General features: G+C 41.7%; 1 protein-coding gene and 1 non-coding gene across 2 annotated transcripts; both read right to left on the bottom strand.

The window, feature by feature from the left end:
* Positions 1-14,957: 14,957 nt before the first annotated feature.
* On the bottom strand, positions 14,958-64,897 carry HSPA4 (heat shock protein family A (Hsp70) member 4). The gene is made up of 19 exons (XM_043912768.1): positions 64,512-64,897; positions 55,031-55,088; positions 53,053-53,193; positions 48,759-48,881; positions 39,785-39,884; positions 39,002-39,135; positions 36,041-36,285; positions 31,735-31,811; positions 30,376-30,527; positions 29,775-29,881; positions 29,034-29,167; positions 27,596-27,777; positions 26,483-26,572; positions 22,806-22,958; positions 21,817-21,942; positions 20,880-20,987; positions 19,278-19,397; positions 17,340-17,501; positions 14,958-17,157 (listed from the first exon to the last, which is right to left on the bottom strand). Exons 1-19 carry the CDS (start codon positions 64,616-64,618, stop codon positions 16,954-16,956), a joined length of 2,523 nt encoding a protein of 840 aa, XP_043768703.1. The 5' UTR covers positions 64,619-64,897; the 3' UTR covers positions 14,958-16,953.
* TRNAG-UCC lies at positions 23,878-23,950 on the bottom strand. Its single transcript has one exon. It is a non-coding gene; the product is annotated as a tRNA-Gly (tRNA).
* Positions 64,898-72,089: the final 7,192 nt, after the last annotated feature.

The following is a 72,089-nucleotide window of genomic DNA, read 5'->3' as shown; positions in this document are numbered from 1 at the left end:
AGTTTAGGATGTTTTTACCTAGGAATGTCAGTGGGGAGTGAACAAAGTCCAGGCTCTGGAATGGGCCTCTGTCACTTGAGGCCTGACCTCTGCCATCCACTAAGATGACTTTGGTGCTGCTGCTTTATTCACTGAGCTCCTGTGGACCATCCATGTCATCCTGGGCACTGGAGTACAGCAGAGATTAGGTGAGACATGGTCCCTGCCTTCCGGGAGCTTACAGTCTAGTGGCTAGGATAAATAAGATGAGTACAGACTGTGATAATAATCATGATAGCTTACACTCCCTGAGCACTGACGCTAATGGCAGGCACTGTTCTCAGTATCTTACATGCATTAACTCATCTGATCCTATGAGGAAAGTTCTATTGTCTCCATTTTACACAGGAGGCACTGAGGGATTAAATAATTCATCCAAGGTCACTCGGTCCACGGAGGGTCAGGAACAACACACACAGATGTGTCTGGTTCTAAACCCTCTCTCTCAGCCCCCTCACTCTGCATCTCTTGTGATAAGACCATGAAGGAGACAAACAGGGTGATGGGAAAGAGCAACTGGGGGGAGTCATTTTCACTCAGAAGAACCCAGGATGGCCAGAAACCTGAGGAAGCGAGCCAGGAACCATATGGGCCCCTGCGGAGCAGGCTGCCGGCCACAGAAACTGCATCACAAACCCCAGATGCAAAACTAAGTGAGGGGGATTTCTCTGGTGGTTCAGTAGCTGAGGCTCTGCGCTCCCAATGCAGGGCACCCGGGTTCAATCCCTGGTCGGGGAACTAGATCCCACATGCCACACTGGAGATTATGGGAGTTGAGAGGGTTGCTGTTACAGTGAACACCAAGGCCCAGTAAGACTGAGCAAACCAGTGAAGTCAGAGTGAACAAAGGAACCTCTGCTGGGAGAGTTCGGGTGCAACTAAGACTTGGTGCAGCTAAACAATTTTTTTCTTTAAATATTTTTAAAAATATTTTAATATATTTTAAATTATTTTTTTTTAAAGCCAGTCGATGGATGATGAGCACACGCTGAGCCAGGGAGAGTGACAGCTCCCCTGGGTTTTTCCCAGTCATCCCCACTCGGGGGAGTGGGCAGGGCCCTGAGACTGAGTCCCATTTCCTCATCTGCCAGGGAGACCCTGGCACCTTCTGGGGCCTTTGGGGAGATCACATAAGATAAACCCTTATTACTGATGGAAAGCAGAGATCTTACACACTCCGCTGGGGAGCCAGACTTCCAGAGAGCAGCACAGAGCCTCCCCAGAGCGAGGCCTGGGAAAGGTAGGCTCAAAGCCCCAGCTGCCTGTGAGGGTGCCTTGGAATCCAGCTGGCAGACAGTGTGGCCTGAGTTCCGTGCCAAGCTGGCCTCTCCTGCCACTCACATCCCACTTACGGCAAAAACCATCCTTTTTTCCCCCTCTCAGATCTGTAAATACCTAAAAACTACAACCACAGTCCTATGCCACGAAATCTAAGGTTTTCTGTGGTAGTTTAGAGTTAGGGTGATAAAAATACAGATGTATGCTAATCATGGAGAAAGGAATAATCTCCATGATTATTTTGGCCTCAGTCCATCCCCCTGTCTGTGCCATGTGCCGACAAGGTTCATCTCCTCGGTCATGTACATTCATGTACATTCATCTCCTCTCCATGGACCAGGGAGATGTGAGGGGGAGGAGCAGGGTTCAGAAAAAAATTGTTCCCTTGATGTGAATAAACAAGTTCCTAACAATGAAACTGACATTCACTGAACCAAACACTTACTGAGTCTGTTTCATCTACTCCTCACAAGCCTATGAGGTAGGCAATGTTCTTGTGCCCATTTTGTGGATGAGTAAGTGGAGCCTCAGAGAGGTTAGTAACGGTCCCAAGGTCACACGGGTGACAGAGACAGGATTTGAACTGGGTCCTGCCCCACAAGAGTCTATGTGTTTATGCCTCACCAAGAAAATTTTTTCACAATCGAGACCCAGATGGGTTTGATCTCACACTGAATGCCAATCTGCCTCATGTAACCTGAGGAGTAAGATGAGTTAATGTTTATTTAGACCTTACCAGGGGCCAGATGTGGCACTACGCACTGACACACACTATCTTGTTTAGTCCCCACAGGTAGATTCTGTGCTTATCCCATTTCACAAATCAGGAAGCTAATTGCAGTTTCCAGGGCTGAGTCACAGGGGCACCAGCCTTTGGGCTCAGTGCAGTCTGAGCTACACGACCAGTCACAGGTTCGTTGCTGGGAACCTGTCATCCTGGGGTGCTCTGGAGCAAACTAGCATCAGGGATTTCTCATCACTCCCCACCAACCCATGAAGGAGGTCAGGCTGAAGCTTGCCATTATGATGAGGGAACGCTGAGCTGTCTTGGGCCATGTACTCCCTGGAGGAACCTCCGCAGCTCCAGTTCTTCCAGGCAGGTTCACCAGATGAGTTGTGCCAAGGTCAAAGGGCCAAAAGAGAGGCCCCATGCTGGCCAATCCCTCTGCCCCACAGCACCTCAAACCCTGGAGTGCAGACCTGTTGGGTCCCCATCACTCCTGCATCCTGGGAATGCCCCACCACGTGAACACAAAGAGGCAGCACAGCCGGAACCCACCCCCAGATAAAGGACATTGAGTACAACGCATCTCAGGGCCCCCACCCCCGACCACAACTCCTGCTGGGCCTTTCCCGGCACCTCTGGCCCTGCAGGAGTTGAGTCAGGGTGGGTGGATCAGTCAGTGGATGGAGAGTCTGGCCAAATGACTAGGAGAGCAATGTGACTGCTAGCATGGAGGCCCAGATGAGCCAGGAAGGACCCTGCAATACAGGGGAGACACCGCCCACTCTCCCAGCCAGACGGCAGTGCATGGCCAGCAGCTAGTCCGTCTCCTGTGCGGCCCGCTCCTGCCATAAGGAGGCAGCCATACGGAACCCACCAAACCCAGCGCCCTCAACTGCTCCTGTGGACAACCATCCGCCCAACTCCCAGCTCTTTGATTCAGCCCCCTCCCTTCACTTCCCGGTACTAATATTCCACTTTGTGGGGTCTCTCTGTGTGGTCAGAATGGTGAGCCTCACACACAGTCTTGTTAACTCCTCATCACCTCCATTTCGCAGAGCCTTACCAGGGTCACCCAGCTGGTTCATGGTAGAGTCAGGACTGAGGCAGTTCTGTCCAATTCCAAGACCATCACCTATTCCCTCATCCTCCTGGCCCTATCAAATATTTCTGCACCCAAATCCCCAGTGTATCATATCCCCCAGTGCATCAGGCATTCGGAACCCCCACGACCCTCCCCCCTTCCACTGCCTCCTTCCCAGGCAGATGTAACTTCTCTCCCCACCCCCTGCCCCAGGTGCCCCACGTTAGCAGCTCCTGGACTAGCGTACTGACAGCAGATGCTTCAGACTCCCTGGCTGCAGTGTGGCAGTATCGGGCTCCCCAAATGTTGTTTACTAACAAGTCCCTGAGAATTTATGATAAAGTTGATGAGGCCTAACTGATGGGTCCAGGACCAAAGAGAGCCAATTACCCAACACTCACGGCTATGATCTTAAAACAGATGTTTGAGTGTGTAAAATTATGGCTTGTGGTTGAGAACTGCAGATACATTCCAGCCTTCCCTTTTACTGCCACTCATAAATGTTAAATGCAGCAAGATCTACATCTGAAATTCAGTTGTTGCCTTTAGGTCCCAGGTTTCTGAAGCCAAGGCTACGTTTGGGGCTGGGGTCCTGATCACTCTGAAACCCCAGGAACAACCTATGAAAACAAACTGATACCAAGTGCAGCAGAGGAGAGACCCCCAGGGCTCACCCCTGATGACCCCAGAGTACAGGTCACAGGGGTCAACAGCCTCTGCGCTCTAGTGTTTATACTTTAGATGACTCAAGCCTGGACCAGTAGACCACCCTTCCAGAACCCAAATCAGCCTGATTCTTGGCACATATATACAGGCCAACTAGGAAGGTGGATTCTTGCACATTTGGGTGTGACTTAGAGTTATACCTGGTTCTCTGGAAGTTTCCTGGGCCACCCACTGCAGGGCCTCTGGGAAGCCAGCCCTGCTCACATGTGCCTCCTCATACAACTGCCCACAGAGCAAGTGGGGGGTGTGGGGGTAGGATGGACACAGAAAAGAGAGCCTGGGAAAGTGGTGCCCCCAGGCCAGAATTCTCAATAGCAAAGTTTGGCGTTCTGCTCAAGCCCGGAGACCCTTGCTGAGGGACCAGCCCCTGGACCTGCTCACGGGGCAATCCCAGATACTCAGTCAACCCACCCTCATCTCTGAGCAGATGTACCTTGAAGTCTCTGAGAAATTCACACTTGTGGGTTGATTGTGTCCTTCACAAAAGGATAGTGTGAAGTCCTAAACCCAATACCTCAGAATGGTACCTTATTTGGAAATCCGTTGTTGTTCAGTTACTAAGTTATGTCCAACTCTTTGCGACCCCGTGGACTGTAGCACACCAGGCTCCTCTGTCTTCCACTATCTTCCAGAGTTTGCTCAAAGGAAATCTGTGGTTGTTGTTCAATTGCTAAATTATGTCCAACTCTTTGTGACCTCATGGACTGTAGCACACCAGGCTCCTCTGTCCTCCACTATGCCAGAGTTTGCTCAAATTCATGTCCATTGAGTCGGTGGTGCTATCTAACCACCTCATCCTCTGCTGCCCGCTTCTCCTTTTGCTGTTAATCTTTCCCAGCAATAGGATCTAATAGAGCCCTTACAAAGTGAAATGAGTTCATTAGAGTGAACCCTAATCCTATTTGACTTGTCATCCTTATAAAAAGGGGAAATGTGGACACAGAGGGCAGACCCACATGGAGACAAAACAGTGTAAAGACACAGGAAGAATGCCATCCACAGGTAAGGAACACCTGAGGCCATCAGAAGCCAGGACATCATCACAGGTAGGTTCTCCACCACAGCCTCAGAAGGAACCAGCCCTGTCCATGCCTTCATTTCAGACTTCTGGCCCCCAGAACTGTGAGAGAACCGTTCCTCAGTCATATAAGTTCCCAGCATGAGGTACTTTGTGACAGCAGCCCCAGGAAATCAACACCCCCATCGTCACTGGAACTACAGCCGGGCAGAGGCAGGGCCACCCCCCAACATGAGCTTCCTCCAGTCCTGGTAGAAGGTCCTATTAAGTTGTTCACATGGTCCCGTTTTTGGTGAAGTTGTTAACTGAGCCATTCTAACACAAATATGGCTGAAAACAAAGGAAACTTAATCACCACCAGGAAGACCTATGAAATAAGAAGAGAAAGACTCAAGGGGCTTCCCTAGTGGTCGAGTGGTTAAGAATCTGCCTGCCAAAGCAGGGGACATGGTTCGATCCCTGGTCCGGGAAGATCCCACATGCTGTGGAGCAATTAAGCCCACGTGCCACAACTACTTAGCCTGTGCTCTAGAGTCCAGGGGCCGAAATGCTCAGCCCACACGCCCTGGAGCCCCATGATCTGCAACAAGAGAAGCCACTGCAATGAGAAGCCTGCACCCTACAACAAAGAATAGCCTTCTCTCACCGCAGCTAGAGAAAAGCCCCCACAGCAACAAAGACCCAGCATAGCCAAAAATAAAATAATTTTTTTAAAAGAAAAGAAAGACTCAAAACTGGCATGAAAATAGAAATAACTGTCCCCAAAGATGACTTACCCGTATTTTCAAACTAGGAACAGCAACTGGGATGCCTGACACCTTTGCGCTGGACTGGTCTCTCCAAGACCCAGGGCAGGTGTTCCTCTTCCCTGCTCCCTTCAGAGAAAATATGAGGTCACCCAGTTATTAGTGCTCAATTGCATAATTGCAATTATGCATGGGGGAGAAACCTCAGCCAAACCCATTTTATATTGAACTTTGGAAATTGGGGAGTTGAACTAGGACAGCAAATAACCAGCATGTTCTTGGCGCTTCCAGAGACGCCGAGGCCTGAACCCCTGCTATGGCCATCTTCAGCAAGCCACCGGCATCCTCATCGAGGTGTCTCCTCCCAGAGTCCCCCAGGCCTCATCTTTTATCCTCAACTCCCTCTGCCAAAGGGCCAGGACTTGGAGGAGGTGGTCTGAAGAGAAGACACATCCCAAACAGACTGTCCCGCTTGTGGCTCACAGGATCCCCACTCTGAATACGTACTGTGTCTTCTTAACATATGACACTGTGCGTTTCCTAAAAGGCAGATTGATTCCTTCTGATTCTACTCATAGCACACGTGAGCCCCCACTTAACCACAGAAACCTGGCCAGATCTCTGGCCACCCACCTTCACAGTGAAGCACCCAGCCCCAGGATTGCTATTTCCCAGAGATAATGGCCCTCTGCCCTGACCCCGCAGCCCACCCACTGGGCCTCACCCCAGATCCTCACCAGCCTCCCAGCTGCCAGTCCGTCCCCTCCTCCTCTCTCCCCGCAAACTGCCAGACCTCTCTACAGTGCAAATCAGACAAACTGTGTCTTTGCTTAGAAACTTACCAGGGCTTCTCAACACCCTCAGCAGAAAATCAAGGCCGTTTTTGTCTCTTAAGGCAAGTCCCAGGAAGTCCCTCCCCAAGTGCTTGGGACCTCCCCCAGGAAGCTTCGTGCATGGATGACTTACCCACCACATCCTATAACGGGCGCCAGGCATCAGCACAGGCCCCACGTAGGTGACACGCACCCCTTTGTCCTGCCTGTTCAAGAGAGCCACGCTCGGGCAAAGGTGCCCGGGGGCCGGCTGTCACCACACACACACCAAAGTACCCTTGAGCTGCAGGGGGGCAGGGTGAGGACGTGCTGCTCCCTGCTCCTCCATCACCAGGCCAGATTTATAGACCCTCGCTTTATAGACCCTCTCATGGGTCTCTGTGGCCTTTCCTAGAATCTGACCTTGCTCACCAACACCCTCATCTGGTGCTGTTTACCATCCTCAATTTTCAAAGACTTTGAACTCCCATATAAAATAATGGCTGCAAAAAGGCATCCTAGAGAGGGGCACTTTATGCGACTCCACCCACTGACCCCCGACCCCCTTATCTCTGGGCATTCCCTGCCCTCGCTCTCCACCCAGAGCTGTGTGCCCATCCCTGCCCACCTTTGGTCACGCTCTTCCCTCTGCAGCTCCTGCACCAACCCTTCTGTCTTTACTTGCCTATGCAGCCACCGCCTGCTCACCCATTACACCTCAGCTCCAATCCTACCCTGCAGGTTGACTCTCAATTACCTGTTGATTTCTAGGCCCCAGCGAAGCGCTATGGGGAGATAGCTCTGGGTCCAGGTGATATTTGCATCCTCAGGACAGGGCAGAGCCCCATGGTTACTCAAGAAAATGGTTGTGGAAAGGACCAAGGAGCCAACAAATGAAACCCAGACTCCCCATTAGCCGCATCCAGGTTTTCTGGGGCGGTTGCCATGGCTGCCAGGGGCCGTCCTCCCAGGCCACTGCCAGCAGCCCACTCTGGGAGGTGGGCACCATGAACAGCAATGCCAGATTATCAGAAACCATTTATTTTGTAAACTCAAATTAACAGGAAGCAATTTCATTAACAGATAGTACTGCATGATGAGTTTGTTCCAATTCAGAGCTTATTTTTAAACTGTCCTTAAACGCTATGTGTAGCAGGCTGAAGAGCAGAGACTGATTTAATGGAAAGTGGGTGACATTATGCCTCACCTGGGAACATCAAAACCCTGAAGCTTTTCTCTTGAACTGTGAGGGCCCTTCCAAGCCACAGAAATCTCCTCCAGCTTGAGGAAGGGGGTAGACAGGGGTGTGCCTACATGCAACAGGGCTCTGGAGCCTGTGGGCCCAATTCGAGAAGGGAAACCAGCCCAGCAAGTGCTTCTCCAGACTCTCAGCACAGTCAGGAAAAAGACACACACTGAGAAAAGGAAATCACAGACTTACCTCCCCTGCAGTGCTGGGGAAGCAAACTGCACCATGGAGAGAGGCTGAAGGCCGGTGGGTCCCAGAGAAGAGAAGCCCCACACACTACAGACCGCAAGTCAGGGCAAATTTCCTGAGGCCCTGGTCATGCCGGGACCAGTGTAAACTAGATACTGTGTTGAAGAGACATGTCGTCCTGCCATCACAAGTAGTCTCAAAGAAGTTCCAAACTTGACTTGGCATTTCCAAAAAAATGCTGCGTCTTCCTCTCCCTCTGCTCCCCACAACTTGGCTTTCTCTTTCCACCTCCAGCCCACAACCACCTTCACCCCTCAGCTGTTGGTTATATCAATCAACAGCCTCGTTTATTCCCTCTTTACCCATTCCCCATGTTCTCTACACCCAGAACAAAGGCATCAACCTCACCTGAAACTTGTTATATATACAAATCTTCAGCCCCCACTGCAGAGTTTCTGACTCAAAAACCCTATGGGGCGGGGGTGGGGGGGTCAGATTTTAACAAGCTCCCCAAGGCTTTGAGGCACAGTGGGGTCACTGCTTCACCTGGGAGGGAGTCCAGGAGCTGATCCACAGGGAGGAGCCTCCCTACCACTGTCTGCCCCGCCACTTCAGTTCAGTCTCTTGCACTCATCCTCCTGATTTGGTATTAAAGAAATCTGGAAAACGAGTGGCCAAGACAGAACTCACAGAGGGTGGGCCATGGCAGGAGATAATCCTCTTAAATGGATGGGAGTGGAGGGGAAGACCAGGAGCCCTCCTACACGAGGAAAGCTGTGTCTCTCATACCACTCAGAACAGGGATATCTACCACGAGGCAAGGAGAGAACATGAAACTAGGTGTCTGGAGGCTTCCATTTCCCCCAGTCCTTCTGAAGCTGGTCATAATCCTCTGCAGCAAAGTCCAGGATTCAGAGAGGCATACTGCTGATTCCTGGGAGTCTCTAGGCCCAGCTAGAGACCCTACCCTCTACAGAGGTCAGGAGCAAACCTCCCCCCCCTTCTGGGGCTACCAGTGGGGTCACACCAAGTCAACAGGAGAGGCTTAGGTCAAAAGGTGTGTTGAGGCCTCTGGCACTCGGTAATATGTACAGCCCAGGGGCAGGAAGCAACACTCCTTCCCCAACCTGGCAGCGGGGTGGGGGAGGGGCACTAGTGACCATACCCGCTAGGAAGTCAGTGCCTGTAGGCTCCCTAGCCTGCTCATCAACATCGTTCCTCAGAAATCTGGGCTACTGGAAGGATTGTTGTTCAGTTGCTCAGTCATGTCCGACTCTTTGTACCCCATGTACTGCAGCACACCAGGCTTCCCTGTCCTTCAGCATCTCCCGGAATTTGCTCAAACTCATGTCCATTGAGTCAGTGATGCCAGCCAACTGGCAGGAAAAGGGCAAGAAGGAAATTTCTTCCACCGCCCTGAAACTGCTTATACCTGGGTCAGCTGCTCCTTGTGCTGCTAATAGGGCTTAAAAAGGAAAATTACATGCCTAGAGCTCACAGTATCTTTATCTGTTTTGTTTATCTAGAATGTCTTCCACATCCATCATTTCATGTGATGAGCAGAACTGGTGTGATCACAACTTCACTGATGGAGAAACTAAGGCTTCTAGAGCTTAAGTTTTTCAAAGTAAAAATATGGTCCATTGTAAGCGTCACCTGGGAGCTTGTTAGAACTGTAATCTCCCAAGCCCCTACCAGATAAGTATCTGCCTTTTAGCAAGAGCACCAGCCTGGTCTGAGAAGCACTGGGCAGGGTGCTTAAGATCTGGGGTTAGTCCAATATTCTTTTATAACAAGCAATGCCACACTTTGAATGATAAGGACATCTTACAAGCAAAAGTTCATAGAAGTTCCCTGCCTTCTAGCCTGAGGCCTCTGTTAAACCACGTTTGTTTTGCTCTCAGCTACCCCAAAGGAGAGGAATTGAGTGTCTGCATTCTGAACTCCAGGACTCCTAAGGCGCAAAGCTGCTAGTCCGTCTGACACCAGGCAAAGGAAGAGCGATGTCGCCCTCAAGTGGCCACTTTAACCCTGCCGCTCACACCACACCAAATCAGAACGGACTGGAGGAGGGGCATGGGATTCTCAGCAAGCCAGTGCCTCTCCAGATACCGCAGTGTGCAGGGTTATTGTTTGGGGAGGTAACAGCCCCACATTCCAGGCACACACTTTTCCAGAACGTTGTTGGTTATTGTTCAGTCACTCAGTCATGTTCGACTCCTTGTGACACCATGGACAGCAGCACGACAGGCTTCTCTCCGTCAGTTCAGTTGCTCAGTCGTGTCTCTTTGCAACCGCATGGACTGCAGCACACCAGGCTTCCCTGTCCCTCACCAACTCGCGGAGCCTACTCATCCTCATGTCCATCGCATCAGTGATGCCATCTGACCATCTCATCCTCTGTCGTCCCCTTCTCCTCCTGCCCCCAATCCCTCCCACCATCAGGGTCTTTTCCAATGAGGGTTCTTCGCATCAGGTGGCCAAAGTATTAGAGTTTCAACTTTAGCATCAGTCCTGCCAATGAATATTCAGGACTGATCTCCTTTAGGATGGACTGGTTGGATCTCCTTGCAGTCCAAGGGACTCTCAATAGTCTTCTCCAACACCACAGTTCAAAAGTATCAATTCTTTGGTGCTCAGCTTTCTTTATAGTCAGTCCAACTTGCACATCCATACATGACTACTGGAAAAACCATAGCTCTGACTAGACGGAACTTTGTTGGCAAAGTAATGTCTCCGCTTTTTAATATGCCTTATAGGTTGATCATAGCTTTTCTTCCAAGGAGCAAGCGTCTTTAAATTTCATGGCTGCAGCCACCAACTGCAGTGATTTTGGAGCCCCCCCCAAAAAAAGTCTGTCACTGTTTCCATTGTTTCCCCATCTATTTGCCATGAAGTGATGGGACCAGATGCCATGATCTTAGTTTTCTGAATGTTTAGTTTTAAGCCAACTTTTCCACTCTCCTCTTTCACTTTCAAGAGGTTCTTTAATTCTTCGCTTTCTGCCATAAGGGTGGTGTCATCTGCATATCTGAGGTTAATATTTCTCCCTGCAATCTTGATTCCAACTTGTGCTTCATCCAGCCCAGAATTTCGCATGATGTACTCTACATGTAAGTTAGATAAGCAGGGTGACAATATACAATCTTGATGTACTCCTTTCACTATCTCCTGGAGTTTGTTCAAATTCATGTCCATTGAGTCAATGATGCTTCTGCTACCCCCTTCTCCTCCTGCCCTAAATCTTTCCCAGCATCAGGGTCTTTTCCAATGAGTTGGCTCTGCCCATCAGATGACCAAATTATTGGAGTTTTAGCTTCCCCATCAATCCTTCTAGTAAATATTCAGGACTGATTTCCTTTAGGATTGACTGGCTTGATCCTCCTGCGAGTCTTCTCCAGCCCCACAGCTCAAAAGCAACAATTCTTCAGTGCTCAGCCATTCTTAATGGTCCAAATCTCACATCTGTACGTGACTACCGTAAAAACCATAGTAGGGATTCCCGGCCCCGCCATCTACCTGCTCCATGAGCTTTACCTGCTTTGACCCTTTCCTCATCCACAAAGTAAGAGTTGAATGTTTTCAAATATAGTTCTGTTTTTATTCACTGAAAATATTGTGCGTGTGGATTCAAGTATTCCGTGCTTCACGCTGGCTGCCCAGGGCAGTGGTGAACAAGGCAGGGTCCACCCTTTAGTTGAAAATATAGATGAAGACAAGACTCACAGAGGAAAGGCCCCTCACCCAGCTTCATTTAGGACTGCATGTACCCTCTCAATTTTCTAAGTTCTATCCCACACAACCCTCCTGGTCCTCACGGAGGTCTCATGTGAGTTCTAGAGGCCTGTCCACCAGCATTGCTGAAAGGCACACTATCGTTTGGGCGATCCTTTTTTGGAACACCTACCAAATTCAGCTGATCCTCAAAAATGCTCCACCGGGATTTGCAATGCTTCGCTGAGACACTGAGACTGTTTTCCAAGTGTTTTCAGTTTTCTCTCCCCCAAGCATTTAGCCAAGTCTTGACTGAATAGTAGTCTATTTTAAAATGCACATAGAAAAAAACAATGTACATGGTAAGGGCCTGCTTACTTGTGATACGAATTTTGATCTTCCGTGATCCAGGACTCCATATCTTACAAGTTCACCTGGCCTTTGAAGGATGTAAACACAGACCCAACTAATGAAAAATGGCCCCAAACACAGCTTTTTTTTTTTCCTGTCGGTTGTTTCTGAAACCAGCAAATCCCAGGTTAGAAGTAAATGTTTCCCCTACTCTCCCTCCCTGCCCTTACCGCTGTATCAAAACCAGAATGACAGGTCAGGATTAGCCTGGCACTTGCTCATGTATATTGGGCGGATCTGGAAAGCATTCTGTATCTGGCTCACATCTTCTGAGGTCCTCCCTTCTCTGATCCACCAGAAATGCACTCCCTCCTTTATCCTCCTGGTGCTTCTACCCCAACATGCCTTTTTCCCATTTTGCCTCTAGCCTGCTGCTTAAGAGGTCCCCTCCTTCTTTTCTACATTATGGCACCTGCCCCAGAGTGCGGTATCCAGCTCAGATGACCAGGGCAGTGAGGGTCATATCCCAGGGCTGCTCCAGCCAGAGGCAAGGGAGCACTAACCAGGGAAGGACTGCAAGTCTCCAGGTAACTGGTGCAAATTCTCCCCCTTTGCACACAGGACAGTGGGCCTAGGATGCTGCCTAACCTCCTTCCTCCCCAAGTTGACCCCTTAACTAGGCCAAGCTTCCTGGCCAAATGCTCTCCTCCACCTGAGGCCTCACTGCATGCTCCTGAAGGACCCCCGCAGCCGCTAACCCCACCAGCCACTGCCACCTCTCACTTCTCAAACCCCCTTCTCCCTAACATGCCTGAGGCATGGTCATTCCCCTCTGGGAGCTCCTTGTTTCCTTCAAAGCCCCCACTTCCTCCTGACACAACCAATAAACCATCCTTTACTCCCTAAGGCAGGAACACACCCTGACCTCCAAAGCTTCCTTCCACAGCAGCTGTAGCTACAGGACCCTTCAGCTCCATGTTATACAACTTCCTGATCTTATCCAGACTCCCCAGAGCATCTGCACGGACTCCTACAAACCAGGAGCTCCATCTGTCTATTGTGTCCTTTGTTCCAGCTTTGAAACCTTGGAGCCATTCTTCTTAACATATACTTCTAGGGACCTTCTCTCATGGTCCAGTGGCTAGGACTCCATGCTCCCAAAGCAGATTTGACCCCTGGTCAGGGAACTAGATCCCACATGCCGCAACTAACAGTTCGCATGCCTACTACCACTGAAAAGATCCTGCATGCCACCACAAAGATCAAAAAGCCCACGAGCCACAATGAAGACCTGGTGCAATCAAATAAATACAAAAATAAAGCAAAACAAAACCAAAAGAAAGATCTAAAAATAAATCAAATATGCTAATTTGCTTAACACTACAAAACTCCAAAATGCTTGTTACAGAAATCTTAGCAAACACAAACAAGCAAAAATTTACTAACAAAAAATCACTCCAATCCCACCTTGAGAAAAACCCATTTCATTTTGAAACATCTAGCCAGATTTGACTTTTAAATGCAAACACATTCCATGTTCTTTCCAAACAAGAAATTGTACATAGTTTTATAACTGACAAATTTTACATAAGAAATGATCTGTTAAAGCCACTTAAAGAAAAATGATTGAAATCAACCAAATATACACAAGTGTATTACCAAAAGCCAGATCAGTAATATGCCAATTGGTCCTTGAAGCCTGGCCCGCGTGCCCTTGTCATTAACCCATAGACTGGCTACTCCCCCTGCTTCTAACAGCATGGTTTTTTTAAAACTTTTTTAAAGGTTTTTTTTTTGTTTTTTTCAATTTTCTATCTTCTCTTTCCCTCCAGTACCAAGATTTACCATTTATTCCTTCTTTTGGTTCACAACCCTAAAACATGGATTTTAAAAGTTCTACTACCTCCAACTTCCCCCAGGTCCAACTCACTCTGCACGTATCACACAGGCGCCCCTTAAACACTGTCACCCTCGGGCTGGAAGCCCAGTGCTCCACACCAGGACTCGTCTCTCAGCCTTAGCAAGACCTACCACCTCTTTCACCTCTGACAGTTCCCCTACAAAGTCCTTTAAGATGCTTGCAAAGCATCTCAGAGGTCACTGGTTTAAAGCCTGTGTGAATCCTCACAAATCCCATGGGAGCTGTGCAAGTTCTTCACATTAATCTGTAGCTGCTCCATTGCAAAACCTTCAACACCAGCCCTAGCTCTACCTCCAACACCCTCTTCCCCAGTGACACAGAAAAATGCTGGTACCTCTCCCAGGTAAATAGGTCTGCTATACTTTACACGTGACTCCCAACATCCCTATAAAATGGCTACACTCTGGATAATCAGGAGCTAGCTGGCTGGGCCCAAGCTTCCCACTCACACTACCAGGTGTCCACTCTTCCCCCAGACAGAGGCCCAGAGAAAAACAACTTTATTCCAGACACTTCTTGAAGGTGGCAAGTACTGGCTCTCTTAGTGGGCCTAGCATGGGACTATTGAGTGGCAGGACTACAGGAAGGCCCTGTGCGCCTCCACATCTCGGCCCCAGGCTTTGTACACTTACTGTCTCTTCTGGTGGCTTCATCCCCTTTCCGCACTCACCACCCCCCCCCCACATATATACCAACACACACATGCGTGCACACACTACTGCAACTGTTATGGTAGCCAGTGTTAAAAGCACATTCTGGGCCATGTCCTATTCTCTGAAAGGGCAGGCGTCAGTCCTGGCACTGGCCTTCGTGGGGCCATAACTCACCCCCTGCTATTGTAAAAACCCTCAAAATAAGGCCCAGTTACAGGAGCAAAGTAAGGAGCCCAGAGAACCGTGCTGAGACTCAGCATGGGGCAGCTTAGTATGGAAAGAGAACTACTTCTTACAACCCAAGGTGCTGAGCCTTGAATGTTCTTCAGAATGGAGATCACTGACAAAAGTTAACAACTTGGAATTTAGCTAAGAGGACTCGTGCCTCCAGAGAAAATTTTTTATTGAAACACAGAAACACACACACAATTATGAAATTAAGAAAACCATTCCTTAAGAGTGTAAGACAGGTTTCTTTTTATTAAGTTTTCCTAAACTTGTCTCATGTTGACTGAATGTTTTTCTTTGTGTAAGAATGTAACCTGGAGCTTTAACAAACCAATTTAGATAATGCAACCTGGATAAATGCTTGTCTGCGCACAAGTCATCAACTGTTACTCTCTGGTCTGGCCTCCATGTAAATTCAATTGGTCTGCAAGCCTGTCTAAACAGAGAGCAAGAAGACCACATCATCTTAATTCTAGTTGAAACCTCAAATTCAACCCCATCCCAAGTCCCACACCCTCCCCACACACAAAAGAAAATTTTTAGAAGAAATGGCCATTAAGGACTGAGTCAAGTTGCATAAGCATTGGCTTAATCCTGCAGCCAGCACTCCAAAGGAGCTCCTGGCCTCACAGCAGGCCAGCTGAACTCTTGAAGCTGGACAGGTAGAGAATGGACAAAGCATGTTCTAAGAACAAGGCCAAGTCCTGGTGCTGCGAGGCGTCCATGCATGCTTACACGCCAACATAAATACACTTCCACCTTCCTCCTCTAAGTGACGTTTCTGTACAGCACTTTAGAGCTTGTAACAGTCTGAATTTTTTAGTGCAGAGATGGACAGAAACTCATTCTAAATATGCAAGGTATACTCTTATTTCTAACAACGTAAGTCAAAAGTAACAGAGAAGCACTCTGTTACACAGATTAACAATTATTACAAAGGTCCAAAATGTAACCAACAAAGCTTGTAACAGTTTCTAGGGCAAGGACCGGCTCTGGGCTCTAACACTACAGGTTTCCCTTAGAGTTCCCAAAATGCCTCACTCCTATCAACAGCGCCCAAAGCGCAGTCACAGGGAATGCTTTGGTGCTCCTGACGGTGACTGCAGAGTACGAAGGAGGCACTGCTAAAGTCAGGCACCACACTTTTTTAACACTAACTTCAGACTCATCTGGTACAATCCAGTGCATCTTAGTTTTTTGTACAGTCTGTCAGCTGTTTAACACATACACATTGGCAGATTCATGACAGATGTTAACGCTAACACATAAGTGACTGTGAATGAGCCAAAAAAGAACTTTTTAACTCCTGTCCTAAGACTTCAAGCTATACCTCAAATTTACACAGAATCTCTCTCACCTGAACAAGCAGGCCAGGATACAAATCTTTATACCATAATTAACAAGAATCAATCCCTCAGTTAAATTTACCATGCCTACATCCAACAATACATCTACCCAATTCTAACTTTCTGAAGAGAAAATTATTTAGACTTTGATGCTTGGGGTATTAATGAACATACTTTCAGAAATATACATTCTCAGGAAGAACCTCCAGGTTTAAAATCCTCAGTTAACAACATGCTCCAGGTGAAAGGGTCTATTTTCCCAAGAGCAACACACGGCATTTGTAATGGGAACCCCTTTTATCTGGGAGAGATGGGAAGATGGGGTGGGAGTCCCAGGGGAGCGGAGTGACACGTGAAGCTCAGAGCACACCTTTGTTGTTCTGTTAATCGATGCCATGCTCTAGCCCCTCAGAAGCAGAGGGTGATCCCTCCCCCATCCCCACACCAGGCGGGGAGCCATTGTGGCAACCTCCACAGCAGAATTTCTAAGCACAATTAGAGTTCCTGTCATTTATGTCATAACAAAAAGTTTGCTTGATAGCTAGGTATAGCTTGTGCTATAGCTCAACTTTCTAAAACAAACTTCTCTTTGTATAAGCATGATTAAACATAAAAGGAGTGAAGCATAAGCTCAGTAAGACTAACTGGGCTTCTAAATAGTACCGTTATGAAAAAGATAACAATGCACTTCATTTCTGTATCTAACTATTTAGAAGTCAAAATGCTCCATACATTACCGATATCCCCTCCCCCTCAAGTCCCCTAAAAACTGACTAAGAAATCTCCAGTATTTAATTGCTCTAGTTGATATTTAGAACAAAGTTGACAACTTAAAGCTTTATAATAGTCTGTTTTAATATAAACAATTGTTGGAATCAATCAATGTCCATTTCAGGAAGCTTCTTGTCTGAATCCGAAGGCACAGCTGTGTCTGTACCCTGCTCAGCAGCCTGAGGGCCCGGGTTGTCTCCTTGTCCATCCACTGGTCCATTCTGCTCTGCATTTTTTTGCTCCTCTTTTGGAGGTTCCACTTTGGGTTTGGGCTTTGAAATAATAGGGCTGCAGATACCTGTCAGCTCCTACAACAACAGGAGAGAAAACTGGTTTCTTGTAACAAATCTTACACAGCATACTAAAATCCACGCCCACCCTCTCCTATCCTATCCCCAAGATGTAAACAAAGATGGAGTAATGAAATTCTCTATTAAAAATACCAATACTGACTAGAAAAAACTATTAAATCTTTAAAATCATGAATTACTTTAATTTTAGCTTCAATCTCTTTTGCCTTGACAACTGGATCCATGGTCAGACTCTGCTTGTTCTGCAGATTCAGCTTGTTATTCATCCACTCCATGGCCTCATTTGTGCTTTTTTCCACCTTCACCATGTCAGCAGCATCCAAATGATCATACTGGTCCTCCTATAACCAGAAGCCAACCAGACAAGCATCAGAGAATGATACATTCCCTACTCAAATACTGCCTAGTTCTTCAGCATCTTCCAAAAAGTTACAATCTTTCCCAAAATGAAGCCCATCTAGCCTCACAAGCTACACATTCAATTCCCTAAAAATTCAATAAAGAAAAGTAACCTCAATTTTTAAAACAGAGGAAATGCATTTCAAGATCAAAAGGAATACACAAGGTGGCAATTAAAAGGTTTCAGCAGTATAAACAACACATGCTTTACACAAAATCTTATATAGTTGTGCAAATAAATATAATTTTACAATGCAAAAAAAAAAAAAAGGCCATGTCATTAGATATGAGACTGGTGGTTTAGGCATCGAAGTTAAGAAACAAAATAATTATGAATATAGTTTTTTAAAAGAATCCTTTCAGAAGTAAAATTTTAAAATTAATTTTTTTAGAAAGCTTAATTTATTGTATTTAAGTTTCTTACATGCAGATGACACCACCCTTATGGCAGAAAATGAAGAACCACCAAAGAGCCTCTTGATGAAAGTGAAAGAGGAGAGTGAAAAAGTTGGCTTAAAGTTCAACATTCAGAAAACTAAGATCATGGCATCCGGTCCCATCACTTCATGACAAATAGATGGGGAAATAGTGGTTGACTATTTTTTGGGGCTCCAAAATCACTGCAGATGGTGATTGCAGTCATGAAATTAAAAGACATTTACTCTTTGGAAGGAAAAGTTATGACCAACTTAGACACCATATTAAAAAGCAGAGACATTACTTTGCCAACAAAGGTCCGTCTAGTCAAGGCTGTGGTTTTTCCAGTAGTCATGTATGGATGTGAGAGTTGGACAATAAAGAAAGCTGAGTGCTGAAGAATTGATGCCTTTGGACTGTGGTGTTGGAGAAGACTCTTGAGAGTCCCTTGGACTGCAAGGAGATCCAACCAGTCCATCCTGAAGGAGATCAGTCCTGGGTGTTCATTGGTAGGACTGATGCTGAAGCTGAAACTCCAATACTTTGGCCACCTGATGTGAAGAGTTGACTCATTGGAAAAGACCCTGATGCTGGGAGGGACTGGGGGCAGGAGGCGAAGCGGCCGACAGAGGATGAGATGGCTGGATGGCATCACCGACTCAATGGACATGAGTCTGGGTAGGCTCCGGGAGCTGTTGATGGACAGGGAGGCCTGGTGTGCTGCAGTTCATTGGGTCACAAAGAGTCGGACACAACTGAGCAACTGAACTGAACACTGACAAGAGCCTAGAGTATAATAGTAGAATTAACCAAACTATTGACCAAAGTCTGAGAGCAACCCAGACCACAGGCCAAATCCCAGCTCCCCCAAGAGTAACCTGGGTAAGGATTAAACCACCTATTTCATAAATGTACTGTGTGGATTTAATGATATATTTTGGAGTATCATATAGTACTCAAGAAAATGACACACCTATAGTTTATTGTTGAAACAGTCCTACATACTAAATTATTTGCCTAATGTGTTCTAAAATCAGATTAGAACAAGTTAAGTCACTAATGAAACATTTCATAACAAGAAAAGGAAACTGAGTAATACTGCTCAATTACTGAGTCTCCTTACTAAAGAGAAGCTGGCAAATCCCAAGGTTCTTAATAAGGTTAAATAAAACATTATACATGTCATTAACATCCAAAAAGAAAACAATGTTATTAAATAACAGAAAAAACTGCTACAAAAATGTCTCAAAACTCTACCAAAACATTAGTTTGGGGAAGAGGAAAAGAAAAGAAAAAGATACCTTGTTTTTGAAAGAGCTGATTACTTTCATATACTGTTGGATTTGTTTCCCTAGTTCCTCGAATAATTTTGGTCTTTCTTCAGATTCCTGGAATCGCATCTTAATAGGCTGACCTAAATTCTTAATAGAAGAGAGAATATACAAATTCTTCACAGGGGAGTTTAAACTAACAAAGCAGTATTTTTCTACTAAGATTGATTATGAATTAAAATACATTTAATCTTTGTGTTCTATATATAAGAAGTTGCATATTTTTCCCCAGACCATTGAAATATTACCCTCAGGCTTCATTAGAATATACATCAATACTGTTCCATGTGGATCCACTTCAACTTGTCACCTGAACTGTAGTTCTCAAAATACAGTGGGGGGACAACCAAAAATCAGATGCCTCCTGACAGGGATACACAACACTGTATATGACGTAAACTTTTGCCAAAACGTTTAAGTCTGTCTCACAAAGCCTCCAGCTCTAACCACAAATTTACCAAGAAGATAAAACATCAAGGGGGTGAGAGGAGTAAAATATAAACTGGGAATAAATTCTCCAGGACAAGTGATTCAGTTTTTTCACCAAGTAAAGGAAGAGAAAATGATGGAAGGAGAACTACAGATAGATTTAAGAGATATATCAACACAATGTATGGGCCCTGTTTGGATCCTGACTCAAAGAAGCTAAAAAATAATCTGCGAAACAAATGGAACTTTAAAACTGACTGAACATATGGTGATATTAATAGTGATGTTAAGGAATTTTTATACATGTGATAATGGTACAGCATAAGGTTACATTTTCTTTTATATGCACATTGATGTATTTTGGGGTTAATTATAACCTAACAGACTTGCTTAAAATAACTGGAAGTGGAAAGGAGCAGAAATGGAACAAATCTGGACATAAGCTGACAACAGCTGAAACTATTATTCTGTCTCCTTCCATGTGTTAGACAGGTCCCATTAAAAGAAGTAAATAAAAAAACTCAATGAGCAGGATCTCCCTGGAGACTCTGAACACTCTTGCCAGAATGACAGGAAACTGCATCACTTACTGTCCTTGAGCAACTTCACTCCAAAGGTCGGTCACAATGGAATAGTTTAACAAGAAACCAAGTAACCAGAGATGGAAAAAGTTCCTGTGTACTTGCATCTTTTTCCAAACAAGAGGCCTCAACTTTAAATAATTCTTTGGACTTTTAACTCTAAAGTGTAACTATCACTTCTTTAAACACAAAACCAGTCCCTTCTGCTCTATTGAGAATGGAAGCTGCATATACACAGCCCTGCCCCAGCTGCACTGCCGCTGCCTGTTAGAGGACAGGAGTACCCTGTTAGTCTTCCAACTCCTTGACACTAAGAACACACTCCAGCTCCAATTCGGTAAAAAATTTTATGTCTGAACTCAATTTTCAGAAAAATTCTTTTGTTATCATGAAGTTTTAAAAGAAAGAAAGAAAAAATAAGTAAAATAAAAGACAGTGAAACTAAGTGATAAAAAGTATAGCTTTTCAATCACTTTCAACCTGCCTTCATTTAACATGAGAATTACAATTTTGAGATATTCTTCATGCAAAGTACAACATTTCACTTTCAAGAATCACTTACTTTTAATTCAGCCAATTTATCGACGTAAACTTGCTTTGGCTGGTCTTCTCCATCCTCATACAACCAATTTTCAGTGTCTTCTAATTTCAAGGTAAAATTGTTACGGTCCTAAAGATAAAGGAAACAATGCAATTAAGTTGATCAAAAACTGGTTGATTCAGGAATAAAGAAATAGTCACAGACAATGATACATCTGGAATTTTCTTTAAAACATGAGTGGGGATATTCAGGAATAAAGAAACAGTCACAGACAATGATACATCTGGAATTTTCTTTAAAACATGAGTGGGGATATAGGAAACAAGACTGACACAATCTTATTTTGCTTTATAGGTACAAGGGGGTTTATTACATTATTTTCTCCACTGTAGGAAACATTTGGATATGTTTGAAAATTTCAGAATTAAAAATTACATTTAAAAATAAGTGAGTAAATAACACTGTATTGAAAGCTACTAAGAGAATAAATCTTGAAAGTTTTCATCACAGGAAAAAAATTAAGTATATGTAGTGATACATGTTTAGACTTATGGTGCTAATCATTTCACAATGTATATAAACATCTAATCATTACGCTGTACATCTGAAACAACTAAAATGATATGTCAATTATACCTAAATCTTTTTCTAACAAGTGAGTTAAAATAAACATCAGGAGAAAAGTGAGCTTTTTTTTAAAGAAAAATACTAGGTAAATAATAGCATGCAAGTGTATCAAAAAGTGACACACCAAAAAAAAAAGTGATGCACAAAGACTAACCTTTAGGAAACACCCCACCAATACTGTATAAAACAAAACTATATAAAAACTGTCCCCCAAAAAATATTTTTAATCATTCTACTGTATACCTACAGATGTAAAACATCACTTGTAAGTACATTTAAGGATCCTCCCAGAAGACACAAAATGAGCAGACACACTGTGGCACATACTTACATCTTCACTCACAAACTTCTCATATTCACCACTCAGCTTGTCTCTCATTTCGTACACATATTCTTCTACTGCATTCTTAGCATCATTCCTCTCTTTCTCTAGTTTATCCTGCATGATCATCTTACCCTGTGAACAGTAGTCAGACATTCAAAAAACTGAGACAATTTCCTCTTAACTATTAAGTAATATAGTTACAAAAGTTAAGAGAAGCCTTCTTCTCAAAATCCTTTTAGTTCTGCAAATCATCGGAGAAAAGAGCTGGAAGCATTAGTCCTCAGTAAATTATGACGATCAAGTGAGAGTTTCGTGGGTGCGCTTAGGAAAAAAAGAGTAACAGAAGAAATAGCAAGATGTTGAAACTCAAAAGTAAAAATGAGGAAAATGCTAGGACAAGAACTAAAAGAAACTATTAGCTCACTGTCATATAACCTGCTTGTATTACATACCCAGGAAAAACCAAAATTATTCATATAGTATAGATGCTAAAGGTTCTATAAAACTATTCTAAGACCCAATGTACCTATCATAAGAAACCTCACAGACGACAATTAATTGAAAAATTGTGCCCCAAGGTCCCAAACACGGCACCACTCACCATAACTAGAGTTACATACTGACTGGTAACAGACAAAGAAACTAATAAACAAAACATTAAGGCTACTCTGAGTTCTCCCACTGATCGACTTCCCTGACCCTGGCCTCAAACATCCCAATCTCTAGTGAACACCCAAACTCACACACCCAAAATCATGAAGGATACCTCCCCGAAATGTCAAAGATTTCCTAAGAGTTTTTAGCAACAGACATATCACCATAAAACAATTTTGATGATATATCTTGGGATCTATTAAATTTGTCCTCCAATACCCCAAAATGTTAAATTGTTCCCAAACCCCATACAATGCATAAAGGTCACTAGACACCGCATTTGAACACTATGGTCCCATTAATGTTCTAGCTTATTGCTCTAGCAGACTTAAAATAACCACCTCATTTTCAATGTATAAGTTGAGCATCTCTCTGTCTATCTGCCATAACAGCTGATTCTCAATTGGCAGGTCCACAGTACTGGTCTTCACTTTTGCTTTCTTGGCTTGAGGTGGTTGGTCCATCTTTTTGTCTTTTGATCCAGCTTGAGAGGTCTAAAATAACAGAAATCATTAAGTACACACATACAGACTTCAGCTTCCAAATGGGTCATGTTTCAAAGGCTGATTTTGCTTTTTTACTAAGTTTGTTTGCTTATAGTATCTGAAAAGTTAGAAATATATGAAGTCAAATCCATGGACAAAAAGTAATGATGGTTCCCAGAGGATGGGGGAGAATAAATAGAGGAAATGGGAATTACTGTTTCACAGGTAATTTTGGTTGGACAGATGAAAGAAGTTCTAGAGACTGACTATACCACAGTGTGATTATACTTAATACTACTGATGTGTACACACACATACACTTATATACATACATATACACATACATACATACAAAAACAAACTCCCATAACCCCTATACACACACATAGACTTATATACACACATACACACAAAAACAAACTCCGATAACCCCATCATCAACATACCATTACAATTAAATATTCTCTAATTTTCTTCCACTCTTATCTAAACATACAAACATGCATAGCAAATTAGTAGGGAGAAGATAATGACATTTTTAAGGATCAAAAATACAGCAATAAGATGACTTCCAGAGTATCTTCACCTATTTATATTCTCACAAGGAGTAAGAGTCCATTTCGCTGTACCCTGGCCACAAAGAGGAATTCATTTGCCATGATCTATTACTTTCATTGGGGCAATAACCTTTTCGTACACATTTATAAGGCATATTTACTCCTCCAAAATGCCTAGTCATATTTCATTCACCGTTCTCTTGGGATCTTTGTGATGTTTTTCCCCCAGTGGTTGACTCTTGTAGATTTTTTCTAATCTTTTATTATTAGTCTATGCAAGCTTTTATTTTTTAACTCATCCATCTTTCCCTTTGAGATTACTTTCACGCTTTTTTTTTTTTAGCTGTGCTGTGCAGCATGTGAGATCTTAGTTCCCTGACCAGGGATTGAACCTGCGCCCCCTACGTTGGAAGCACAGGGTCCTAACCACTGGACCACCAGGGAAGTCCCTGCTTTCATGCTTTCAAAGCTCCTGCTGATTCACAGATTAGAAAAATATTCATTCCAGCTTTTTTTAATATTTATTTATTTTTGGCTGCACTAGGCCTTCACTGCTGCTACACACAGGCTTTCTCTAGTTGTGGTGCAAGGGCTTCTCACTGAGGTGCTTCTCTTATTACAGAACAGCAACCTCAGTAGTTGTGATGCACAGGCTTAGCTGTGTGATCTGTGGCACATGGAATCTTCCTGAACCAGGGATCGAACTCACGTCTGCACTGGCAGATAGATTTTTAACCACTGGACCACCAGGGAAGTCCCATTCCAGCTGTTTTTAATTCTTCATCTGTAACTTTCAAATAATATGGAATATAATCTTCTCTATGACATGAGGCAAGATTTCAAAATCATTTCCCCACCTCCTGTCCAAATCTTACGTCAGAGCTGAAATTTATGTTATCATTTGTATTTTATTTTCTTTAGAAACAATACTATAAAAGGTTTAAGTTCCCAAGCCACCTCACGAAAGGAACCTAAATAACTCCATGAAACTTCCCACACCTCTAAGGCCTGATGGGGGGAGAGGGAAAGGTCAGGCCCACCTCATTCCTTTCTCCTCCCCCACCTTCAAGAACAAAGAAAAATAGGTATTTCTCTCCCCCACTGCTGCCCCAAACCCAGGCAACAACAGGTCTTCGCCTCCGAAAAGGCCTACAAGACATTAAAGCATCTGTCAGCATGATTTCCTCTGTCCATTATTTTCTCTTTTTACAATTATTTGCAAAGTTAAAATAATTAAAATTTGTTAACCCACATGAAAATGGGTACCAGACTTGAGCCTCCTAAAGGCTCTGCCAAACTTTTTTAAATGCCACAATCAGAAAAACCTTAGAAGGTGAGATGACACCCTGCAATGTCATAAATAATTTGTAAGAAAAGCTGTTTTCAATGCTGATGATAAAATTTAAACATGAAAACTCGAAAGTTAAAGAACAGGTTGTAAAGGACCCAAAAATGTTACACATTCATTTAAATATTATTTACCAACTGTATTTCAATATATTATTATTTAGAACAGTATTTCGATGTAAAGATAAGTTTCAGAAGAGTTGACAAAATTTGAAAAAATCATGTTTCACTATTAGTAAAGAACACGTTATGGGTAAGATGACTATTAGTAACAGCCATTCAGAAACCAGATGGACCAATCACTAAGCAAAGTCAAACCAGGGCTTCTGAGTGCTTTCTTCCCATATGCCATCCAGACTAAAGTTCAAAGACCATCTTGCCAAACACACTTTCCAAACACACTACAAAACCTTGCTCTAAAACTTCAAATATGCTGGCAGAGACGGGACAGCAGCACAGCCTCGTGAGTGGGGCTGATGGGTGCTGCACAGCCTTAGCCAAGTTTACAAGGTCTTTTATTTCCCATGGACTTCCCGAGGACCCCAAGGCTCACTGCTAACAGATTCACAGTGCTTGAGACAGACATTTCAACAATAATACAGTCCTGTAATCTCGAGCAAATGATTTGAAATTTTCTCCTTTTGACTTCTTTTGTATTAGGCTATGTATCAATAGTTAGGTCCATTAAAAATTACCTGGAAAACTACAAGAGTAAGACTCTGAAACTACACTGACAGGGCAGAGCTACAAGATCTGCAGAAATCTAGTTTTATCACGGTGGGAAATAAGGTCCACCACATAGCTCTCAATTTCACCCCACTGCACTGAGAGCTTTTGGTCTGAAAGTTAGGAACTTAAAAGCTTCAAGGCCTAAGGGAATTTTCTGCTCAAAAAATATTGTGTTAAACGCTTCAATTTTCAATATTAAAATATTGATTGGTAAGGCCTTGCCCAGGGATTTTCCAGTTGAATATTTATTTAAAAAAAGAAAATCACAATTCTTAAATGGGACAATCAGCCTCACATAAAACTGATGTAAATCAAAAGAGCACCTCAGAATTTGAGGCACAGGGACGTAAAGCTTCAAATTTAGAGATGAGTTTTCTGGCTTCTTGGAAACTAAAGCAGAAAGTTGTTACATTTTTTTATGAAAGGCTTTTAAGTATTGCGGAGTTAATATTATTGAGTTTTATCTCTATGCAAGGCAGAACTGAAAGACCTCTGTATTCTCTCTCTTCCTGGTACACAGTGTTAAACAGCTCTTAGGGGAATGTTACACTGATCTCTTAAATTATAAAGACTACAACATGTCAAAATTATGAGAACTGATGTAACTTTGCCTTTAAGAGTACTAGCCTGGAACTTGTCATACATTATTTAAGGAAGACTCGGGAGTGTTCATTAATGTTTACAATTCTAATATTTCTAAAGGCCGTTAAGGCAGCCTGGATATGTGCTGAAAGCCAAACTTCTAAATTTGGGGGATTTTTTTTTTTTAACAAAAAATGATTCTAAATAAATTCAAATAAATGAAGATTTCTAATATAATCCCTTTCCAAGACATAATGTCAGGTCAAAACCATGTGTGTAAAAAAGACAGCAAATCACACTGTAAGATACAATTTATACCTCCATTTCTTCAGACTCCGCCTTATTTTCCGCTGGTGTCTGCTGCTGCTGCTCTTCAACATGTGGCTCCTCCTGGTCCACTTGCATCTTCTGAAAAATAGGTCACATCAAATTCTGAAACCAGGAAATACTAGCAAAAGACTAAAGCAACTTTCACAACACATGGGCAAAATCAGAGGATATGGAAGTCCTGCTAATTACCAGCAATCAGACAAACCAGACTCTAATTCCAGCTATGACATATATGTTACACTTAGAACACAAAAGTTTTCCTCTCTGGATCTCAGTTACCACATCTGTACAATGGAGATAACACTTGCCCGCCCTTATATAAACAAGAGTGGTTACAGAACTACATTATAAAGCCACAGCAGTACTCAGAAGTACACAGTGTGGCAATATTTAACACAATAAAATCTGAAGAGAACATGAGTTTCTCCTTGCTTCCTCACGAACACATTTCTCTCAGAAGTTTAAACTTCTTCCAGTAGTTTTTAAAATCAGACATTTCATCCTCTAAAGTACAACCATTGTATGCATTAGGGAAAGTGGACACCTTGAAAATTCTGTTAGAAGTGCTTGAAGAACAAAGTCTGCCAATAATAAAGATGTCTGTAGAGACCTTGAATCACACTAGCTTTCAATGCCTACAGCATATTATAATAGCCTCAGAGGTTTTTAATACAAACACCTGAGCCATAGCCCAGACCAACTTTAACAAAATGTGTGGGGATGAGACCTGAACGTGCACCGCTTTATAAAGCCTTGATTTTTACACACAATAAGGACAAGGCCTAGTGCATGACTCCAACAAATGGGTGTGAATCCTATGCTACCTATGAAATAATAACTGAGACTCAGCATTCTCCAGTAATCACAAAAGAATCAAGAATAACTCAAATTGACAAGTGCATGGTCTAAAGGAGGAAGCCAACTATGTCCCATTTCTATACAAATTCTATATAAAGACTTTGGGCTAGTTCACACATGATGGGGTACACATGCAAACCTCCTCTCAGCAGCTCTGTCGCCCTATCTGCTAGAATTTCTAGACAAGCGTCACCTCTGAGCCATTATAAATGGCCTAAAATGGTACAGAGTTGTCTAGATTACCTCTTCCTCCTTGGCATTCTGGTCTGTTTCCATCGGCTCCTCGTTTTCCTCAAACTTGTGCACCTCCACCAGAGACGCACTGGACACACTGAAGATGCCGTGGACGTTGACGCGAACCTTGACCTTCACCTTTGAACTGGAGCCATCAGACTGAGGAGTGACTTTCTGAACTGAAAACTGAGCTGAGGACACATGAGGGACGAAAGAGAACACATAACCTAAGAGAAGAATTCAAACACAAATGTATGCCCATACTGCCAGCTTATGTCAATTTCTCAGTGAAAGGTCAGTAGCATGATACTTCAGATAAGCAAAGTGGGCACTCTTAGAATATTAATACATCATCAGATTTCTCCTTCTTCTTTCACATATAACCAAACTTTTAATCATCTTCTCCCAATTAAGAACTCAAGTATCCCCTAACTCTTCAAACATGTCCTTCCCTCTAGTCCCTTATCCCAATTCATCTTTATATGCTACTGCAGAGTAAATTCCTAGAACAGATTTGTCACATTTTCATCTACTAAAAACCCCAAAGAGTCCATATTCTTTGTCACTTATTAAGAAACTGACATTTCTAGATTCAGTTACTATACTAGCATTGTGCTCATGTTTTTAATCTCATAAAACTCTGTAAACTATGAATTATCATGTTTATTTCTGTTTTACAAGTGAGGAAAACACAGTAGGTTAACTTTCTAAGCTTCTAAGTGCCATTCAGGATGTTCCTAATACTTTACCCATGTACCCTAGTTCTGTAATTATCATTAACTATAGATTCTCTCTCCTCAACTGGTATTATTTCCAGATACTAAGTTTCTCATAATCAATGAAGAAGGAAGACAACATGGTTCCATAACCTATGATACCGACTGTCACAATCTGCTAATAATTTTTCTGCGTACACCTAACTCTATGTTAGGGTCACAACTGAATACTTTCAGTAACCAGCATCACATTATGCACAAAGTGTAACAATAATGTGCATTAACCAAGAACTACAGCCAAGGGAATTCCTTGGTGATCCAACGGTCAGGACTCCATGCTTTCACTGCCAAGGACACAGGTTTGATCCCTGGTCAAGGAACTAAGATCTCATAAGCCACATGGTGCAGCCAAAAACTTTTTAACTGATTAAAATTAACTTTAAAAACCTTCAAAAAGAAAAAAAAAAAGAACTTCAGTCCACAGTAGGAGATCCAATTAAATAATGACCATCCTGCTGGTTCTGAACCTGATAATAAGACTGAAAGGTTTTTTTTGTGCATGTGATTTAAAGTTCTCAAATTTCAGTATATTATACTCACTTTGCTATTCCCAAAGGTTTTTTGTGCATGTGATTTAAAATACTCAAATTTCAGTATATTATACTTGCTTTGCTAATCCCGTTCTCCAAGGTACACGATTTTTTTTTTTTAATTCCCAACTCTTTACTTACCTATAGCAGGATCTGGATAAGGCAAATCTTGAGGAGAGCTATAATAAGCCTCAAGAGTGAAAGGTTCCTTTCTATAAAATGTGAGTACTTTAGAGAAAGGAGCAGCATGATTTTTTGAAAAGACTTCACAGTCACTGAATGGAGGAAAAAAGACAAACACAAATTTAGGACATTTCTAACACTTTTACCCAGGTATTCTAATTTTGTAATTATTGTACAACTCTAGTTACTCTTCTCAACTGGCATCATTTCCAGTTTATAACAGTTTCCAAGAAAGAAAAAAAAGTGTGTGTGTCTGTGTATACAGTATCAGTTTTAAACACACACACTTCAATCAACACATGAAAATGAAAGTAAAGTCGCTCAGTCGTGTCCAACTCTTTGCAACCCCATGGACTGTAGCCTGTCAGGCTCCTTTGTCCACAGGATTCTCCAGGAAAGAATACTGGAGTGGGTTGCCATTTCCTTCTCCAGAGGATCTTCCCGACCCGGGGATCAAACACAGGTCTCCCGCACTGCAGGCAGACTCTTTTACCGTCTGAGCCACCAGGGCACATAAAAGGCACCAATTATTTCAGCAGGATCAAATAAACAAAACTAGTAAGGACACAAACCTATTCTGATGAGTAAAGTAATTATCACTTTATTTCATGCGCTATAACATAAGAGATTTGTGTAAGTTGAAACAGTATTTACCAAGACACAACTTGTTAAGTACAAAAATGATTAAAAAAACATTACCTTGACCCTTCTTCAGCTGGAGAATTCCATCTCAGAGATATTGGATATGGCACTACATCAGTGATAGAAAATTCTCTGACTTTGAAAGCAGGCGATAAGATTGCACACTAGAATAAGAATTTTTAAAAATTCCATTTGGCAAGTAGACATTATGAACTAACTATTGTAAGACCTATAAGAAAAATGACTTCAGAAGAGCATCTACTTACATTAATAATTTAGCATTATCTAAATAAGTGGTTTTATAAGTATCTATCATTTGTCAAATCACCCATTAATCTAGCTATTCCTTCTTTTTCCATTAATCTCAACCTTTATTTAACTGATGTATAACACTACTTCATGTAACAAATATGCCAAATTCTAGCAGTATTTCAAGCCTACTTATGTTTCTAGTAAATTCTTTCATCTTATTACATGTTATATAGTACAAACAATTCCATTTATGAACGCCACCTCTAGTATCAACTTTAAAACAAAAGTTTCAGAATCTTAGACCTTAAAATCACCGAGCTAGTCTCAGACTGGCTGGATACATTAGCCACTGCTGTGCTGCTACAACGGCCTGTCAGTGGCCACCTGGGAAAGAGAGCAAGCTCACCTGCAAGGCACAGCCTCGCGTAACAGCTTCATCAGCATTTAGTGTTGTACTAATTTCTTTACCAAAAAATTTGCTGATCTTCTCTTTCACGGCAGGGATTCGTGTTGCACCACCAACTATCTCCACTGCATAAATATCTTCTTTCTTTAACTCTATTTAAAAACAATTAGAATAGACATTTAGAGTAAAAGAATCTTTTGTGTTTTACAATGAAATAAAAGAGCAATATGACATCTTATCACAACAAAATAATTCACAAATATGTAAGAAAACCCACTACCACTCTTCATCCCCTTCACAGTAACATACACACAAAAGTGTTTGCCATTTAGAAGCAGGTAGTTATATTTTAATGCTCAAAATAATGAGGGCAGGGGTGGCACAACAGTACTGAGATTTAAGAGGTGAGAGTGAGGAACATCTAAAGTCCTATAGGGCTTAAGTCCTGTAATCTCAGAAAGACTCACACAAGTAAGTGTTAAAATACCAACAGTTAAGCTAGCCATAAAGAAAATAAAAGGGCTGACACAAAGTGGTAAGGAAGTTCAGTCTGACCCAGCCTGACAGGCCTGTATGGACTAAGACTAAATAGACTTCAGGATATGGTCTGAGAGTATCAGCCAAGGGACCTCAGGGCTCTGCTGGCTCAGATTATAACACAGGCTCAGTCTCCTCCTAACAGAAGGACAGAGGGTACCACGAAGGCTCTGCTGTCATTCATAAAATACCTCTTAATACCACCTGGTTTCCTGCTCACATTTTATGCAACAATCTGTTGAGTGACAATCTGTTGAGAAGGGCTATTTAAAGAAATGGGCTGTACCAGTATGAAAAGAACATGCATTTGTCAAAATCGCTCCATTTTCATATCTGAGCCTGTGTCAAGATCAGAGTACCTCTCAACACAAGAGTGGGCTCTAGGAAAAGGTCTGTCAAAAATTTGGGAAACAACAGTAATATATATTCCTAAATCAAACTTCTACCTTTTACAGTGAGATTAAATTAAGTATGTGGTTATCATATCCTCCCCCTTATTAGTCAACAAGATTCAATGACAAAATCCTACAAAACCACCACACAGCAACATTGCTAAAGATAGTTTTTACCACCATGAAATACTTGAGACATTAAACCCATCTTTGAATCTGTCTGAACTATGTTTCCAGGGAAAACTATTAAGACTTTCCCAAATACTACTGGAGGTACTGCAAGGGGAAGATATTGGTAAAAAGAAGTTTAATATTGCACTGAAGTAGTTCATACAACGAAAACTGGTAAAACTGGGGATGGGGGGCGGTGGAGAAAGTTAACATTTTCCAAACAGCCCAAGATGAACAATTCAATCACAAAAATACTTACTGGCCTGTTCCAAAATACTACGAAGCGGTGGCTCCACTCTAGCTAAGAGATCATCACACATCTCCAGAAATTTGCCTCTATGAAAAAAAAACAACAGGTTAAATCACAGTCCACTTTTACGTAGACTAAATGACTATAATCAAACAGACATAACAAGCACTGGCAAAGATGTGGAGAAACTGGACCTCATATACATTCTTAGCAGGAATACAAAATGTTACAGCCACTTTGGAAGAGTTTAGCAATTCTTCAACATATTAAACATGGTGCTCCCATATGACCCAGCAATGCCACTCTAGGTATTTCTCCACAACTGAGAACACGTGACCACACGAAACTCCGCACGTGAATGGTCACAACGTTATTCACAAGAGACAAAAAAGTGGGAAAAACCCTAATTTCCATGAACTGTATTCAGCAAAAAGGGATGAAAAGAATAAAAAGGACTGATTACACGCTGAAACATGGATAAACTTTGAAAATATTATGCTAAGTAAAATAAGGCAATCCCAAAGAAGACATATTATATGACTGACCTCATTTATATGAAATGTTCAGAACTAAATCCAAAGAGACAAAGTAGATTAATGACTGCCTAGGGCTAAGGACAGGAAGAACAGATGTGGAAAGACAAGTTACTAGGTAAGGGGATTTTTTTTCCCTTTAATTAATGCTTTATTTTTTACACTGGTTTTAGGTTTACAGAGAAATAAACAGAAAGTACACAGAATTCCCATACACCGCTTATACCCAACTCATTTTCCCTATTAGCATCTTGCATTAGTAAGACACATTTCTAACAACTGATGAGCCAATACTGACACATGGTAGTATAAATTAAGGTTCTACATAATTTGACAAACGGTGCAAGTATTCACCATTACCGTACCATACTGAACAGTTTCACTACTCTAAAAATCTTCCATACTCTATTCATCCCTCCCTTCCACTGAACCTCTAACCATTGATCTTTTTTTTTTTTTTTTTTTTTTTTTTTTTTTCTGTGTTGTTCCCACTTTATTTTTTTTATTTTTTTTTTTTTTTTAATTTTTTTATTAGTTGGAGGCTAATTACTTCACAACATTTCAGTGGGTTTTGTCATACATTGATATGAATCAGCCATAGATTTACACTTATTCCCCACCATTGATCTTTTTTACTGTCTCCAGTTTTCTCTATTCTAGAATGTCATATCGTTATCATATAGAATGTCATATACAATGTCAAATATTTCTAGAATGTCATATAGTTGGAATCATACAGCCTTTTTAGACTGACTTCTATTGCTTAGAAATATACATTTAAGATTTTCCCATGTCTTTTCACAGAATGATAGCTCATCTAGAGTTTCTTTATGAGGTGATGAAAACATTCTAAAACTGGGTTGTGGTAATGGTTGCACAATTCTGTGAATACATTAAAACCCACTGAATTATAAATGTGTTAACTTTTACGAATTACATTTCAAAAAAAGAAAAACAGTAGAGGTATAGAATGCACCCACCAGAATGGCAAAAATTCAAGATCACTAATACCAATATTGATGAGGATGTGTAGCAACCAGAATCAAGTTTAAAATGACAGTTTTGTTCCCAATATCAAAAAAGTGGAAAGAGTTAAGTGTCTAGCAATAGGAGAAAACCTAAGTCTAAAGTGTCATACTAGGCAGCAATACACAAGAAGGAACAGGTGATATACGCAACAACCAAGTCAGGGGTCCAAACCCTGGGCCATAGACCAGTACTGGTCCTTGGCCTGTTAGGAACCAGGCCACACAGCAGGAAGTAACTGGAGGGCAAGCTTCATCTGTATTTACAGTCATTCCCCATCACTCGCATTTACTACCTGAGCTCCATCTTCTGTCAGATCAGCAGCAGCATAATAAATGTAATGCTCTTGAATCATCCAGGAATCATTCCCATCTCCCCTACCCCCAACATCTGTGGAAAAAATTGTCTTCCACGAAACCAGGCCCTGTTGCCAAGAAAGTTGGGAACTGCTGAACTAAATGAATCTCAATTTCATGCTGACCAAAGAAGTCATACACAAAAAATGAAATACTGTATGATTTCATTTATACTTCTAGAAAAGGTTAATGTAATCTATGCCCCTCAAAATAAAAAACCTTATCGGTGGCTGCCCTTGAGGATGGAGGCCTGAGAAAACTACAATGATGGAGAGTGGTGGTTTGTAGGATGCATGCAACTGTCAAAACTCAGCAAACGACACTTAAAACTTGAGAATGTCTTTATGTAAAAGTACACCAAAAACTACAAACGTTAAACTCTGGTTAATATGCATACTTAAAAGTGTATAGATAGATGGCTTTGAGATGCATCAAAAGATAGACAGAAGGATGGACAGATCAATAGGTATGTGAAAAAACAAGTTAATATTATGAGTAGAGCCTAAGTGGCAGGATAAGAATGTTCACTGTAAAATTCTTCCACTTTTGCTGCATATGTGAAAATGTCCATAATAAAAACATGAAAAACGAAGTACAGAGAGCATTCTAGAAAGACAGCAGTGGTAGTGGTAGAGGTCGTTCCTTTTTATAAAGTTTTACTGAAATTTAAATTCACATACAATAGAAATGACACAAAGTGTCCTATTTAAAGTGCATAATTCAATGGCTCTTAGTATATTCAGAATTGTGCATCACCACTATCAATTTTAAAACATTTTCATCACCCTAAAAGAGTATTTTTACCACCATTAACATTATTCTTCCAACTCCACCAAAACCCTAGCCCTAGGCAACCACTCATTTTGAACATTTCATATAAATAGAATTAGATGAAATGCAGTAATTTTAACTTATTTCTTTCCTCTAGCATAAACTTTTCAAGGTTCATTCATGCTATACTATGCATCTGTACAACAGTTTTTTAACTGCCAAATAATATTCTATTATATGGACATATCATATCTTGTTTATCAGTTGAGTTTTACCTAGTCTATCAGTTGATGGGAATTTGGGTTGTTTCCATTTTGGGGGTATTATAAACAGTGCTGCTATGAACATTTGTGTATAAATTTTTGTGTAAATGTGTTTTCAGTTCTCTTGGATATATACCTAAGAGCAGAAATGCTGAATCATATGGTAACTCAGTATTTTACTCATTTTTATGTGAAATAAGTATTTCTGAGCTTTTAGGAGGGAAGTGAGCACTTCCACTAGAGAAGCACTGGACACACTGCAAACAGTTTGGTGATTCCACAAAAATCTGAATATATAATTACAAGACCAAGCAATTCCACTCCTGGCTATATACCCAAAAGAACTGAAAACAAGATACTCAAACAACTTGTGGTCAATGTTTATAAAGCACTCATCACAAAAGCTAAAAGGTGGAAACACAGATGTCCAGTAATTGATGAATGAATAAATAAAATGTGGTATGCCCACACAAATGGATTATTACTTGCCATAAAAAGCAATGAGGTACGAACACATACAATGTGGATGAACTTAAAAACATTAAGTTAAAGAAGCCAGACACAAAAGAAGCCAAACACATAGTGTAGGATTCCACCTATTATACAAACACAAGAAAGCTATGGTTTAATGAAAAGAAAAAAATAAAAATGAAAACCATCACTTCAAGTAGAAGAAAAAGGTGAGTACAATCTGGTTACTAGGCACAGTAACCTAATTCTGGCAGACTGGAAGCAATTCTGATGCCCATCTCAATATTCTGAGCATGGCTCAGGCCACACTTTCCCAAGCAATTCAGTAGTCTTTGAATTCCACCAGTAAGTAGAGTTCACATCATGAAGAACATTCAAGCAACCTAACCTGGTAACGGAAACATTCTGGGTGTTTCTGAGAATAACCTTGAAACATCAAATTACCCAGAATTCGTTATCATGTTATGCAAAAAGACCTGTTGTCTCAAGTGATACTGAATTACTCAAAAACACAATTTCTGAATCAATGACTAAAGCAAATTCCATATAATTCTGCATTAAAGCACTCTGCCCTGAATTTATGAAAACTAGTGACTCATGTTTTTTGTGTGTGTGTGTGTGTGTGTGTGACTCATGTTTAACACACGTTAAGCACATGTCAAAGAACTGCCAATTTCTTGGAACATTCAATTAACCAGAACAAACCTAATAGTTGACATTATTTGAATAATCAAACCCAAACTTCACATTAAAGGCAAGATCCTGAATGGCCTCTAATTTTTACCTACAAAATCTGAAGTTGTAACAATCATGATAACTTCAACAATTAGATAATTAAGGTTAATACAGAGAAACTCCACAGTTCAGTTTACCATCAAAATATTAATATGGTTACCTATTCATAGTTCCAGAAACATCAACATCATTCATAAAACATTCGATGCTCAAAGGAAGGTCTGAAGCATTTGCACTCATCAATTTCTTGAGTTTCTCACACTCCTGAGACAGTCGTAATAATGCACGGATTTTGGACTTTATGTCTAGCTTGTATTTCTTTCCAAATTCTTCACAGAAGTGATTTACTAGCACCTCATCAAATTTTCTGCCTCCCAGTGTTGTGTCAAATGCAGTGGCCAGAACCTTTGGGAAAAGATGATAATTAGCTAAAAAACTAACCAATTTAAAATTTTACCATGACATTTATCTAACTAGTAAACCGTAATAAAAAGGCAGTAAGGGACATTAAGGTCGAAACAAGGCAACGTGCATATGTCATTTAAACAAGGTTACAACCACTATGAAATGAGACATCATAACCCTCAATTTACAGATCTAGACAGATCAGACAATCTATAAGTCACAAAGACATTAAGTGGTAGAAGTAGAATTCAAAACCCAAGCTCAATTTCAAAACCTATGCCTTCCCCACTACACCAATCTGACTCCAAATAATAATTATAATTCAAGAGCCAATACACTAACATGTCATATACAGTTCTAGTCTTTTCTCTACCACAAAACTGCAAATAATACCAAAGGTTACTAATTATTTAGCTCCATGCAATTTACCACCAGAAAATATGCTAAAGCCTTAACTCACAGTAATCTGTTTCTATTCAGCACAGAAGACTATAATTAGGTTCGGTTATCCTTTTCTAAATCTCTAAAAGAAATCAGAAGCAAACTAGAACTAATCAGATTCAATAATAGAAAACTGGCTAAGTAAATGATGACCAACACCCTCAAAACCATCTCTTCAAAGAATGTTAAATGTCCTCAGGAAGTTGTTCTTAGTGAGTGATCTCATGAAAGAAAGAAAAAAAACAAAAAAAACAGAACTGAATACAGTTCTGTGTTAATTCCAATTTTGTTTTCATAAATGACTAGAATGAAATATTCTGTAGTAAGATCATGGATGTCTTTCCTTTATACATATATGTTTCCAAATTTGGTATGATTCTATAGTATTTTGATAGTTAAATTTAAACTGTAATTGGAAAACTGACAAGTGACAGCTGATAGTGAAGCAAATACTAATACACATCACTCTGACTCAAAGACAAGGCTAAATTATAGCCAATACCTGCTGCCTAAAAAGGTAAGAGTATAAACTGGAATTTAGAAATAATCCTATTATGGATAAAAGTAAAGCTTAAACACTGAGAATAACACTTGGTCCATCATTTGTATCTGTAAAAATCATGATCCTCTTATTTCCCAACCATCCCCAAGATCTGCTTTATATTAAAAAAAAAAGGGAAACAAATCAGAATACAAAGCAGAAGCAAGTCCATTTTTCAAAGAAACAAAGGACTGTAACAAAGAGAAACTCAAAATACCCTTCAAATCTAACAAATACTTATTCTGGGATAGGTAGTTCCATTGGACTAATCCCCAAATTGGAGGAGCAGAAAGCCAATTTAGACCCCGCAGCAAAAACCCTGATACAGAACCCAAGTAATTAAAGCAAATATGCAGATTATCCTTGGTTTTTAAGTACATTCTAGATAAAATCACGAAGATAGAAAATTGATTTTATGTACCACTGAGGAACTAGCAAATACTATCAAATCTGACTGTGACCCACAGACACAGGAAACAAACTTACCGTTACCAAAGTTAAGCACAGGAAGGTAAGGGAGAGGGATAAATTAGGAAGATGGGATTAACACTACTATAAATAAAATAGAGAACCAATAAGGACCTACTGTATAGCACAGGGAACCACACTCAGTATTTTGCAATTTTGTAATTTTCCCTGTAAGGAAAAAAGAATCTGAAAAAGAATTTATCAATGTATGTATAACTGAATCACTATGCTGTAATACCTGAAACTAACACAACATTGTAATAAATCAACTACACTTCAATTAAAAAAATTTTTTAACTCACTGAACACCTAAAATCTATACCTTTCACTCTACATAAATTTTACCTTAATAAAGAGACTAATATAGGAAGTGTGTATACATACTAAAAAAGCTTTTTTCAACTGTGACCAGCATCACCCTCTGGTCCCTCTCTGCCGTTAACATTACTAGACTTCTCTGTGTACAAAACTGCCTTCTCCAGAGCTCTATCATCTCTAGACAGCTAGACTAGAACTCCTAGGCTGGTTTCTTTGGCCAGCCAAGTTCTAGTCACTCCACCCTGTTCCCAGAACACTCAAAACCTTAAGAGAATACCTTTATCATCCCTTAATCCTCGGTGTAAGACATCTGAAGGAACTATACATTAAAGACTCCCTAGTAAACCTGCAAGGCAAGCATTATTTTCCCCACATTACAGATTAAAAAAACAGGCTCAGGAATCTAAGGACTTTTTCCTCAAGTTCTATGCTCTTTGCTTCATTATCTTGTCAACACCTCAAAAATTATTTTGGGCTTCCAACTTCCACCCCACCCCTACACAACTAATTTCTAATTCAGATGGCTCATACCAAGTTTCCACTAGTGAAACAAAATTCTTTAAGATGCATTTATTTATGGCTGAGGTGGGCCCTCACTGCGCTCTCTAGTGGGCTTCCTTTAGTTGCAATGGCTCATGCTTCAGAGCACAGGCTCTAGGCGTACAAGCTTCAGCACTTGTGGCGTACAGACTCAACAGCCGCAGCCCAAGGGCTCTAGAGCACACGGTCAGTAGCTGCGGCACACAGGCTTCACCTGAGCAGCACATGGCATCTTCCTGGACCAGAGCACAAACCCATATCCCGTGAATTGACAGGAGGATTCTTAATCACTGGACCACCAGGGAAGCCCCGAAACACAACTCCATAACCAACTACTTTAAGTTGCCTGTCATGAATTCCTAATTATCATACATCTGTAATATAGTCTCCTGGGAAAAATATACTTACTTTAAGTTTTCCTCTGTTAAACGCACATACAGAAACTTGATAAGAAGAATGCCCCATGTCTACAAAAACTACATTTCTTGGTTTCTCTTCTAAGGCAGGAAGATCTTGTTTATAGATTCCATATGCAAGAGCAACTACACAATAATACAAAAATAATGTTATCATTTTAGTAGTAAACTTAAAACTCATTTACATAGGAAAAAAGAGATTTACAACTGCAAAAAACGATTCAAAATCCTTATAAGCTCTGCATGGTTTATTCATGAAGAACACTGACTTCGAAGAGTTATACGCTGACATTCATTTCACTTTGGCTTCCTTAATGTTTCCAATTTCCAGTTCCAGCAACTGTGGCAATTTTTTCAAAAACCACTTTCTCCCACTTTTCCAAACATTTTCCCCCATATTCCCTTGTGCCATCTCTCAACACTCCCATATATTCTGCCTCCTGAGATCTTGCTTTATAAACCCCACCCCTCTGACTCTACTGGCCCACAAGTTGGGAGAAAAACCCAATATTTAAACCAAAGCAATGCTCCAAGCAGACAATAAATGTAGTTCCTTTCCAAGAAAGCATGCAATTAAATATCAAAGTGCTATGAAGATACAGAAAAAGAACTTGTCAAGTAAACTCTTCATATGTGACAAGGTACCCAAAAATACTGTGACACTGGTGGTAAGTGTTCCAAGTAAAATATGGAATAAGAAACCCTAGGGTTTTAAGATTTCACCACCTCTGAGATTGAGCAAGTAAAAAAAAAATTTCAGTTAATAATCACTTACCTGCAGTAGTTTCATTCATTAATCGCAGACAATTGAGACCAGCAATCTGTGTTGCATCCATCACTGATCGTCTTTCTGCATCAGTATAGAAACAAGGAACCTATAAAAAGAATTTTTTAATTTACCGTATTATGGAGATTCCTGATTTAAAATATACCTGTCAAAAAAACAGTAAAACCCAGAAATGCCCTCAAATAGCTACAGCATTTTATTCTGTATTATGATCAAGGAAATCTTTCAAATCAGTACAGAAAATCTGAACTATTCTATAGTTTTGGGACAAATGGACAGCCACATGGAAAATAAAGTTGCATCCCTACTAAACACCAAACACCAAAATATATTTCAAACCAAAGATGTAAATACTTTTTAAAAATCATGAGTATCAGAATAAAAGGGAATCTTTACTGTCAAAGAAAGAAGGAAAAAAACAGAAGGGATTTTCTAAATGTAACACAAAATCCAAAAGAACCAGCAGGTCAAGATGAGCATCCTCTGGTGGCCGGTGCTGGGGCCCAAGACGTGGCCGGGAAATCAGCGGCACTGGGGCCAAGGGTCGCAGCAAGCAGGACTGCTCACTACCTCTCACTCGCCTGGCAGCAACAGCAGCAGGCATCAGCAAGGCCCAAGGGAATGGGGCACAGGCCCGGTGTGTGGGGCGCTCAGCTGGACCCTGGTTCACTCAACCTGCATGATGCTTTTCTTGCTCTGGAAGCTGGTGCAGTGGCTAGGATTCACTGCCTCTGAGATCTTTGTGTACTTGCCGGGTGTTTTTTGTGCTACTGGCCCTATGTGATTACAGCCTGGCTCCAAGCCTCTCCTGGCTAAACATGTTTGTGCCCTTCTTTGCTGCTCACAAGCTTGGTACCTACTTCCCCACTATCATCTCCATGCACCTCTCCCAGGACGGAGAGAAGCGGTTGGCTGTGCTCAGCCTTTTCTGCTGCTGCTGCTAAGTCACTTCAGTCGTGTCCAACTCCGTGCGACCCCAGAGATGGCAACCCACCAGGCTCCCCCGTCCCTGGGATTCTCCAGGCAAGAACACGCAAGAACACTGGAGTGGGTTGCCATTTCCTTCTCCAATGCATGAAAGTGAAAGTGAAATCGCTCAGTCGTGTTTGACTCATAGCGACCCCATGAACTGCAGCCCACCAGGCTCCTCCATCCATGGGCTTTTCCAGGCAAGAGTAGTGGAGTGGGTTGCCATTGCCTTCTCCTCAGCCTTTTCTGGGTATACACAATTCAAATTCAAGATGATACTGTGCCAGAAGCTGGTGCAGCAGACTTAGGAACTCTGGTTTGGCCTGATCATGTCTCACGTCTTCATTCTCCTGCAGTTGCTCATGAGCTGCACCTGCTGAGGCAACTAGCCTTGCAGAGGATAAGCTAGAATGCTGGACCCCAGGATGAGGCCCCACTTCCACCATACCACTGAAGAAGCCTGGGCCTGAAAGTCAGCTTGTGCCCTGCCCAGTGCCCACTTTTCTCTATACCAATCATGTCTACAATTTTCCCTCAGCAGGGATACAAAGAGCAGCCTTGACCCTTAAAATGTATTCCCTCTTATTTCACGATTTAAATAGCTAATCCTGAACTAACATCCTAGTAAAAGCCCCAGGCCAGACAGTCCTGACCTCCTCTGTCAGGTGAAAACTGCATATAAGTAAAATGGTCTGATGAGCTCTGAGTATTTTCATGGATCTGGGAAAGGACTCATCGCACAAAGGCTGCTAAGCTGGAATCAGTGTTTCCCCTGGCCAGCAGAGCCAACCTGTGAGTTCTCTGTCCCATTCCCTGAGACGAGACTTCCTAGACGCTCTATCTCTTTCTTAAAAAGTGTAAACCAGCTTGTGAATCCTCCCCTGTGCTACTGGGGAGGATGGCCCTTATCATCATTCCAACCCAGGCAGAGTATGTTGAGTGAGCATGATTGGGACCCTATCTGTAGTCCTGTCGCCTGAGAAAAAAAGAACTTTCCACTTGCTTTCAAGGCGCTGCTTGGCTTCCAATCCCAGCAGACTGCAGTACCATGACTCTTCCACCATCTTGTGGCCAGCACTGTTAGTGCACCTAGGACAGACTTAGGACCAGATAGAGTTCTTTTCAAGAAAACTGGAGACACCAAGGGAACATTTCATGCAAAGATAGGCACAATAAAGGACAGAAACAGCAAGGACCTACCTAACAGAAGTAGAAGAGATTAAGAGGAGGTGGCTAGAATACACAGAAGTGTACAGAAAAGGTCTTAATGACCAGGATAACCACAATGGCATGATCACTCACCTAGAGCCAGACAGCCTGGAGTATGAAGTTAAGTGACCCTTAGGAAGCATTACAACGAACAAAGCTAGTGGAGTAATGGAATTCTAGTTAAGCTATTTCTAATTCCAAAACATGATGCTGTTAAAGTGCTGCACTCAATACGCCAGCATATTTGGAAAACTCAGCAGTGGCCACAGGAGTGAAAAAGGCCAGTTTTCATTCCAACCCCTAAAAAGGGCAATGCCAAAGAATCTTCAAACTACCACTGCGCTCATTTCACGTTCTAGCAAGGTCATGCTTAAAATCCTTCAAGCTAGGCTTCAACAATACGTGAACCAAGAACTTCCAGAGGTACAAGCAGGATTTAGAAAAGGCAGAGGAACCAGAGATCCAATTGCCAGTATCCGCTGGATCATAGATAAAGCAAGGGAATTTCAGAAAAACATCTACTACTGCTTCATTGACAATGCTAAAGCCCTGGACTGTGTGGATCACAACAAACTGTCAAAGAAAGAGATGGAAATACTAGACCACCTTACCTGTCTCCTGAGAAATCTGTGTGCAGGTCAAGAAGCAATAGTTTGAACCGGACAGGGGAAAACAGACTGGTTCAAAATTGAGAAATAAGTACATCAAGGCTGTATATTGTCTCCCTGCTTATTTAACTTATATGCGGAGTACATTATGTGACATGTCAGGCTGGATGAATCACAACCTGGAATCAAGATTCCTAGAAGAAATATAAACAACCTCAGATATGCAGATGATACCACTTTAACGACAGAAAGCAGAGAGGAACTAAACAGCTTCTTGATGAGTGGTGAAAGAGGAGAATGAAAAAGCTGACTTAAAAACTCAACATTCAAAAAACTAAGATCATGGCATCCGGTCCCATCACTTCTTGGCAAACAGATGGGGAAAAAGTGGAAATAGTGGCAGATTTTATTTTCTTGGCCACCAAAATCACTGCAGATGGTGACTGCAACCATGAAATTAAAAGATGCTTGCTCCTTGGGAAGAAAAGCTACTGACAAACTTAGACAGCATATTAAGCAGCAGGGACAAAACTCTGCCAACAAAGGTCCATAGAGTCAAAGCTATGGTTTTTCCAGTAGTCATGTACGGATGTGAGAGTTGAACTATAAAGAAGGCTGAGCACTGAAGAAATGATGCTTTCCAACTGTGGTACTGGAGAAGACTCTTCAGGGTCCCCTGGACAGCAAGGAGATCAAACCAGTCAATCGTAAAGGAAGTCAACCCTGAATATTCATTGGAAGGACTGATGCTGAAGCTCCAATACTATGGCCACCTAGTGGGAAAAGCCCACCCACTGGAAAAGACCCTGATGCTGGGAAAGATTGAGGGCAGGAGCAGAAGGCAGTGACGGAAGATGAGATGGCTGGATGGTGTCACTGACTCAATGGACATGAGTTTGAGCAAGCTCCAGGAGATGGTGAAGGACAGGGAAGCCTGGTGTGCTGCAGTCCATGGGCTTGCAAAGAGTCAGACACAACTTAGTGGCTGAACAACAAAGGGACATTCCGGGTGGCGTAGTGGTAAAGTATCCGCCTGCCAACACAGGAGATGCAGGTTTGATCCCTGGGTCAGGAAGGTCCTCTGAAGGAGGAAACTGCAACCCACTCTAGTATTCTTGCCTGGAAAATTCCACGGACATAGCAGCCTGGCAGGCTAGAGTCGGACATGACTGAGCTCGCACACAAGGGATCAGGAGGAGGAGCAGGTGTTCTAATGCTCATAGGGACTGAGACCTACAAATGTTAAGTTTACAAGTGATCATATCCACGTCTGTTGGACTGATGTCTTTGGTTGATGTCAATCAGGTGCCAAATGAGAACATTTGCTAAGATAAAAAGAATGTTTTGCTAGGGAAGGAAAAGGGGGAGCGGAACTGAAACATCTGATTCATTATAAAATTTTAACACCCTAATGAGGAAAAATATTTGCAACTCACATCATAAAATAGCAAAGAGCTAATCTAATATTCAAAGAACTACAAATCAAAATGAAGACCACGCTTCCCTGGTAGCTCAGTAATAAAGAATCCGCTTGCCAACACAGGAGACACAGGTTCGATGCCTAATCCGGGAGCTCACACATGCCACGGAGCAACTAAGCCTGTGGGCCACAACTATTCAGCCTGTGCTCTAGAGCCCTGGAGTTGCAACTACTGAAGCCCACACGCCCTAGAGCGCATGCTCTGTAACAGAAGAGGAAACCACAATGAGAAGCCCACACACTACAACTAGAGAGCAGCCCCCCTTGCAACAACTAGAGAAAAGCCTGTACGGCAACAAAGACCTAGCACAGCCAAAAATAAACAATTTTTAAAAACATAATAAAGTTTTAAAAATGTTGGAGAAAAGTAAAAGAAAAACATTTTAAAAAAATGTTTTCTAAAAAACTGAAGACCATAAATTCAAAATAAAATGAGGAAAGGATAGGAATATTTCACAAAAAGTGAAATACAAAATGGTTCGTAAATTCTTTTTTTTGTTTTGTTTTGTTTTTATTTATTTCTTTGACTGTGTTGGGTCTTACATGCAGCATGTGGGATCTACTTCCCTGACCAGGGATCGAACCCTGGGCCCCCTGCATTGGGAGCATGGAGCCTTAGCCACTGGACCACCAGGGAAGTCCCCAAAATGGTTCATAAATTCTAAAACATTCAAGTTTACCTAAAAAGTAAAATATTAAAATCACACATACTTTGCTACCATTATTCATTGGTCAGAATTATCTGACAAACAAGCTGAGCTGATGAGGCTGTGGTCAAACAAGCCCTCTTGTGCACTGCTGACATAAATATAAATTAGTACAAATTCTCTAAAGGGCAATTACACAATAGGTGTTAAAATTTAAAACATATGTATCCTCAGTCCCAGCAATTGCACTTCTAGGAAGTTAGCCTATAACCTACAAACTTATCATGTAAGAGCAAAATGTATTTGTCCAACTTTTACTCACTATAGTATTCTTTGCAATTAAAAAGACAAAATCGGGAAGTAACCGAGATGTCCAACAAAAAGAGACCATGCTGTGTTCTGTATTTAGTTGTTCAGTTGTATCCGACTTTTCGACCCCATGGACTGTAGCCCACCAGGCTCCTCTGTCCATAGGGATTATCCAGGCAAGAATACTGGAGTGGGTTGCCATGCCTTCCTCCAGGGGATCTACCCAACGCAGAAATCAAAGCCAGGTCTCCTGCATTGCAGGTGGATTCTGAACTACCAGGGAAGCCCATGAATACTGGAGTAGGGAGCCTATCCCTTCTCCAGGGGAGCTTCCCGACCCGGAACCGAACCAGGGTCTCCTCTGGTGCAGGAGGATTCACTACCAGCTGAGCCACCAGGGAAACCCCCCAAAAAAGAGACTACAGTTAAATATTAATAGATTATGGCACATGCGTAAACTGGGACATTCTGCTCCACGACATGGAACGAAGCACCTCTCTAATGCTATGAAACAAGTAAGAAGCCGTCCAAAATTTCTTAAAAGAAAAATAAAAATACAGACAGACCTGTACTTACTTGCTCGGGTACATAAAAACCTCTGGAAAGATCTGTAACAAAATGGTAAAACTAGTAATCTCTGGGAAGGAAAATCTACTTACTAGGTAGCAGAGGTGCTAAAGCTTCCCATACACCCTTTTATACATGTGATTTGATTCAAACTTGAGGGCTATTATTAGCTTTCCCAAAATATACAACTTATATTTAACAATCATCAATTTACAAACAGAGCAAAATACACCCAGGCCCTATTTACGGAGCGGTCAGATACCACCACAGCACCAAAGGCTGGAGCAGCAACTGCACGGAAGAGAGTGCACACATAGGCCAGAGACCAGTCCTCAGACAAGCCCGCCGGCAAGGTCAGCCCTTCCCTGAATCCAGGGACCTGAAGGACAAGTAGTTCCCCAAAGCGACAGAAAAACTTCCCTAAATTATAAGAGTGGCTCACTGTGCCTAAACTGTTTGTACAACGTAGTTTATGTTTTTATACTTAAATTTCCTTCTGGAATTCTCACATTTTGGTACATCCAAGGTATAGCATGCCTTTGTGAATGACCTCCAACAGAAATCCTGGACTCTGAGCCTCAGGCCAAACTCCCCTGGTATATAACATTTCACATGTGTTGTTACAACTTGTTGTTGGAGGAATTAAGCACTCTGGTCCAACGCCCATGGATGGGGACTCTTGGAAGCTTTTAGCTGGTTTCCTCCATATGTTCTCCACATACGATTTCCCTTTACTGATTCTGCTTTGCATCCTTTCACTACAATAAATCTTAGCCATGAATATGGTTTTATTCTGAGTCTTGTAAACTCTCCAAGCAAATCACCAAAATTCTCCAGGACCCTCAACACATAACTTAATCCATCACCTTTTAACTGGATCCCAAAAGCTGGAAAAGCAGCTCAGGCAGTCTTGCCATTTTAGATAAAATTTACCTCTATACAGAGCAAATTTTGTCACCCTGCTTATTTAACTTATATGCAGAGTACATCATGAGAAACACTGGGCTGGAGGAAGCACAAATTGGAATCAAGACTGCCGGGAGAAATGTCAATAACCTCGGATATGCAGATGACACCACCCTTATGGCAAAAAGTGAAGAACTAAAGAGTCTCTCAATGAAAGTGAAAGGAGAGAGTGAAAAAGTTGGCTTAAAGCTCAACATTCAGAAAATAAAGATCATGGCATCCGGTCCCATCACTTCATGGCAAATAGATGGGGAAACAGTGGATGACTTTATTTTTCTGGGCTCCAAAATCACTGCAGATGGTGATTGCAGCCATGAAATTAAAAGATGCTTACTCCTTGGAAGGAAAGTTATGACCAACCTGGACAGCATATTGAAAAGCAGAGACATTACTTTGTCAACAAAGGTCCATCTAGTCAAAGCTATGGTTTTTCCAGTGGTCATGTATGGATGTGAGAGTTAGACTATAAAGAAAGCTGAGTGCCGAAGAATTGATGCTTTTGAACTTGATGTTGGAGAAGACTCTTGAGAGTCCCTTGGACTGCAAGGATATCCAACCAGTCCATCCTAAAGGAGATCAGTCCTGGGTGTTCATTGGTAGGACTGATGTTGAAGCTGAAACTGCAATACTTTGGCCACCTGATGCGAAAAGCTGACTCATTTGAAAAGACCCTGATGCTGGGAAAGATTGAGGGCAGGAGGAGAAGGGGACAAGAGAGGATGAGATGGTTGGATGGCATCACTGACTCAATGGACATGGGTTTGGGTAGACTCCGGGAGTTGGTGATAGAGAAACCTGGCATGCTGCCCTGCATGGGGTCACAAAGAGTCGGACACAACTGAGCAACTGAACTGAAATACAGAGCAAAATTCAGAATCAAAGTTAGGACAGTAGGTGGGGAAAATGTCCACTGAAATCTGAAAGTCCACTAGAGATTTGGGGGAAAGCAGAAACCATCTAAGAAACACAGTGCCTGTATTGAATCTGAGCTCTTCAAAGGAAGTAGCATTCTTCTTTGCATCCTCCAAATGTGGGTTATGGGCCATAATCCAATTCTTCCTGACAAAAGTCAGTATGATTTTACTAGATAGCCAAGAAACAAGAACTCCATCAGACAAAGACTATGGGGTGAAATAAGCCCAACTGCTTTGCCAATCAGCGCACCAAAATTAAGACAAAACAGGCCAATAAACAACAAAGTTCTACTGTGCAGCACAGGGAACTATGTTCAATATCCTGTCACAAATCATAATGGAAAGCAATATATATATATATATGCACATACGCGCACACACACACACACACACACACACACACACATATGGGGCTTCCCTGGTGGTTCAGACGATAAAGAATCTGCCTGCAATGCAAAAGACCTGGGTTCCATCCCGGGTGGGGAAGATCCCCTAGAGAAGGGAACAACAACACAGTCCAGTCTTCCTGCCTGGAGAATTCCATGGACAGAGGGGCCTGGCAGGCTACAGTCCATGGGGTAGCAAATGAGTCAGATACAACTTAGCGACTAACACATTACATGTATACATATATAAATTTATTACCAAGTCACTTTGCTATACAGGAGAAATTACACACTTTACATCAGTTATACGTCAAAAAAAAAAATTTAATAAAAATTTGAAAGACAAAAGAAACCAAAGAGCTAAAATATCAGATAACAACTGCAGAATGAGGAAATTCACTGGAAAAGCAAATTCAACCACCTAAATTTCAACAGTCCCTAAGGACGCCACCATACTACAAGCACAAAGCTATAAACAGCCAGGCTTCCATCTAAATAGGCAAGTGGAAATTTCAAGGTGAAGTCTACTGCTGTCTTGCCTTTAGTGCTGGATATAAAAACAGCAAAGATACAGAGACAGGAATAGAGAAAAAACATTTCTTATTGAGAGTATTCAACTAATTCAACAAACAAGAGGCTACCATGTACCAGGCACTATGCAGGGTGCTAGAAGGAATCCAGGAAGCAGCAGGCTTAGTCAGAGAGAAGCCTTTAAACAGACAGAGTAATAGAAGCAAGGGCAAAAACTAGGGAAGGAAAAAAAATATTCAAGAATATCAGAACCAGTCTGAAAAGTTCTTATAATAATGATTGCCACCTAAGACAAAAAGCAATTTTATTTTCAATTAACAGCTTTCTTCTTTCTGCTTCTTCACAGACCCTAATAATGTGCAGGGATGAAACTTACCGAAACAACACAGTCCACAACAGGCTTCTTAAGAACACTTTCTGCTGTCTCCTTCAGTTTGGATAAAAGCATGGCAGTCACCTGCTCCGTGGTAAAACTACGTTCCTCCTCCATATATTTCACCTGCAATAAAAAACAAAAGGATCTAAACTTAACTGTATTTCTTCATGTCCTAAAAACCTAAAATGAATAATTTCTAAATCATCAGTGTAACATTATCTCAAGAGGAAATTAAGAAAGCTAGTTTTGGAAGCAAAAAATAATTCAAAGGTCACTTTTAGCTTGTTAACGTGCTTACCAACCAGGATACCTGGAGATGAGATTCAGTTCAATTCAGAAGCTCAGTCATGTCTGACTCTTTGCAACCCCATGGACTGCAGCATGCCAGGCTTCCCTATCCATCACCAACTCCCGGAGCTGCTCAAACATATCCATCAAGTCAGTGATGCCATACAACCATCTCATCCTCTGTCATCCATTTCTCCTCCTGCCGTCAATCTTTCCCAGCATCAGGGTCTTTTCAAATGAGTCAGTTCTTCACATCAAAGTATTAGAGTTTCAGCTTCAGCATCAGTCCTTCCAATGAATATTCAGGACTGATTTCTTTTAGGATTGACTGGTTTGATACCCCTGCAGTTCAAGGGACTTTCAAGTCTTCTGCAACACCGCAGTTCCAAAGCATCAATTCTTCGTCTTTCTTTACAGTCCAACTCTCATATCCATATATCTATGACTACTGGAAATACCATAGCTTTGACTAGACAGACCTTTGTTGGTAAAGTCAAGTCTCTGGTTTTTAATATGCTGTCTAGGCTGGTAATAGCTTTTCTTCCAAGGAGCAAGCATCTTTTAATTTCATGGCTGCAGACACCATCTGCAGTGCTTCTGGAGCCCAAAAAAATAAAGTCTGTCACTGTTTCCACTGTTTCCCCATCTATTTGCCATGAAGTGATGGGACTGGATGCCATGATCTTAGTTTTCTGAATGTTGAGTTTCAAGCCAACTTTTCCATCAAGAGGCTATTTAGTTCTGCTTTACTTTCTGCCATAAGGGTGGCGTCATCTGCATATCTGAGGTTACTGATACTTCTCCCAGCAATCTTGATTCCAGCTTGTGCTTCATCCAGCCCGGCATTTCACATGATGTACTTACTCCTCATATAAGTTAAATAAGCAGGGTGACAATATACAGCCTTGACATACTCCTTTCCTGATGTGGAACCAGTCTGTTGTTTCATGTCCGGTTCTGACTGTTGCTTCTTGACCTGCACAGATTTCTCAGGAGGCAGGTAGGTAGTCTGGTATTCCCATCTCCTGAAGAATTTTTCACAGTTTGCTGTGATGCACATAGTCAAAGGCTTTGGCATAGTCAATAAGGCAGAAGTAGATGTTTTTCTGGAACTCTCTTGCTTTTTCTGTGATTCAAGGGATGTTAGCAATTTGATCTCTGGTTCCTCTGCCTTTTCAAAACCTAGTTTGAACATTTGGAAGTTCTCAGCTCACGTACTGTTGAAGCCTAGCTTGGAGAATTTTGAGCATTACCTTGCTGGCATTGTTCTTTACAGCATCGGACTTTACTTTCATCACCATTAATATCTACAACTGAGTGTTGTTTTTGTTTTGGTTCCATCTCTTCATTCTTTCTGGAGTTATTTCTCCACTCTTTTCCAGTAGCATATTGAGCACCTACTGACCTGGGGAGTTCATCTTTCAGTGTCATATCTTTTTGTCTTTTCATATTTTCATGGGGTTCTCAAGGCAAGAATACTGAAGTGGTTTGCCATTCCCTTCTCCAGTGGACCACATTTTGTCAGAACTCTCCACCATGACCCGTCTGTCTTGGGCGGCCCTACACAGCATGGCTTATAGTTTCATTGAGACAGACAAGGCTGTGGTCCATGTGATCAGTTTGATTAGTTTTCTGTGATTGTGGTTTTCATTCTGTCTGCCCTCCGACAGGAAAGGATAAGAGGCTTATGGAAGCTTCTGATGGGAGACACTGACTATGGGGAAAACTGGGTCTTGTTCTGATGGTTAGGGCCATGCTCAGTAAATCTTTAATCCAATTTTCTGTTGATGAGCAGGGCTGTGTTCCCTCCCTGTTGTTTGACCTGAGACCAAACTGTGGTGGAAGTAATGAAGGTAATGGTGACCTCCTTCAAAAGGTCCCATGCACACACTGCCACACTCAGTGTCCCCAACCCTGCAGCAGGCCACCGCCGACTCACACCTCCTCCAGAGACTCCTGGACACTCACAGGCAAGTCTGAGTCAGTCTCTTGTAGGGTCACTGCTCCTTTCATCTGTGTCCATGAGGACCACTATGTCAGTGGTATGTTCTGACCACCAACAAAACTTGAGACAACTACCTGGGAGAAGCGAACTGGTGTGTAACTCACCATAACCCACACTGCCCCTCCATTAAAGGGCCTGGTGGTGGAAACTATTTTATCATCTAACATATTATGTATATTTTACTTTGCTCACTGTGTTGACTTTATAATCATCACCTCAATTACGATCCAATCTAAGGCAATAGTTTTTGTCAGATCTGTTCACTGCTGACTCGATGGACATGCGTTTCAGCAAGCTCCAGGAGCTGGTGATGGACAGGGAAGCCTGGCATGCTGCAGTCCATGGGGCCACAAAGAGTAGGACACGACTGAACGACTGAACTGACCTTAGCCCCAACATCAAGGGTAGACCTGACAAAATAAATAATTGTTGACACCTTCAAGATATCCTACACCCTGCATAAAGGTATGAAATTCTGACAAGAGTTACAAACTGTAAATGCTGAAAAGACTGCCTAAGGTCCTATTTCACATGTCCATACTTCCCAACTACAATACAGACCAAAAAATGTCAACTCTGTACTTTCAGCTCCTGCTCCAACTTGACCACCATCTTCTCACGTTCTCCCTCCCAAACCCAACCATCATTTATTCTGGTTTAGAACAGTTTCTCACCTTCCTGATACAGACAGGAAAATATATATCCTCCCGGTGAGCCTTTCAAAGCTACCTTTTCTCATGTAAATATTCCAAAATTCCTCCAGCCTCATACTTGGATCCACAGGTGTTCTCCCTAGTCTCTCTTCCTCCTTTGGCTCTTCTGATTAAATCTGCCAATACCCACCCTATTTCTTTCTTAACTATTAAGCAATTTCCTCACCTCTGTTTCCTTTTCTTCCTCCTCTGCACTTCTTTATCCATCATTAGGCCCATTAAAACTGTTTTAAAATTACTGCTGAAAACACCCTAAGTAAATCCAGTGATCCTTTTTCAGTTATCAGAAATCTTTACTTTCAAATTCAACTGAATTCTCAGCTACAACCGCAAAACTGACTATCTTTTTCCCACGATTTTCAACATCTCTTGGACTTGAACCTGTTCCCATGATCCTTACTTCTCCAAATGGGGTGTCTCAAAAATCAAATCTCCTCTCTCTAAACTCGGTTGCCTGGAAAGCTCAAACATACTTCTGGATTCCTTTTACCACCTGAGTGCAAGAGACAGATGTGTTCACCATACCCATTGCTCAGCCTCTCATCTTTTTGAATGATCAGCTCACTTCATGCTTCACAAAGAGATTCTCCTAGATATTCCAGAGATAGCAAAGACTAAACTCCCTTTTCTCCAAAAGAACAACACCGTTTTCCAATCCTACTGTCGAGAGTATGACTACATATCTGGGAGTGACTTTAAAGTGTTGATTTCTTTTCTTGTTCCTCCAGTAATCACTCACTAAAATCATACCAGAAAGACTACTGGGCATTAGAAAACAAGACAAGAAGTTAACTTCACATCGTCACCACCTATCTGTCCAACCCCTATTAACAGTGCCACCTATGGCTCCCAAATAAAAGCCAGATCATTTAAAAAAAAAAAAAAATGCCAAATGGTCTTCACCAGCAAGACTTCCCAAAGCATTTGTAACAATTTTCATTACAAGTTAAAACTAGAATGGTATGATATACATTGATCTGGTAACATTCTCAAGGGCTTCCCTCATAGCTCAGTTGGTAAAGAATCCGCCTGCAATGCAGGAGATTCCGGTTCAATTTATGGATCAGGAAGATCTGCTGGCGAAGGGATAGGCTATCCACTTTAGTATTCTTGGACTTCCCTTGTGGTTCAGCTGGTAAAGAATCAGCTTGCAATATGGGAGACCTGGGTTCGACCCCTGGGTTGGAAAGATCCCCTGGAGAAGGGAATGGCTACTCACTTCTATACACTGATCTGATAACATAAAATACTGTTTTTCAATCATAAGGCATTATCTTCAGAACCTTACCTTTATACCTGTTAACCCAGTGGGCAACTGCACAATATCATATGCAAGTTTGGATTTTTCTGCCTCCACAAATGGATCAGAGAATGCTCGGCCATGGAATCTTTTAAATCCTTGGACTGTGTTCTTTGCATTGGAAATTACCTAAGAGAAAGGATATCAAAGAGTAGAAAGACTATTATAACAGCAATTAAATGGGGGAGGGGGAGATTCAAAACTTTCAAGATTAAATTAGAATCCTTTTCATGCCAAACTTTCCTTCCTAGTTTTGTTTCCTTCAGCACTAAACCTTTATAAATGGTGCCTTCTGAAGTGAGGAGTGATGGACCTATACAGGTCACACAGTGGCAGGCTAGGACCACAGCCCAGTTTGTCTTACTTTCTCACTAAGACAGATCATTACCCTTGTAAAAATATTTCCTGTTATTCAACTTCTAATGAATATTTACATTAAATAGTTTTTATCTTTTAAAATTACCTGTCGTTTGTGATTCAAACTTTCCAGGAGTCAATCCAACAGTATATATTAATTCAGTTATTCTAGCGAATGAAACTTACCATAAAGAAAAAACAGATGACACTAAGCATCTGTTAAAGATAAATGTAAATAAACTGACAGAGTATTACTTATCAAAACAGGAAACTGGTAAGAGCCGAGAGGGTCAATGACAGGGAAATGAGTAAATAAATTACAGTCTATCCATACAATGGATAAATTATTTTAGAAGTCTGGAGACAAGTATCTATATGATATGATGTCACTTTCTTAGAGTGGGGGAGAAAAACATTTATATGCTTATAATATAAGAGGTTACATATTAAGACAGTAACAGTGATTTTTGGACAATGGTAGTATGCTAACTTCTAAATGCCTTATACTTGTACACCTGCGTTTCCTAATTTATCTCTAACAAAAACTACTGTAATTTATGAAAAAAATGCTGGCAAAGATATTCAAAAACTGAAAATGAATTTCTGCTCAAGACTTATGGGCTCTTCTTCCCAACGCAGAAGTGAGTGCAACAAGTCCCAAGGAAAAACAACAGAGCTCCTCTGAATCCAGTATGTCAAAAGGCACAAACAGAAGTTCTTTTGTAAAACAATATGAGGCCTCCAAAGTCAGGCTCTGCTTCAGTAAGCTGCCAAGAAATCCAATATCACAATAACTATGTCAACCTAGAACTAGGCAGCCAGTTTAGTATAACAACTATTCTCAATAATGAAAGCAAGTTTAAAACCAAAACAGCTCTGTATTTGCTACCTGCTGTCTCCTAAAACATCTTGAACTTTCTGCAATTTATAAAACACCCAAATTAATTAAAAATCAATTGATCAAGCACCATTTGGGGGGGCTTAAAAATCTTAGGCCCAGACTGGTCCAGAAAAAGACAGTTATTCATTCTATTATGCTGCTCCAGAATGAACTACAGAAACATCTAACATGCAACTCCTTAATTTTATAGCAACTTCAGGCACTGAGAAAAATACAACTCTTCAGGTTCTGCTGTTTTGGTTACTGAGAGACAAGCAAATAAGTCAGGTTCCTGGTTTACAAGTAAACTAATGGTAAATGTGCTTCTCCAAGTATGCTTTCCTTCCTTGAGAACCTTGATGAACAAGGTCAAATCTAGAGACAACACTGACCCTAAATATGAGTAAGATGAAAATTCAACAAGACAGACTTTATGGATTATTTTAAATACCCAGGGGAAAAAAATTGTTAACAACTCAGGAACAAGTAAAACCTTGCTTTAACAATATCTAGGTAAAATACATCCTGGTAGTTTGCATTAAACAGACCACTGTTCAAGCTATTTTAAAAAGCTCTTAGCTTCTCACTCAAGTACATGAGAATAGGTTTGTCTCTCAGTTGTACACACAGAGGCTCCCCGTGCTCCACACATAATGGGCACTGAAAGAGCTGCTGCATGGGAAGGATGGCCCAACCACAGAAATAAGTATGAAAAAAACAGAACTCTACCTGGCTTTTAGCTGCTGCTCCAATTGAGCGATTCTTAGGTCCAAAAGAAATGCAAGCCCTAAAAGATAAAACAAACATTTAAGCATTAAACCTTACTGCAACATCACATCCAAAACCAGAGCAGACAAGATTTCTGAGTCTCAGCCAAAAAGCCCTGTTTTTTAACTGCACACAATGAGTCTATGATGCTGACCTTTCTACTGAGTAAAACTGCCCATGGAATGCACTGCTTCTTAGAATAATGGGAATTCTGTCACTGAGATGCTGAAGCACAAGTCTGAGATGATGATCTGTCTAAAATACTAGAGAGAGGTGGACTAACCAGTCTCCACTATCCTCTAATTCTTCAAGTCTGGTGTTCAAAATTCCAACATAAAACAATATGCTATCATATTAATACATCAATTAAATGTTCTTTGTGTTTTATAAACAGCTCATAACTTCGCCTAGAGAGTAGTCTACAAGCCCTGAAAACAACTCTTATCTTATTGTAAATATGTGGAAAGTTATTTTTCTAGAACTAGTTTCCAAGGAATCAATTTTTTTTTTTTAAAGACTCAATTTCTGACAAGGAACTTCATTCCCACTTCTGAACACATTCTTCCAAATCAATTCATATACTGCCTGCTGGTTTCACCTATATGACACTTATTTTAGAAAGCAAAATTGATACCTGCTTAAAGGTATAAATACTTTAAAACACTGTTTAAGCTTAGAAAGTCAGTTATACTTGGGAGTTGATGCCTTTGTAATCATGGCCTCTATGCTTCTCCCCATGTTTCACTCTGGAACCTTGCCTGTGTTCCCTTTACTCTCATATTCACACGTTGCCTCCCTTTCCAGTAGCAGATTTCTCTCAAACTAAGATCAAATTCACCCGTGCCACCCAAAAAATCCTAAAAGACAAAGTTCTTCCCAGAGTCCATTTCCCCCTCAGGTTAGGAAACCCTTCTCCTACTCCTACATTATTACTAAAGTAATAAACTGCTTATGTGCACTATCTTATTTAATCTTCATAAGCACCCTATCTTATTTCTACCATATAGAAGAGGAAACTGAGTCCAATAAAAGGTATTATAGGTAAATGTATCCCAAGTCATAAAATCTGAAAACAACAGGAGTCAGGACTATAGATCATTTCTCCATACTTTACACTCTAGCTAGCTTTGATCTCCCTAGCCTCCCTGGACCCTTAATTCTTCTCACTGAGTGGAATGAGTAGGAATGAGAGCTCCAGCACCACACTGCCTTGGTCCAAATCTGACACAATAATTAAATAGAACCGTTTTACTTAGATAAACTTACTCTGTGCCTCAACAGCCCTTTCCAACTCCCAGAGCAGTTACAGGCAGCTATGCCCTGTATCCATACAGCACAGTCTGGGATCTCATGAGATTTCCTATGAACTCTAAGCTCCACGGGCCAGGAACATGCCAGGAGAGCCCTTCAAGAAGTACAGGTGTCAAGATCAGCCTTTTTGCAAACAGACAACCTATCACTTAAAAATTTCCTGAGTACTACTTACCTGTCTCTCCTATGGTGGTGCTAGTAGTCAAGAACCTGCCTGTCAACGTGGCAGATAACAGACGTGGGTTCGATCCCTGGGTCATGAAGATCCCCTGAAGAAGGGCACAACAACCCACTCCAGTATTCTTGCCTGGAGAATCCCATGGACAGAAGAGCCTGGACAGCTACAGTCCATGGGGTGGCAGAGTCGAACACGACTGAGTGACTGAACACACATGCATATCACAGCCCATAAAGCCCTTTAGGAAACTGCCCACTGTAATCTCATCCACTCCATTCACCCTCTCCACTGCTTCTAGCCTATGCATGCAAACATACATCTTTCTAAAAGCCAGCAGATCTGAATTTCTAAGATGTATCCCAACAAAACTAAAAGTCCGTATTATTTATCTTCGTTTCCTGCAGCCGTTTTCAAACCTTCATCTCCTCAAAACAGGACAAGCTCTAAGAACGAAAAAATTAATGTCCCCAACTTTACTGTATGTCCTGTTGAAGGTTTAATTTTCTATTCTACCTTGGTAACTGTTTTGTTTCTACTTATCCTCCAAACAAAACGAATTACCAATAGGGTCCAGATTCCTTAATGTGGAACCTGAGACCTCTCGTAATTCCAACCCCACTCCCATTTTTCAGCTGCATCTCATGCACAGTGCCTCAACACAAAGTCAGACAGTCTTCCAATCTTCCAACTTTGCTCTATCACTTTCGCCACCTGAAATGCCCTGGTCCTTCTAAATCTCACTCATTTTCCAGAAACAGCACACACTTTGTGATGCATCCCTCTCAAGTAAAACTTAATCACTTCAACCTCTTTCAACTTACTGGACTTTGGGCAATGCAAACGTAGAATACTTCCACCATCACACAATGTTCTACTGTGCAGAGCTGCTCTAAGCAATGTTCTCTTTGAAGTCAGTGAACATTTTCACCTACTCTTAAAAACGACATATGCCTTAACAGTAACAGCTTGCAAGTGTTTCATAGATTTTGGAAAGCCGAATACAAGTTTGTCTCAGTTCAAATTATTCATCCTCTTATTTGTCTATGCATGCACACGCTACAAACAGTTCCCCACTTCTGCTACAAAGCAATCAAATCTCACTAGTGGAACATCAATCTTTACCACATAATATAGCAATCACACCTCAAACAAAGCATAACTCTTGTAAAGTACTGGCAGAGTTCACACTCTTATCATATATTGTAGAAAATCATTAATATATTATTACATAATTCTTACATTCTAAAAAAGTTCTGTAACAAGCCAACTATTACACTACAGAAAGAAATCCTTGGCTTTTCCACTCTGTCAACTTGACTGAGTACAACATATGTACAGTTTGAAGGTGAAAAAAAAGGGCTCAGGCTCTAGAATTAGACAGTATGGGTCTGTCTGAATCCCTTCTCTATCTTTCAAGCTGTGTGACCTGTGTTAATTAATGTCTCTGAAATTCAATTTGCTCATCTCTAAAATAGAGAAAATTACATATGGTTGCGCGAAGGACTAAATTTGTTGATCCACTTTTGAAAGTGAAAGTCGCTCAGTCGTGTCCAATTCTTTCCGACCCAATGGACTGTACAGTCCGTTGGAATTCTCCAGGCCTGAATACTGGAGTGGGTAGCCTTTCCCATCTCCAGTGGATCTTTCTGACCCAGGAATCGAACCTGGGCCTCCTGCATTGCAGGCTGATTCTGCACCAACTGAGCTATCAGAGATCCACTTTTAAAGGACTTTATTATTAGAGACTGGCACATCATAAATAATATTAGCTACTATTAATCCTCCAACAGTTAGAAGTTTTATACAAAAAATATACCAACTAAGGAGTTCCCCAATGGCTTAGTGGTTAGGATTCAGGGCTTTCACTGCTGTGGCCTGGGTTTAATCACTGGTCAAGGAACAGAGATTCCACAAGCTGAGCAGCACAGCCAAAACAAGACAAAAATATACCAGAGTTTGCCTTGGAAGTTCTACTTAACCTTCTCAAACTATTTACTAAAACCCACTCAGTCATCTTTAAATCATAAGGAATAAAAATTCTACCATTTCCTTTTCAATAGGACAACTGAAAGAGATCAGTATGTTAAACAGCACTAACTGCAGAGGTTTTTCAACTACAAGCTTACACTTATAAATATTTAAATGTGAAAAGGGCCCAAAAAGATTAGGTCAGATATTGGGGCCACCACTAGAACAATCTCATTGCAGAAAATTAGCAAAGTGTAAAGAAGAAAATAAGCATTATCAGTAACTCTGCAACCAAAACCCTCGCCCCATAAATGGCCACCACTACCATTGAGGTAAATATTCCTATGCAATCCTAATAAATAATTATTTTAAAAACAGAAGCTACATACCCCCAGTAAATTTGTTTCTCAACAAACACGCTCTAAAATCTTCAGTGACTGAATAATTCTGTCCGAGTTTTGATAGCAAACCAGATACTTAAAGTAAACGTGTACCACTTCCCACTCACCAGGATATTCAAAATTTGCACACAGCCTATATGGAATCCCCATGTATGGCAGGAAGCCTCTCTTTCATCCAAGCAGGTCAAATTCTCTTGTTCTACAGCTTTCATTTTTGAACCTTTCTATGCGAGGCAGTGTGCTAAGCATTCTACATTTGCTTCTCCCAAACACTCTGAGAAAAGAACCATTACTGACCCAACTTTGGAAATGAAGAACTGAATAAAGTCATTATGTGCCTAGAAACATAACTAATATTAGAGTCCAGCATTCAAAATCAGGACTATCAAACTCCAAATCCTATCCATAAACATACTTTTGTACTGCTTACGAAACCCTCTAGATTTATTCCTACTTCTATACCTTCACTCAGACTGTCCCAATCCTGTCTTCATGTATTCTAATCCTATTTGCAAGTCCCACTCCTGCCTTTCCATATCATCCCATCCCCCACTAATGTTCCCTCTCCATTTAACTTGTACTTAATTAAGGTATGTACTTAATACCTTCGCCCATAATTGTACTCTATCCTTCTTCTATTTACTTTTGCTTTCGTACTTCCAACTAGACTGATTGGAAGAGCCCTCCACAGCAGGGCTCTTTATCTTACAGTTCCTCTATACTCCACACAAGGCCAACTTAATGCTGCTAAAAACAGTAGTACTCAAGACACTTGCTACTTGACTGATACTACTTTTCCTCCATTCCAAATTACAGGTTGACATCAAAAAGTTAATTTAAATCAAGTTCAAAACATCTCTGCTCTAATCTTTTAAGTCCTATAAAAAATAATCCATTTAAACTAGGTAACAATGTTGCTCTCCTTCCTGGGTATGAAATACCACTGACCAAACATTTACACACATTCTAATAGGATATTATGAACAGCTGCAACCGGCACAGATCCTTAAAAGGTAGCTTCATGTTTATATGTGTGTGTAGAACTGTTCTCAGGATATGAAGACACCTGTTGTTCTAATTCAATGTTTTAAACAATATAAGAAAATAAGTTTTACAGAGAACCCACAATAGTATTTAGACTATTAAATAAGAGACAATGGCAAAACTGGCATGAAAATGGTTACATTTATTAGTGTATCCCATGATCACTGTGTTAGCCCTGAGCTAGAAAGTACCCAAACAGAACAACTCATACTTGCAAGATATGCAGTTCCTAAAGAACTAAACTCCTGAGTCAATAAGATTTGCACATTAAAAGCTACATATCTGATAAGTGCTAAAGGCAAAGTTCCATAGATTTCCTTCTACTGTCTGTCCCAATGTAGTCCATTAATAAAGAGAAATAATAAAAAATACAAAAAATAATAATAGTATTAACAAACACTTAGGGATTATTTTAAATACTTCATGTAATTTTAACTTATAATCCTCACCAACTCCAGTGAAACAGAGAAATCACTTACGTTCCTGGTATGAATTAATCTCTTAAATTTTTGTAAAGTATTCAGGCAATATGCACTGAAATTCTAGGCATATATATCCTTTGTCCAACATCTGGAAATCTATCCAACAAAACTAAAAGTATTAACATGCAAACATAAATATAAAAGACTACTTGTTGAAGATTATTTCTAATTGTAAAAATTTTAGAAACCACCTGAACATTTGAGTAAAGCATGTTCAAGTCATAATATGGACTCTCATATTCTTGAGGTGAATTCGTATTTACTGACTCTGAAAGATGTCTAAAACATAAGTGAAATACTTACAAAATACTGTATGAGCCTATTTGTTTATATGGGTGTATTTATATTTTACAAATATACATATATATCTATATTTGTATGTATATTTGTATAAGTATATTTATATTTGTATAAATCTAGAAAATGTCATGAAATGATATATATATTTATATGTATATGATAGCAAATAATTTGATAAGAAACAATTTTACTTAGTACTTTATTTTGTTGTTGTGGCAAACAAATATCTTGTTAAGTCAGGGAAAAAGTTATAATTTCGGAAATCCAATCTAGAACCTGATGACAAAGTTTCTGTAGACTATGCCCACCAATTCTGTATACAAGCTTTTATTTTACTTCTTAAATGGGTTTTTTTAAACTCCTTTGATAACTTTCACAACTAGATATGGGAAGTAGACTAAAGCTTTAATTAACAAATCACCTTTCCTTTTCATTGAACCCAAAAGATTCAAGTCATCTTGCAGCTCTACTCAGATCTACAACATGTAGATATTTATTCTAGAGAGGAACACTTTTCTTGCACAAATAAGGTATCAGAAGTTAATCTGCCAGTTAACCAGAACCTGTACTTATTTTCAGCTTTCCCTCTCAAGTAGTTATTAATAGACAATTTCATCTCTTCAAATTCCTAATATACTGTTTTATTAGGAATTAAGCCCATGAAAATGATAATAAAAACTATTCATACACAGAATTCTTTTCTTAGGTAACTCATAACCCTATAAATTTTGCATAATGCAGCCCAACTAACTCCTGTAAAGTTTGGCAGTCCGTTAACATTTCAATTCCAAAGCTTTAAGGTTGTACTCTTTCTATTTTAATAATCCAACTAAATATAAAAATAGGCTTTCCATCTTATACCAAAGCCTATGGTCATAAAATGCCAACACTCATAATTTAGAACTCCACAGTTTATCTCTAAGCCGCCCACACTTTCCTCCCGGTTCCATACCAGTGGAGAGCAACAGCAACTCCCACGTGGACCAAATACTGCAGTAGCCTCCTAAGTATCATTGGGTGCATCGGGCTTCTCTTGCCCTTCTCAAATAAATCCACTCTCCACCAAAAAAAGCCAATCACATTTTTAAAGTACCAATTGAATCACCTTCCACCTAAAATCTATGCACCTAAAAATCTATGATTTGCAAAGCCTTGCCATGATCTCATCCACCCTGCCTAACCAATTCAGGTCAACTTTCCTTCAGGTGGCCATAATCCCCTCAGTAGTGTCAAGTGTGCCAAGTTCAGGTCTTCCTCACTTGCTATTTCTTCTGCCTAAACAACTCTTGCTCACTCCCACCACACATCTCCATGGTAAAACCCTATTCATCCTCCAGGTTACATCTTAAATGAGACTTTTTTAAGAATGCCTTCCATCACCACCTCATATGCATTTAAATTAGGTGCCCCTTCACTGTTTTCCATACATCAGGGTCCTTACCACAGTCAGTAATTACACATTTGGTGTTGCCCACTAGCCATGTGTCCGTGATGGAAGAATCTTATTTGCTGAGAAAGCAAGGATCTCTCCCAGGTAAAATTCAACTAGCTCCTCAAAAATGGAAATCAAATCCTGATGCACCCAGAAATTGAAATCAGTTATGTCTACTGCCATACCACCCTGAACACTCCCGATCTCATCTGAAATGCATTCTTTTCTTCATACCCAACCCTCCATTTCATTCCACTCTCACACTCAAGCAAACCTACATCAGTCCCTGTGTATCTCTGAGGTATAAATCCATGCTTTGGTAATCACTACTTTAAAAAAAAAAAAAAAAAAACACCTTTCTGCCCCCATGTTCTACTTAACCAAAGACTCCAAGACAGAAATCGAAGCTAAGCAAGATCATAGTCCAAAAATTACTTGAATGTATGGCATTTAAGTTTCCAAGAGATATAAGGAAAACTATTTTTAAGCATTATCAAAAAAATAAATAAATAAAAAATAAACATTCTTTATCACACTTACATGGTGTATCTATCCTTTTCTGAAACAACTCTTTCAGTTCCAAATAATGAGATTCACGGTAACACTGTTACAGTTTCTATTTGTCTAAAGGCGAAAGAGGGGGCATCATAAGAGGCTAAAAAAGAAAGGTCAGGAACACTTCGTTCTAATACTTGATATTCTTACCTTTGGAGCTAAATAAAATATGCTCAACTCTAGGTGGGAAAAAGACCAAAAAGTTACATTACTAACTCAGTGCTCTAGTCCTTGAGGAAAACTATCTCTACATATGAAGCACAACAGGATCCAGAAAGACAGTAACAAATAGGAAATTAATGCTTAAATACTTAAACTTCAGTGTACGATACATTTGCCTGGAAATACACATCAGACGCACTATTACAAACTATGAAGATGGGAGGGTGGGGGATCGGGTTGTGGCTGTTAAAATGAGTACAGGGTTTCTCTTGTGGGGTAAAGAAAATGTTAAAATTGTGTTGATGGTTGCATAATTGTGACTACACTAAAACCAAATTGTACACTTTGAAAGAGTTAACTGTATGGTACGTGAATTATATCTCGTTAATGCTGTTAAAAACTATAAAATTGAGAAAGGAACATCAAACTGAGATTTTGAATCTGGGATGGGTTTTCGGGGAAGCACCTGGGTTAGGTCTAATAAAAGGGGTAGAAATCTGGTAAGTTTAAGGAAAATGTTGTCAGCCCCCTGGGTAGTAAAGATTAGTCTGGTAAACGGAGCAATCGAGTTGGCCAGAAGTCTATCGCTGAAGAAGCATAACAGAAGTCAGGGTGAAAAAGGAGCCTTAGAACAGAGGCCCTTAATGAGACACAATGAGAACCAAACAAACAATTACGAAACTTCTTAAAAGATTTTGTCCAAAGGAAGACAACGATTGAAAGGTATCTCTAAGTATACAAGAAGATTCTTTCTTACCCTATCCAAGGAAAAACCTGGGTGAGTCATGATTTTTTTTAGTGCTGTCTTTACCGGTCCCATAACTTACTATAGGTTCTTTTAAAAGTTAGAGTGAGCCCCTGAGTCATTCATTAACAACTGGGGCCAACACCCTGGCTGGAATGTATATTACCCTAAAAGCGGAACGCTGTTGGGGTGGATGCACACAGGACAGCAGAAAATGACCCAACCCAGTTCAATATACTGAAGCGACGTGAAAAACCAAAGTGAACGCTAAAGGTATCCAAAAGGCATCGATTTTATTATATCTTTTTCTGAATCTTTCCGTGCCAACCCAATCTTGAGATCTCCGGTGCTCTCTCTCTCCCCGGCGCCACCCCACCCCCACTCACGTGGGACTGGCCGCTGCATGGTCTTACCGCCTGCCGGCAGAGGCCAGAAGCGGTTCAATTAAACTTTTATTAAGCGCTTGCTGTGTGCAAAGCCCCGAACTCTGCTGGCCTGAAAAAACGTTAGTACACCCCGCGCCTATAATGTGCCTTCTAAAAGAGAATATCGGTCCATCCCACATGCCAGGCCTGCCTTTCCCTCCAGTTCCTACCCATGGCCTCCGCGGGTCCAAGGAGCCACTGAGAGCCCTTGTTCGGCCGGCCGGTCACAAGAAAAAGGCGTCGCCCTTAGTGCAGACCCACAAGAAGGGTCGCAGGCCCTAATAACCTAAAACCCAGTGGGGTTCCCCTACCTACCGGAACCTCGGCTCGGAACGGAGGTGACCACCCGGTCCGCGTTCCCCAAATAGCGAGGGTCACAGCCCGGACAAGCTCTACCTCCCCACCCCCAGTGCACGCGGCTAGCCTGGCCCACACTCACGGCGTGCAGCGGTCGCTGTACTCATTAGCGATCGTTTCGATGCCGCCGGCGCGGGCTACAGCGACGTAGCAGCTCTGGAACCCCAGGTCTATGCCCACCACCGACATGGCGCCGGCTACAGCTCAGGCTCCAGCCCAGGTCCGGCCGGCAAGACAAGACACGGACCCCGGCGGGGCTGGCGCGCAGAAAGCTGGCCGCGTGGGACAGGGGGACCTGGGATAGTGGGGGACGTGCGAAGGTCCACGCGAGCGCCTAGGGTCTTGGAAAGAGGGCCGCGCTGAGGGCACTGCTCAGGCCGGCTCCGGCTCAGCGGCCGCAGAGTGGGCGCCGGTAGCGGGGGCGGAGAAGATCTCGAAAGATCTCGTTGCGACGGGAGTAAAGCTGCAGCGCGAGAACTGCGAGGGAATGTTCTCGCGAGACCCCGTCTCAGAGGCCTTTCTTCCTAAGGCTCCGCCCCCCAGTTACGTACAAGAGTGCGTCAAGCCCGGGCCCAAAAACCAGAGGAGCGACAGGGAAGCCGAAAGGTAGTTGGGAGGCGGAGCTGATCACTGAGCCTGCGCACAGAACCCGCCGCAGCACTCCCTGCAGCGGTAAGGAGCAGTGAAGCACCTCCCTTCCAGTAGCAAGTAGGAGGGAGAGCAGGTTTGAGGCAAAATACTGAGCAAGTGTTTCTGGCCTACTTCCGTCTTTTTTCTTTATCTCAAAGGAAGTTCCGGTTGTGGCACCTCCTACGCCCCACCTTGTGTAGGGAAGTGGGATCGCAAACTGATTTTCAAAGTCCGGACGGATTTCTCATCTGCTCTGCTTGGGGAAGGTTACTGGGCAGAGGAGAAGGCCTCCTTTGAAACGCGACCCTCAGCAGAGTGTTCGATCGAGCTCTGTCAAAGACAGTGCCCTCTGCGCCGGAGGCCAGGACTCCACCTTGTTTTTTGTTCGTCAGCCTTGTCGCACCCTTTTCTGAACCACTCTTGCCCTTCGGTCAGATTGAGGGGCCTACGGCACATAAGACTTTCAGCCCCCAACCCATTCTAAGCACAAGCATAAGTCTAAGCTCGATGCTTGACACACAGAAATAGATGACATGCTCCTGGTAAGTGGCAGGATGAAATTGAAGGTAGCTAATCTTCAGGGCACCTTACGTGTTTGGACATCTGGAAGAGAAACGCTTCTGAAAGTGGCTTCCAGATGTGCAGGGGAAGCCAGCTGGCAATCAGGAAGCAATTCTAAGTATTGAGCATTTCTGATGAATTGTCGAAAGATACCTCAGAAGACAAGGAGTCTGAATCTCCATGTCTCCACTAATTTGATGTGATGTCTTGTTACAAGTCGGACACGACTGAGTGACTAAGCACAGCACCTTGTTATAAGTATTTGCTCTGATTTAAGGGCCGCTGACACTGTATAAGCTTAAGTCTCCTAAAACCCAAATCCAACTGGTCACAGGAGTAGCTAAAGGAGTAAATGGAATCCCAGTGACTCGTAGCAAGTTTGAGTCATTCATAATTGGGAGGGGGGAGGCAGGGAAAGCTTTTTATGTTTGAATTTTTCTTATTTTGCCATAAAATATGAATTTTATTTCATACTTGCTACCTAAGAAAGCCTCTCAGTCTCTAGGAGCAATGCCTAAAGCCCGCTTTGTGTGCCTTTAAACTTGTTAGCTACCACATGTGGTGGTTTAGTCCTTAAGATGTAGCCTACTGTTTACAACCCACTGTAGCCCACCAGGCTTCTCTGTCCATGGGATTTTGCAGGAAGAATACTGGAGTAGGTTGCCATTTTCTTCTCCAGGGGGTCTTCCCAACTCAGGGATGGAACCTGGGTCTCCTACATTGCAGGTGAATTCATTATCAACTGAGTCAGGAGGGAATCATCACATGGTTCTCACATTTTGGCTGAATCATACCTGTTTTTGTCTTCAAAAACAAGTACAGAGTGCGCCCCGAGGCTGTAATAAGAGGTGTAGAGACAGAAAGAAAGAACCTTTCAAAAAAGAGGGCAAGGACAGATGCTATACACCCCTATTCACAGTGTTACCACAACAGCCAAAGTTGGGAATAACCCAAGTGTCCACTGAAGGATGAATTTTTTTTAGCACGTGGTATATACCCTGCTTATTTAATTTATATGCAGAGTACATCATGTGAAATGCCAGGTTGGATGAAGCACAAGCTGGAATCAAGATTGCCAGTAGAAATAGCAATAACGTCAGATATGTAGATAACACCACCCTTATGGCAGAAAGTGAAGAGGAACTAAAAAGCCTCTTGACGAACGTGAAAGAGGAGAGTGAAAAGCTGGCTTAGAACTCAACATTAAAATAAAACGAAGACCATGGCATCTGGTCCCATCACTTCATGCCAAACAGATGGGAAACAATGAAAACAGTAAGAGACTTTATTTTCTTGGGCTCCAAAGTCACTGTGGATCATGACTGCAGCCATTAAATTAAAAGACTTGGAAGCTTGCTCCTTGGAAGAAAAGCTATAACAAACCTAGACAGCATATTAAAAAGCAGAGACATTACTTTTCCAGCAAAGATCCATATAGTCAAAGCTATGGTTTTTGAGGATTTCCCTGGTGGCACAGACGGTAAAGCGTCTGTCTACAATGTGGGAGACCCAGGTTCAATCCCTGGGTCAGGAAGATTCCCCTGGAGAAGGAAATGGCAGCCCACTCCAGTACTCTTGCCTGGAAAACCCCATGGACAGAGGAGCCTGGTGGGCTACAGTCCATGCAGTCACAAAGAGTCAGACACGACTGAGCAATTCCACCATATGGTTTTTCCAGTAGTCATGTATGGATGTGAGATTTGGACCATAAAGAAGCCTAAGCACCGAAAGATTGATGTTTTTGAACTGGTCTTGGAGAAGACTCTTGAGAGTCCTTTGGACAGCAAGATCGGTCAATCCTAAAGAAAATCAATCAAATATTCATTGGAAGGACTGATGCTGAAGCTCCAATACTTTGGCCACCAATGTGAAGAGCCAGCTCATTAGAAAAGACCCTGACGCTGGGAAGATTGAAGGCAGGAGGAGAAGGGGACGACAGGACAAGATGGTTGGATTGCATCACCGACTCAATGAGTTTAAGCAAGCTCCAGGAGACGATGAAGGACAGAGAGGCCTGGCGTGCTACAGTCCATGGAGTCAGAGAGTCAGACACGACTGAGTGACTGAACAACAAATATACCTATGATGCAATATTATGCAGACTAAAAGAAACAAAATCCTAACACACTGCAACATGAATGAACCTTGAAAACACCATGCTAAGTCAAAGAAGCTAAATATACAAAAAACAAATATTGACTATGTTTACACAAGGTGCCTAGACTAGGCAAATTCATAGAGATAGAAAATAGAATACTGAGAAAAAAACTTAAAAAAAAATGAAACAGTGGTCACTAGGGGCTGACTGGTGCAGGAGATGCAGGTTTGATTCCTAAGTTAGGAAGATGCCCTTGAGGAGGGAATGGCAATCCATTCCAGTATTATTGCCTGGAAAATCCCATGGATGGAGGAGCTTAGCAGGCTATAGTCCATGGGGTCGCAAAGAGTCGGAGGAGACTGAGCGCACACGCACACACACATGCGCGTGCAAAGGGCTGGGCTGGTAGTTGGGGTTAGAGAATTATTGTTTAATGGGTACAGAGTTTCAGTCTGGGATAATGAGAAAGTTCTGAATGGATAGCGGTGATGGTTGCGCAACAGTGTGAACATACATAATGCCACTGATTTGTGCTCTTTAAAAATGGTTATAATGGGGCTTCCCTGGTGATCCAGTGGTTCAAAATCCACCTGCCAGTGCAGGGGACCCGGGTTCAATCCTTGCATGCCATAGAGCAACTAAGCCCATGCACCCCAACTATTCCAGAGCCCACACTCTGGAGCCTGCAAGCCATAATTACTGAAGCCCTTGAACCTAGAGCCGATGCTGTAGGTTCTCTCTGCAGTAAGAGAAGTCACCACAGTGAAAAGCCCACATACAGCAATGAAGACCCAGTGAAGCCAAAAATAGCTAAATAAAAATAAATGAATCTTTTAAATGGTTAACATGGTAAGTTTTCTTATGTATATTTTGTTGCATTTAACCGTCCTTCCTCTATCTCCTATTTTTTTCCCACCTAGAGGGATATCAATAACACCAAAGATATTATTGACCTTCCTTATTACAGAGTCCTGTCTCCGTCTGTCTACTCTGGGTTATTAAGCACTGGACAAACAGAAACCAGTCTGTAAGCAGACTGGGGGTGGGGGAGGGGAAGTGAGGGAATGCAGGAATAAAGGAAAACCAGTCAAGAAACAAAAGTTCAGCCTTAAAAAATCAGAGTCCTGGTTCCTTCTCAAAGGATATACATAATCTGATACACATCTTTTGAGTTCTATGAGATCTAAGGCCCCCACTTAGGTGGAGGACGGAATGATGACGTTTCTTTTCTGACCCTTGTGGCTTCATTCACAATATGTCTCAATTCTGTGTCAAGAATTCTCAGCTCAAGCCCCTTCATGAATATGCATACACCACACAAGGCCTTTCATGGATATACGTGTACCCTTCCTTAGCTTAAAACTTCCCCAATTTTGCTGTTCAGGGAGACACTGTTTTGGAAAATATCCCCAATGTTCTCCTTTCTAACTGCATGTAATAAATCCTTTTTTCCACCCCATCTTTGGCTTGGTTGTGTTTTTTAGCTCAACATCCACCAAAAGTAGAACCCAGTTTTCAGTTAACAAGCCTCCCCTAGGGTGAAGTGCCTAAACTACCTAAAAGATCACTATGTCTGGGTTGTGGCCTCTCTGTCTTTTATCTTGTGGGAGGCCTCGACAGCCTTTAGCTAAACTGGCAGAAACACATCCCTGATCTGTCTCAAACTTCATACCTACCTGCCTCATTTGCCTTGGCACAGCTTTTAGTTTAAAATACCATTAGTACTATCAATCCTTTTAACAATTTGTCCTTCTCAAAATAAAGTATAGCTAACATCCGTCACCCAGAGTACTCATCCTGCTAAAAATAGTTTCCCTGATCATCAAACTTATAGCTCAAGAGGCTATTCTGGGATATTTAAATAAATGAAGTCAGAAGAAAAGTTACTCAAGAATTTCAAAGAATAAAAGGACAAGTTTCCAAGAATCAATTGTAAAGCAGTAAAGTTGCCAGAATATTTAATGTTAAAGATACCATGGATGTAGCACAAGTTCTTTTCATTTAGCAGAGCATTTTGAGTATTTTAGAAGGAACCTGTTAAATGCCTTTCTCTGACACAGTAGTTGAATATAGACTTCCCTGGTGGTCCAGTGGTTAAGAATTTGTCTGCCATTGCAGGGGACATAGGTTCGATCCCTGGTCCAGGAAGATTCCGCATGCCATCAGACAACCAAGTCTGTGGGCCCAAGAGCCCATGCTCCACAAGAGAAGCCACTGCAATGAGAAGCCCACACACGGCAACTAGAGAGTAGCTCCCACTTGCCACAACTAGAGAAAGTCTACACACAGTAATGAAGACTCAGTGCAGCCATAAATAAATATTTTTTTAAATTGTTTTAAATAAATATATTTTGTTCTAAGCAGTTGAGTGTTTGTTTATTTTAAATATACAGTGTTCATAGCCTGCTCACCATAAGACAAAAATCAGTTGGAAATTCATAATCTTCCCTACCAGGTGTCCAGTGGAGTCCTGTCCTACATTCTGGAGTGGCTTCTGGAATTATCTGTTTCACAAGTAAGCTACAAGCTCAGATAATGGTGTTTTCTGATTTCCCTGGTGTCACAGTGAGTAGACCAGGTCCTTCATCAAACTGATGCCGAGCAGGGCCCAGAGGGACTCCTGGGCATGAAGGCCTTTTTGTCCCCCATTTCTTGTCCGCAAGACTCCACCCTCGGTGACCTTCTCTGAGTTCCAAAGGGCAGAACACTTACTGATTAAAGGAGAAGCAGAAGCAAAACCACGTGAGGCAAAACCAAAGGGACCAGAGAGACTCGTCAAGATTAGGAGATGAGACCACCTGAGACCTCCCCCCGCCTCCACCAATGTTTTCAGCCACCCCATCCTTTTGAAACTCTGCATAAGAAAGGATGAAAAACTGTTACTGCCTTGATACTTATCGAATACCCCATCTAACTACATACATAAAACCTCTCCTCCAACCTACCAGGGAGTGAAGGTGGGGGCATGGGGGGTGAGTGTGGGGGTGGGTACAGTTCTTAAGGCACTAGCCTACTGTGTTTTCTTTTGCCTGGCAAAGTAATAAAGCCACTCTCTCCTTCTCCTCCATTACTCTGTCTCCATATTTCTGTTTGGCATTGGTGCACAGACAGCCAAGATTTTGGCAACAGAACCAGCGCTCCTTTCTTGAACTCTGAAATTCTAACAGCTCAGGGATGACGGTAATTACTCCAGCTCCAGCTCCGACAGTATGTGCCACACTGTGCTGAGTGATTTGGATATCATAATCCATTTAATCTTCACAGCAAACCCATTAAGTGTCAGTCGCTCAGTCATGCCCGACTCTTTGCGACCCCATGGACTGGCAGCCCACCAGCCTCCTCTATCCATGAGATTTTTCCAGGCAAGGATACTGGAGTGAGTTGCCATTTCCTTCTCCAGGGGATCTTCCCAACCCAGGGATCGAACCCAGGTCTCCTGCACTGCAGGCAGATTCTTTACCGACTGAGCTACAAGGGAAGCCCATAGGTGTTATTTTCCACTTTTTTAAAGGTGAAAAAACAGACCTATGGGGTTAAAGAGCTTGGTCAAGGTCACATAACTTTTAAAATTCCGATTTCAAAGTGGCCTCCTACAACTACACCACTGCTTTCTTTAAGCTCATGTTCTTTGCAAAGCCTCATTAGAATAAAAATGTTAGTCGCTCAGTTGTGTCCAACTCTTTGGAACTGCATGGACTGTAGTTCACCAGGCTCAACTGTCCATGGAATTCTCCAGGCAAAAATACTGGAGTGGGTTGCCATGTCCTTCTCCAGGGGCTCTTCCCAACATAGGGATCAAACCCACGTCTCCTGTATAGCAGGCAGATTCTTTACCATCTGAGCCACCAGGAAGCATTAGAGTAAATACGCAAAACAAAAGAATTGTTGTTGTTCAGTCACTAAGTTGTATAGGACTCTCTCCTCCACCCCATGGACTGCAGGACTCCAGGCTACAAAAGATTAAGAGAAATTAATTCATCTAGAGTCATTCACTATAGACCTTTTGGAAGACTTTCCTTATTTTCAGTGTTTTTTTTTTTTTTTTATGTATAGATGATGGTTGAATTTGGCTGTGCCTTTTTAAATATCTTGATATTTAACATTTTTTTATATTTAATATTTTTTAATATTGGGCTTCACTGGTGGCTCAGCTCGTAAAGAATCCACTGCAGTGCGGGAGATCTGGGTTCGATCCCTGGGTTGGGAAGAGCCCCTGGAGAAGGAAATGGCTGCCCACTCCAATATTCTTGCCTGGAGAATTCCATGGATAGAGGAGCCTGGTGGGCTACGGTTCATGGGGTCACGAAGAGTCAGACATGACTAAGAGACTTTCACTCACTCACTTTTTAATATTTGGTTAAACCAGCCTTT

The sequence above is a fragment of the Cervus elaphus genome, chromosome 9, assembly GCF_910594005.1.
Source record: "Cervus elaphus chromosome 9, mCerEla1.1, whole genome shotgun sequence".
Lineage (NCBI taxonomy): Eukaryota > Metazoa > Chordata > Mammalia > Artiodactyla > Cervidae > Cervus > Cervus elaphus.
This window is presented reverse-complemented; position numbering and strand designations above follow the sequence as displayed.

What these genes read in the sequence shown, in the direction of transcription:
- HSPA4 (XM_043912768.1), bottom strand. Translation starts at nt 64,618, where the DNA reads ATGTCGGTGGTGGGCATAGACCTGGGGTTCCAGAGCTGCTACGTCGCT. An exon ending in GAGCAGCAGCTAAAAGCCAG is followed by an intron (nt 53,194 to 55,030) that starts GTAGAGTTCTGT and finishes CCTTTCTCTTAG; the next exon opens with GTAATTTCCAATGCAAAGAA. An exon ending in CGCGAGGCTGTGCCTTGCAG is followed by an intron (nt 29,882 to 30,375) that starts GTGAGCTTGCTC and finishes TTCTTATTCTAG; the next exon opens with TGTGCAATCTTATCGCCTGC.